At 49.7% G+C, this 71,271-nt stretch overlaps 1 protein-coding gene across 1 annotated transcript; it reads left to right on the forward strand.

Moving 5' to 3' along the window:
- The first annotated feature begins 371 nt into the window (after positions 1 to 371).
- Positions 372 to 29,554, forward strand: LRRC74A (leucine rich repeat containing 74A). The gene is made up of 13 exons (XM_022575845.3): positions 372 to 408; positions 2,156 to 2,284; positions 5,071 to 5,243; positions 7,507 to 7,614; positions 8,626 to 8,722; positions 13,258 to 13,307; positions 13,658 to 13,739; positions 17,505 to 17,590; positions 17,958 to 18,152; positions 21,458 to 21,553; positions 24,048 to 24,194; positions 28,344 to 28,451; positions 29,343 to 29,554. Exons 1-13 carry the CDS (start codon positions 372 to 374, stop codon positions 29,538 to 29,540), a joined length of 1,506 nt encoding a protein of 501 aa, XP_022431553.3. The 3' UTR covers positions 29,541 to 29,554.
- The last annotated feature ends 41,717 nt before the right edge of the window (positions 29,555 to 71,271 follow it).

Genomic DNA, 71,271 nt, shown 5'->3' on the forward strand with positions numbered 1-71,271 from the left:
CCGCATGAGGTCATGGAATGTTGAAGATGAAATTAAAGTGGGTCCTAAGTCATAAAGTTGCAGGTGGGTGGGCATCCTTTCAACAGGGCTCCCAGGAATAGAGCTGTACCTCTCTCCTTGATGATCCTGGGAAGTAGCTACCTCTCCCAGACAGAGTTGGGGTCAAATCCAGACATGTCCCACCAAAACCCACTCTCCCCAGGGCTTGCTGGGATGGAAGGATAACTACAGGCCCCAGTCCCCAGGATCTGTCTAGGTGAGGGCAGGGTACGCAAAGTTTGAGACAGAGGTGAACCGACAGGTAGCTTCTTAGGGAAGCAGCAGAAAGGTGGCAAGAAACTGGCAGCAGCCCCTGAGAGGGCCCCGGCACCATGGACAATGGCGACCCTCTTGAGCCTGAGACAAAAGGTGAAAATGCATCCCATTTCTCACCACTCAGTGAGAATGGCTGCCTCAGTGTAATGCCTAGTGACCACGTAGACCTGGAAGCACCCTTCCCTCCTCTCCTGGGACCCTCTAGAATTGGGGTGATGTGTGACATTGACTTGACTTCGGGGCTTGCCAAACAGGGAGTGAGAGAGTTGGTTGCAACGCTGTGCTGGAACTGGCTCATACCAGCTCTGGCTGACTTTAATTTTCATTCTGTGAGCTGGCCGATGTCATGTTGGTAGTTGGAAATCAGCCACGTTAGGAATATTTACACCACCTGAATTGGCTAACATTACAAAGCAGGATTTTTTTTTTTTCTGGAGAGCCAGTTAAACAGTTACCAATATTCCACTGGTTGGGTGGAATTCTAAAATTGTTTATCTAATGAGGAAATTAAGAAATCATCACTTTATGAGGGCTACGTCTGATGGCTAAGCTGCTGTATGTCTTCTAAATGTCTGACCACTGCTACTTCCACCCCTTGTCACACAGACCTTGTCTTATAGGCTGTAAAATAAATGTTGGAGCTTGGGTCTATGGACAAGGGCTGAGAAGGACACAAACCTGCATGGAATCATTAGGAACTCCACTATCTTAGAAACTGGGTGGTCAAAACTTGCAACCCATGCCATGAATGCTCAGCCCACCCGAAGAGAGAAGGTCGGTTGAGTTTTGACAGGCCATCCAGTGGTGCGGCCTGGCTTCCTGAAACCACTGCATCCTGCTGACGTGGGAGGACTAGCCCTGGACTTTGTGTGGCTTTCAGGAGCCCAGGGCTGGTTCCAGATCAGTGGCCCAATGGCAGAAAAATCACATCTAGCAAGTGCAGGGGACTAGTGTGAGGGAAGCCCAGGACACTTGTATTTAATCATAGCAATTAGTTTCAATCCCAAGGAGATTTGCAAGCCCTTCCTTCTGCGTGGTCATAAATTTGGACTGGAAGGAAGAGAAGCTAGGTCAGGTCCTTAGGAATCAAGTTATCCCTCTCACTCTCTGGAACTGCTTCTGTTCCGCTTTATTTTACACTTGACCCAAGTCACCTGCCCTTCCCCTTGCCCTCCCAGCATCATCTGTGCCTGCCAATGAGGAATTCTAGGCATTAGCACACGTCCTTCCCCTGAAAGAGTAAAGCAGACCCTGAACCCCACCCGACCTAATAAGAAGGAAAAGAAGGAGCAAGCAGGGCTTCCCTGGTGGCGCAGTGGTTGAGAGTCTGCCTGCCAATGCAGGGGACATGGGTTCGTGCCCCGGTCCGGGAAGATCCCACATGCCGCGGAGTGGCTGGGCCCGTGAGCCATGGCCGCTGAGCCTGCGCATCTGGAGCCTGTGCTCCGCAGCGGGAGAGGCCACAACAGTGAGAGGCCCACGTACCGCAAAAAAAAAAAGAAGGAGCAAGCAGCCAACGTCCAAGGCTGGCCCAACACAGGGGGTGGGACAGGAACGAGGCCTCCAGAGAACACAACGGCGTTTAGCACAGATGATTCAGCCAGGAGGCAGCTCTGTGTCAGGGAAAGAGGGCTCGTAGAGGGGAGCCCCCCTGGCAGGGCTGAAGGAAGGCTGTAGTCCCTTGGCACCTTGAGTCACGCGAGGCTAAGGGGCAAAGGCTACAGCCAGGACTCGGGTTGCAGATGAGAGAAACAGAGGCGCAGGGCGGCCAGTGGTGGGCTCCACCTGAAAGGCCAGCGGGTTTCGTTTCCAGAATCAAGGAGATGAGTTTTTCTTCCAGAAGAGAGTGACACCGTGTCGGCACGGCAGAGCAGTGACGAAACACTCTACTGTGAGGCTGAAGCCCCCATGGCTGTCGAAAAAGAGAAACCAGCCCGGGAGAGCTCAGAAACAGACCTTGAGATTGAAGGTGAGCGAGCGTGGGCCTTTGGCGGGTGAGGGGTGGCTTGCCTCCTTCCTCAGAAGCTGGAGAAATCGGTTTCCCAGTTGGCCAAGGCTCTGCCCGGTGGGATGTGCTGCAGAGGGAACGGGGCAGAAACACCTGTGCTCAGTTTTATGCCACGACCTCCCCGAGGCTGGCCCGGGGGCAGCAGTCTCTGCTACCCCATGCTCGTGGCTGGACTCGTGAGCAGAGGGGTCCCATCAGCTTGCTGAAAGCTGGAGCAATAAGTGAACAGGGGCTCCTGGTTTTCTGAACGTTTCCACATGGCATCTTATGTCACCTTTGCAATAGTCCCGGGAGGTAGGCATTACTACCTGCCCTTTACAGAGGGGGGAAACTGAGGTTTAGAAGGATTGTGTGAGTTGCCCAAGGCCACCGAGAGTTTGCCGATGTTTGCCGACCCCATGTTCTCCCCACCTTGTCGATCTACCTTCCCTATTCCATATTCCAGGGGCCCCTGGAGGATTTATGGCCCATCTTGCATCCTGGCGACGTTCCTCTACTCACATTAGAGCTCTTGTTTCCCCAGCTTGAGAGCCCCGTGTTTTCCTTCCCTGTGTTTGTTCCCTCCAACAAATCCAAGCGTGTCTGGGTATGGGGAGGGGTGCAAGCTGAGTTGGAGCAAAGACTCTGTTATTGCAAACAACATCTCCACCCTCTTCTCCTTTCCAGTTTCCCCAAGGAAGGAAGTGCCAAAAATGACACTTGGGAAGCAGGGCCAGAACAGTGCTGGTTCCACCTGATGGGCTGGCCTCAAACTTCCCGGGCTGAGGCCAGCCGGCCCAGTGGCCCTTTCCCTCCTGTGTCCCGGCGCTAGGTGGTAGGCTGTGATCAGTGGCAGCAGAGATGCAGGGGAAGCTGCTCTGCCAAGTTTCGCTGTGTCGCTCGTCTCCATGGTCACCGCCCCCCCAGGGTCCACATACAACTTCATCCTCAACACAGACCTCCTCCCTGCCACCACCTGGGGAGCCTGTTGTTGCCCTCCTAACTTCTTTTCCGCTTCGAGGCTGCTGGTGATATTGCTTGCGACGCTGAATTTTACCTGGTTGGCAGGGTGGCAGATGGAAACACTGGATGTTTTGTCCCAGACTCCAGCTTCTAGCTCATTGCCCCTCCCCACCGCCCCTCCCCGCAAGTGATAACATTGTTGCAAGCTGCCTCTAAAACATTACCTAGGGAATACAGCTAGAAGGCGTCCGCAGAATCAACCGGAGCAGAGTGAGTGCCAAGGACAAAGCTGGGGGTTACCTACTCTGCTTTAGCAAACAGGAGCCTCTAACGACTGAATCTGGCACCAGCTATTCTGTGCCGGAAGGACACCCAGGGCTCAGCTCCTCCAGCTTCTGGTGCCTCTACAGCTGGTGCTGAGATGCTGGGAATGGGGCAGGAAGGGCTTCCTGGGATGAGCTGAGACGTGAGCCAGGCAGGAATAGCAAGCTGGTGGTGAGGCTACAGAAGAGGGGAAGTTGCTTGGTCACCACGTGCTGCTCTTCCTATACAACAGGCGATTTTGCACCCCAGGGGACACTTGGCAAACTGGGGGTGGGGTGAGGGGTGGGGGGATGCTACTAGAATCTCATGGGCAGAGGTCAAGAATCCTGCCAAATATCTTACACTGCACGGAACAGCCCCTCACAGCAGAGAATTATCCAACTCAAAATGTCCTTAGTGCCGAGGCTGAAAAATCCTGGTCTGCAACCACCGGGAAAAGAAGGCCAATTTATAGCTGTGCCTGCAAAATCAACTTCCTTGAAAAGACCTTGTCCCTTCACCAACAAAGCTTTCATTGTCCGTCTTAGAAATGTCTGGGGTGGGTTGGCCAAAGACCCTGAGATCTGAAGGAATAAAACAGATGCCGGCTTAGACCCCTGCTGGCCGTGGAAAGCCCTGTGTCAACAGAGCTTGCTTAATGAGGACAGGGCTGTGGGGCATCCAGAACCCAGGGAGGCCCTCTGCCCACCGACCACGAGTCAGGATGGTCTAAAGCCCAAGGAACAAAAGCCCCCAAGAAGTTAGAATGGAGAAGAGCAGCCCCCGTTCTGTCCGCTGGTTTAAGCGCTTATCAGTTTTGTGTGATTTGGGGCTAGCTCTGTTCATTGGTAAGGCAGGAATGACAGTCCTTTTTGTGAGGAAAAATGACATGCAAGTCTTTGAAAGAAGCAAACCCACTCAAATGCAAGTTTGTTTCCGATGGATTTGGGGGTCTCTCCATCTTGCACTGATCTGCCACCTTCAGAAGCCCACTGTGTCCTACTTGGGCTTTTTCTAGTTGGTACTTCTCTACATCTTTAGTAAAACTGTTTGTGGCTCACATTTTTACAGTGGTAGTGAAACTAAAACTGCAATGGAGACTCCCTCAGCCATCACCAATCACCAGCTTTTTGTCTGGTTGGCCTTTCAAAGCTGTCCTGAGGTGGGCAAGGATGCACTCACACACCCTTGTGCTCAGTCACTAGATGCAGTCAACCTGGGGAGGTGGGGACGGAGCATATTGTTTCTCCTAGGTAGCGTGGAGCCTAAAACCAGGGGCCTTCTCTCTTACCCAAAGGGAGATGTCCACGTGGGGCTTTCTGGATTTAGGGTCTCCCACCCCTGACTGACTTTCCAGTTGGAGCTGGAACATACACCTATAGGGAACGAGCCTCAGACAAGAGGGGACACCAGTCAGAATCGAATGTGGTCTGGGTTAACAGGGAGATAAGGCAAAGGCAGAAGAGAAACTCTGCTTCATCCACTTGCATCTTTTTCTGCAGATACAGAGAAATTTTTCACCACCAGACAAAGGGAGCTGTACCTGGAGGCCTGCAGACTTGTGGGCGTAGTGCCCGTCTCCTACTTCATCCGGAACATGGAGGAGTCCTATGTGAACCTCAACCACCATGGGCTGGGCCCCAGGGGTACCAAGGCTATTGCTATAGCCCTGGTGGTGAGCATACCAGTGCGGGCACGTGAAGGCTGGCGGAAGTGGGGACTTGACAGGGTGGTAGGCCCAAGAGTCAGAGAGCCCCACCTTGGGACCCTGCATTGCAACCTCTATGCCCACCTTGCCCTAGACTCTGCATGACTACCAGTTGCTTTCCCCAACAGGCATGGATGCCCATTAGCTCCTGGGAAGGAGGCTGCTAGAGACCTGGGCCTTGGAAGTCTATGCTGTTTCCTATTCAGAAAGCAAAAGCACCAGCCTGTGGGCCCTGGAGAAGCAACCGGTCTGGGCTTGGGCTAATGTGAGAACACAGTGCAAAATGTCAACCAGATCTCAATTCCAAAGCTCACCTTTGCCATAAATGAGTTCACTACTGAGCCATTCCATTTGATGTCTGCCTTTTGCAGTATGTTACGTAAATCTTCAAGACCACACTGTAGAGTGGATCATGTTTTCCCACAGGAAGAATGTTCTCTCCCGGCTTGGCTTGAATGATAAGACTTGTCCTTGAACTCATCATAGCTTTCTATAATTATAATTGATTATATACAAAACTGACTCCATCCCAGGAAAACAGAAAATGTTAACAGGTGTATGTCAGCACAACACTGTTCACTTAGGACAGTAAAGAAAAATTTCGATTTAAAAAAAAAACACCCATTTTTGGAACCACAACTGCATTTGCACTTAGCGCATGCCCATTAAGAAGTCACATGACGTGAGATTGTGCTGCTCTCTGGGGAGGGGGAGGGAAGGGAGGGAAGGGCAGAGAAAGAACAAAGCCATCTTGAAATTTATGGAGCGTTGAAAGACTGATTAATGAAGTGTTAGGAATTCACCATTACCTCATGAGCTTCATGGAAATAATAATAAAATCCACTCAGGACTTGGGCCACTTGTCTCTCAGTAACAGCAGTTTCTGTTTAGGGGGAGTTTTTCTTCTCTGATTCTTTGTATCATCCCTTTGACAGTCATTGTGACATTCCGATGGACTGAACTTTTATTTATCTTTGGTACTGTTTAACTTCTCACATGTTGTGTTTCCCTGGCTTAGAGGAAGAGCATTCCGATAAGAGGGATCATTTTCATACTTCTTTGGGTCTGTCCCTCCTCCACCTATCTCCATGCCGTTGGACTTGGTGGGCTATGAGCCCCTCGAGAGGAGGAATGGTCTCTGTTCATCCCTGTTTCCTCGGCAGTTAGCACAGAGGGTGACAGATACTCACCCGTGTGAAATGAATGTGAATGGATTTGGTGATCAGGCCACCTGCTACACCACATACTGTGCTGGTCCCCGGGATGACTCTGAAAGTGGTCCTTCAGCCCCCATTTCTGCTAAATGACACCTAGACTGGGGGGCCCCCGGAGCCATCTCGCTTGCCTTTGAGCACGACTGAATTTTCCCACCCCCGCAAGAGAGCGGAGGCCAGAAGACACTTCATGAAGGCCCTGGGGGGCCATTCTGCCTTGCAGTAATTCACAGTATCACACTTTCCCTTTGCCTGAAACGAGAGCTACTTCTCCCACTGCTTTGTGTGCTCTGAAAACCGCTCAAATTCAAAGACATGTCTGTTCTCTGTGCCTTTCTGCACGGGGAATGGTAGGGAAGGGAAGGACAAAAGTTCTGGTTAGAGCTAACCCCAGTCCCTCATGCTGCAATGCCAGTCATTTTCACCTGTCTTGCTCCCTGTGGGAATGCAGACTAACTTGGATGTAGATATTTATTTAAGATTTAAGTTCCAGCTCCTTCTAAACAGCCTTGAGGCAACATCCTGACTATCAGAGAGTACCAGACAACCCTTAAGCCTAAACTAGAAGCAAGGCCTCTGAAGGAATCAGGCACAGTAAAGGCATTATGCTTAAATACCCTTCTTAAATAATAGCACATTCTCCTTAAACTTGGAGTAGGTCACAGGCCTCTCTCCTTAAAGCTAAATAGTTAAAATCTGTTCAGCTCACCCTTGTGCCTCATCTTTTTCAGGACTTTATTTTAATGTCCCTTTTCTAAATCCCCCTTGGTACCCCTTTTGGGGAGGGAGGTGCCCAGAATAAGCATGTCATCCTAGCAAAACTCACTGGGATGGCTTGTCCCCTGCGCTATTCTCCTGTTCCTAGCCACTCCTCCAGAATCGCTAGCCTGCATCTCTGTACCCTCTGACGTGGCTGGGATATTCGAGAGGGGTGATGGGCTCTGGGCAAGGGCAGGGAACGGACTAGGTCACCAACCACCTCTGTCTCTCTCCCCCTCCCCTTGTGGTGGCTGAAGTCCAACACGACTGTTCTCACGCTGGAGCTGGCAGACAATTGTATCACGGAGGAGGGCATCTTGAGCCTGGTGGAGATGCTACAGGAAAACTACTACCTGCAGGAGATGGTACTGTGCCCTGTTCTACCAGTTCCTACAACCATGCTTAGAGTCTCAGAACCCACTCCAGAGAAGCCAGCGTCCCCTGCCCGAGCCCAGGCCAGCCTCCAGGCTTTCTGCAATCAGTCTGGGGCCTCCCCTCCCCTGGAAGCAACTTCTCAGAGGAGGTTCCGCACATGAGAGCCTGGCCAGGGGCACTGTGTTCCCTGTGGCCGTAGGAAACCCTGAGAAACCATTTCCATCTGGATCTCATAAGCCCCTAAATGAACAAACTTACTTTAGAGTTGCCTTAATGTAAACTTTCTTAAAGAAAATAAAGCCATGAAATAATTTCATAAAATGCAGTGTTGCCTGGAGACAGATGTCGATGATGGTTGCACGACAACGTGAACGTACTTCAGCCCACTGAATTGTACACTTAAAAACGGTTAGGATGGTAAATGTTGTGTTACGTCTATTTTACCACAGTTCTAAAAATTAAAAAAAGAAGGGGAAAGACAATTAAGATGATAATGGCTGGCTTATATAAAGTCCCTCCCACTCACCTGAAAGGACCATGTCCGTTTATACCCCTACTACTCCTGAGCACGTGATTCATGCTCGTGAACCAATGAAGGGAATTACAATGATTGCTTACTCTAAATTCATTTTTCAATTGTTTCATGCCAAACCCTCCAAATAAAGTTGTCTTAGGTTTCAAAAAAAATAATAATACAATGTGCTTATCTGAAATACCGGGGCTAAACTGGGGAGGTGGGGAGTCACTGAGGTCAACTTCAGAGAACTGAGATCAGCCTGAGAGCTTCGCGGTGAAGCATCAGAAAAGCCAGGGTTCCTCTCCTCCTCCTCTCCCCCTTTGCACCACCCTAACCCTTCCCATCCTTTCACCCCAGCCCTGCTCTCCCCACCCCACCCCTACTCCCTCAGGGTAGGCCTCAAGTAAGCCCCCACCCCTATCATTTGTTAATGAGGGCCCTTTGGTGGGATTGTCACATACTTAAGTGTTCTCTTGCCTTTTAGAATATTTCCGACAATGATCTTGGTTTGGAGGGGGCCAGAATCCTCTCTGAGTTCCTCCAGAATAACACCTCTTCGCTCTTTACTCTTCAGCTTTCAGGTGAGCCTATGAAGGAGGGTGGGGAGGACATTGGGAATGTAATGGAGAGAAGGGTCAGAGCAGAGAGATCCAGGGTCTAACTGAGCCAGACCAGGTCCTGCTGATGTCAGAGACCAGAACACAGTGTCTACACCCTGCTAGATTCTTCCAACCATTCTCGTCCCCTCTCCACAACCACACTGGCTTCACGGCTCTCCTGGACAAGCGACTTCTGATTCACTTTGCAATATTCCCACCTCTGCTGGAAAGTCTCTACCCCAGATACCTGCACAGCTCCCACTCCCCCTTCATTCCTGCCTCCGCTCACAGGTCATCTCCTTAAGGGGACTTCTCTGACGTATCAAAGCAGCACCTCCCCGTCACCATCACTCTCTAACCTGTTTCTCTTCCTGGTTTTCTTAACAGCACTTATTACTACCTGACCCCCTGTAGTATAACTAATTTTTAATTAGTTTATTATCAGTCTCGCTCACAGAAAAAAAAGTCACTTGAGAACTCTATTACCCACAGACCTGCCCTCACTCAGGTTTATGGTTTGCATTTATACTATCTTCAGGGTGCTGGAATCCCTATGGCAGGAAATGAACATGCAAAGTGGTCCTATGTTGGTAATACCTTGGGGCATCCAACAGAAACAAACATAAACCTCTGACAGGCTCCAGGCTGTTGGGGATTCCCACAGATAAAGCTCCGCTAAAGATGGGCTCACAGTCCAAAATTGCAAAACAAGGAAACACCATGAGAGCTGTCAGGCTCAACAAGTAATAGCATGGGACCCTCGAGAACTTCAGGAAATAACGTTATCCTATAGAGACTGTAAATTGAGTGACCATAAAATGTATCCATCAAACTGCACAAGAGCACTATCAATTAACTGAAACTTCTAATAAATAGATATCTTGCACCCAACTCTAAATCAAGTTTGATACGATTAAGAACATAAAACATACAAGAACAAATCACTATTTTTAATAGATCCCCCCCAAAATAAAACTTCTACAAATGAAAAATATATAATTATTGAAATTAAAGGCTCAGTGGATAAATTCAACAGCAAATTAGATACAGTGAATAAAATTAGTGACCTGGAAAATAGATCAAAGGATACTTTATCTATCTTTGCAGTATAGAAAGATAAAGATATAGAGACTATAAAAGATAAAAATAAAAAGGAATGAATAGACTCAATATAGCTAATAGGCGGTCCAGAAGAAGCGAACAACAATATATGAGCAAATAATAGCAGACATGTTTCCTGAACTGATGAATTCTCAGATACAGGAATCCTAGTGAGTCCTAAGTACAGTAAAGTAAAAAGAAATCCACACCTGAGTATATCATAGTAAAAGCACCTAAGATAAAAAGATCTTAAAAGTATCCAGAGAGAAAATACAGAAACAGAGGTTATGTATTTTTTAATATAAATTTTACTACATATTATTCTCCAATTTTCCTTTTTTCCCCTCTAAATATATCTTGGATTTCTTTCTATGGCAGAAACGATAGATTTATCTCATTGTTTTGAACTCCTGGGTAGTTTTTCATGGTATGATTATAGCATAACTTATGTAATATCCCCCTTTTTGAAGGGGAGTGCATTTAGGTCATTTCTAGTTTTTCAATCTTCCAGATAATTTTTAAAGTATTTTCTTATCCATGCATCTTTTGAGCACATGTTCTAGTATTTCTACAGACACCCCGGAGCAGAATTATTCAATATAAGGTATACCCGTTTTAGTGAAGTTAAAAATTAATTTCCAAATTTCCCTTAAGAAGACTATACCAGGTTATAATTCCACCAGTGGAATGTCTGTTTCCCCTATATCTCCACCAGAAGGGTTATTACCAAGCTGTTTGTGAACCAGACAGTTAAGTGTGTTGAAGTCACAGTACTTGGGTTCAGATCCCAGCTTTGACACTAGGCAACTTATTTAACCCTTCTGTGACTCACTTTTCTCATTTATAAACTAGGGACAATTATATTACCTGTCTCAGGCAGTGATTGTGAGGATTACGTTAATTAAAATCTGAGTCACCTAGAACAGTATATAGGACGCAAGTATTCAATAACTGTTCACCACTATTATTATCTTTATTACAGTCCCACATTACTATTGAAATAGAACATCTTTTCAGATGCTTATTTTCATTTTAATTTCTTCTTCTAAGAAATGGCCAATTGTTATATGGGGTTATTTGTATTCTTAAGTGTTAGGCACTCTTTATATACTACAGATACTCATACTTGAATGTTACATATGGCTTTCTTCATGGTGTTTTCTTACATGAAAGTTTGTATACTTACTGTTGTCAAGTTCATCAGTCTTTTCTTTTATGGATTTAATTTTTGTAGTCTTGCTTAAAAAATGGTTTCCTACTTCAGATTTAAAAATATTTACTTTCTTCAAATATTTTTGTAATTTTGTTTTTTTCCATGTAGACCTCCAATATACCTAGAACTTCTTTTTGTTCATGGCATTAGGTAGGAGTCAAACATTCTATTTCCAAAACTCACAGCCAGGTGCCCTAGCATCATTAGTTGAATAATCTACCATTAACTAATTTGAATGTCACCATCTATTAAATTCCCATATAAATATAAGTTCCTTTCTAGAGTCTCTATCCCACCTCATTAATCTGTTTCTATGCCAACACTGTACTGTTTTAGTATGCTTAGAATGTTAAAATTATAATATGCTATATAATATAATAATTAGTTGTAATTAAAATGATATATCAAGTATGTAATATTCAATATATTAGTTTTATAATTATATGATATGCTATAATATATTTTATGTTTGAGTGGACAAAGTCTGACCTTTTTCAAAGTAATCTTGGCTATTCTTGTGTGGTTTCTCCTCCAGTTGAATTTTAGAATCATTTTGTCAAGTTCCATTAAAAAGAAAACTTACTGGGATTTTGGTTGGGGTTATATTTAATATTCTAGGTAAATTCAGGAAAGAATTGACATATTTAAAGTATTGAATACCTTCATTTAAGAACATGGTTTCTTCAGGTCTTTTTTATGTTCTTCAATAAATTTTATAGTTTTACTTCATTATAAGTCATGCATATTTCATATTAGCTTTATGTCTAGGTCTTTTACCATTTTATTCTTATGAGAATAGAATGTTTTTCTATCACGTTTTCTAATTATCAATACTTATTATTGGTATGTTTGAGAGCTATTAATTTTTGTACACTGAGCCTATTACCAGTCACTTGATTGAATTATCTTACTAGTTCTAACATTTTGTTAATTTTCTTGGATTATTTAGGTAAGTGATCATGTCTGCAAACAATGGAAGCTTTCGTCTCTTCTTTCCAATATTTATAGCTCCTAGAGAGGTTTCTGGTTATATTGGCTAAGACCTCTAATATAATATTAATACAGAAAGCTCTTTGCAAAACTACAAATTTCCCAGCCCTATCCCAGGCTGCTGAATCAGAATCTTTAGGGAGAGGGATCTAAGAATCTGTGTTTTATCAAGCTTCCCAAATGATTTCTTACAGCCAATGCACTGTTGGTAACCAATGGTATAAACACAACAATTTGAATAATAGATTGCCTAATTTTATACATTGACTAGATTATTATCTCATTTTATTGCACTGGTACCAGAAACAGCCAAAGAAGTACTTGTGTTTCAGTGAGTTCATTCATTTGTTCATTCATTCAGTAAGGATTTACTGAGCACCTGTTATGTGCCAAGCACTTTTTAGGTGCTAGAGGCATAGAGCTTATTAAGATTTCAAAGGAGAAATTTGGGTGTAAGGGTTTGTGCCATTTATTCTCTGGAAATCACCAATGTTTTAGATTGCTTAGCAATCTAGGGCTAGGGTAAGATAAGGGAGGCACTCACCTCAGCCACAAAACTTAAGGGGCAACAAAAAAACTCAGTAACCAAGTAAATAATATCATAATGCAACATTTTTGAAAGTGAAGATTAATGCAAAAACAAATCCATGATAAAAAAATATCAGCACTTTAAATAAAAAACAGGATCCAACAGGGACAGATTGGGGTGAGGTGAGTGAGGCCTGGCCGTGCAAGTACAGGGTCAGATCCTGCTTTTATTTAAAATTTGGTTCATCATAGATGTTTTTGCATTGATTTGGATTTTAAAATATTAAGATATTACCCATCGTGATTACTGAGATTTTCAAGTGCCTCATTCATCCCTCTAGTCCCAACCCTGCTGCTCAGACTTGGATTAGCATTTTTATAATATTACACATTTTAGGCGTTAGGCTAGGGGTTGATGCTGTCAATGGATGCACAGGGTATGGTGTACCAACCCCTGGAACTCCCTGGACAGTCATGGCAGAGAGAGAAGGGAAGGACTGTTAAAGAGATGGTAACTGGTTGCCTTTTTTCCCCTGTGTTCGCCTATGCCCAAACATTTGCTTTAAGTACTTGCCACCTTTTCTACGTCTGATTGTTCCAAAGGCAAGAGACTAGCAGGGCTAGGATATGGAGAGTAAGGGAGCCTTAGTCTGGAGAACATTGCTAATGCCCCCCTTCACTACAGGAAATAACTTCAAGGAAGAAGCCGCAGAGCTGTTTTGCCAAGCCCTATCGGTAAGAAGCAAGGGGTGGGTGCAGCCAGCCACGTGAGAGATGCCCCGGGAGATGGGTGGCTCTGAGCACAGGGAGGTGAGGCTACTTGCCTGATTTAGGGAGATGGTGAGTATTTAGACTCCGTCAATCCTATCAAAAACCTCAGCAAGTGGTAGGACTGTTTGGATGGTGCTAAATTCTCGCAGCAGTCATCAACAGTTCAGCAGGAAATGAACAAGAAATTGTCCTCAGTCTAAGAACACTAGTCTACTTAATTTTTGGCATATGGGGGCCCACACTGTTCTAAGAGAGGTATTTGCAGTCACAAAGAAGACAAAAATTACCTCTCTCTGCACTGTTTCTTTCTCTAGACCAATTACAGAATTAAGTCGCTGGATCTCAGTCACAACCAATTCTCTGATAAGGCAGGAGAGTACCTGGGGCAGATGCTGGGTGAGTCTTCCGCGGAGGGAGGAACCAGCAAAGGAGAGGGACATGGGATATCCGTGGAGGGAGGAACCAGCAAAGGAGAGGGACATGGGGTATCCGCGGAGGGAGGAACCAGCAAAGGAGAGGGACATGGGGTATGATAGCTTGTCAGAGCTGCATCTCCGGTTTCTTATTGTTATTGAACGTTCTGATTATAAAAAGTGATGTAAACCACACCCGAAGTACACTTTGAATGGAGCAGACACCTGAATGTGGGAAGTAAACTTTAAAATGATTAGAAGAACGTAGACAGAGGTAACTTGCTGACTTCAGGGAGACTACGGATTATTAAACAGAAATGGGCAGAAACTGTAACAGAAACGATTCATATATTTGACAACGGTAAGTTTAAAACTTGCTTGTGATAAAAGACATTGTGGGGCAATGATAGAAAACAAGCAATAGTTAAGGAGTAGAAATGTGCAGCATTTGTATCATATAGAAGATTACTCTTCAGAATATTGATAAAAGATCCTATAGCTCCATTAGGCAGTGATAAATACTCCCAATGAAACAATGGTCAAAGCATATGGACAGTGACCAAAGAAAGCCAAGTGCCCATGTTTAGAAACATGAAAAATAAAACAACAAAAAGATCTCCCTTGTCATCTAGCAGAGCTGTAAAAATTTCCCGTCAGAGAACATCAAGGGCTAATACAAGCAAGAAATAGGAACACTCACAAGTCTACTAGGTAAAGGCACTTTGGAGAACAATTTGACAGTGTTTACTAACGTCAAAAATGTATATATTTTCTATCACACAGTTCCCCTCTATACGTGTCTCAGAGACGCTCTCACACATACACAGCGAGAGATGTCTGCGGAGGTTTCACTGCAAAAGTGTTATAAAAGAAAGAAACCTAAATGCTCATTCCTGCGGGGAATGAGTAGAAAAGGAAAGGACTCCTAGCAGTGGGGATGGGACGCTAATCTAGATGGAGTGGTGAGGGAAGCCCCACAGGGAGGGTGGCTCTTTGTTGAAGCCTGAATATCAAAGAAGAAAGAGCCGTGCTAGGGTCTGGACACACAGGGCTCCAGGCAGAAAGAATGGAGCGCGTCCTGTCTGAGGAACTGGGGGGCCAGTGTGGCTGGAGCAGAGGGGACAGGGGAGGAGGATGGAAGGAGAAGAGGTTGTTGCCTGCAGCCCCTAACGTCGGGCCGCGGGAGCCATGGAACGCAAGGAGCCTGGGATCCACGCGGCGCACGACGAGGAGTCGTGGAGGATGTGAACGTGGGGCGAAACGGTACGGCGTGCAGGGGCAGATGTGCTGTGTGAAGCCCGCAGCTGACGAGGACAGGAATGGAAGAGGGAGGCTGGTCAGGAGGCTGGTGTGGGGGTCCAGGCTAAACAGGACAACAGCGTGAGCTCAGGGAGGAGGTAGTGCCTGAGCAGTGGATGGATTCAGAATATACTTTGCAAGTAAAGCCGAAAGGACTTGCTGATGTGAAGGAGGAGGGAAGGGAGAGGTAGCCTCACGACTCTTTTGTTTCAGTCACTGGTTAGAGGCAGGTGTCATTTACTTAGAGGGAAAACTCAGGGAGTAACAGTATGGGGGCGGGGGGCAGGAGTTAGGAGTCGAGTTTTCCTTTTTGGCCGTGGAGGGCTTTTTTTATTATTATTTTTTTGCGGTACGTGGACCTCTCACTGTTGTGGCCTCTCCCGTTGCGGAGCACAGGTTCCGGACGCGCAGGCTCAGCGGCCATGACTCACGGGCCCAGCCGCTCCGCTGCATGTGGGATATTCCCGGACCGGGGCGCGAACCCATGTCTCCTGCATCGGCAGGCGGACTCTCAACCACTGCGCCACCAGGGAAGCCCTATATGCAGTTTTTAAAAGAATCTTTATTATTATTAAAGCTACCGAATATAAGATGATTACTATGTGACAGGCATCATACTAGGCTTTTTACATCAATCCTCACAAAAAAAACCTTGTACAGGTTAACATCTCTATTTTATAAATAAGAAAACAGAAGTACGGGAGGGATAAGTAACTGTTTAAGGTCACAAAGCTAGCAAGTGTTGAGGACAGAATTAAAATTTTAATTTTGTGGCCATTTAAGAGAGGCAGGCTTGCAAGGTTTAACTTAAGGGACTTCCCTGATGGTCCTGTGGTTAAGACTTTGCCTTCCAATGCAAGGGGGGCAGGTTCGATCCCTGGTCGGGGAGCTAGGATCCCTCATGCCTCGTGGCCAAAAAAGCAAAACACAAAACAGAAGCAATATTGTAACAAATTCAATAAAGACTTTAAAAATGGTCCACATCAAAAAAAATCTTTTAAAAAAAAAAGGTTTAACTTCAGTGAGAGACTTGGCACAGAAGAGGAGAGAAAAATGAGAATAGGATGAGGGAGACAGGCAGGGAGAGAGAATGAAGGCAGGACAAAAGTTTGTTCTCAATATAATAGAAGGTATTGTGCACTTTCCTGAAAGTCTGTCCTGGTGGTTGACACGAGAAAGACATGATCAGTACAGAGTGTTCTGTCCATAAAAAATAAAACAGGGGCTTCCCTGGTGGTGCAGTGGTTAAGAATCCGCCTGCCAATGCAGGGGACACAGGTTCGAGCCCTGGTCCAGGAAGATCCCACATGCCGCGGAGTAACTAAGCCCATGCGCCACAGCTACTGAGCCTGCGCTCTAGAGCCCGCGAGCCACAACTACTGAAGCCCGTGTGCCTAGAGCCCGTGTTCTGCAACAAGAGAAGCCACCGCAATGAGAAGCCCATGCACGGCAATGAAGAGTAGCCCCCGCTCGCTGCAACTAGAGAAAAGCCCGCTTTCAACAACGAAAACCCAATGCAGCAAAAGATTTTTTTAAAAAATAATAAAATAAATAAATAAAACAGAATAACACATTTTTCCTGGGCCTGAAGGCGATTCCTCCCACTCAGTAATCCTTCAAGAGCACTTTAGTCTCTCCTTCCAATGGTGTCCTCGGCACATCCACCCTCCCCAGATAAAAATAACAATGATGAAGTGTTTAAATAGGATGCTTTCCCAGCCCTATGTAGCACGTGAGCAAAAGCATCTTTAAGTTAAAAAAATGTGCAATTTCTGTGCAAACCCAACTTCTAGACAAGCCTGATGCCTCCACACTTCCACCTGGTTGTATCCCTAAAGCTCTCTTGGATGGAAATTCTGAGGCCTCCACTGCTCCCATAGGTCTCCATGAAAAAGACATCGCGTGGTACCACACGCCATGCCCATCATAGTGTCCCTATGTAAATACAAGGTTTGCCGTGCTCTCTCCATCTGTTTCAATGGTTGTTTAACTTTCCACCAGATGGATATTTATGTTATGCTTTACCCTTCCCCTGTGAGTCACAAACCTTACTTTTATAAGTGATGCCAGGGAAAACATCTACAAGCATGTCGCTCTTCTTAAATCCTGTACTATCTCCTTAGGAAGAGTCTCAGGGGTGATATTGCTGTGAGATAGAGTAAACAGATTTTAACACGAAAATGTCTGTGACCAGATAGTATTTGCCAAATAGAGTATACCATTTGCTTGCCACCTGCAATGTATGAGTATTTTACCACGTTGCTGCCAGCCTTGGGAATCATCTTAGAATTTTGTGTTTAAATGAATAACTGACGAATTACTACCTCTGTGTTTTGCTTTGCATGAGGATTGAGCGATCTTTATCCCCAATGTGATGGACCTCTGCCAACCCTGAGACTGGGTTCTCTGGGGCGTGGTGGACGCTGAGATGACTCCTTCCCTCCCACAGCCCTCAACATGGGGCTCCAGTCGCTGGACCTGAGCTGGAACCACCTCTACATCCAGGGAGTGGTGGCCTTGTGCAGCGGTCTCCGGGTAAGCCCTCCGGGAGTGGTGTGTTGAGCCCCGGTGAGGACGGCCAAGCCCTTGAGTCAGCCACCTTGAACCCTTCCCCATGGGTAAATTCACCCTGCTGAAACCTAGCTGGCATCTTTGGGGGTACTTCAAGGCGACAGTTTAACTAGGGGGTAGGGAATGACCTCAGCCCAAAGGGAATGAGCCTCAAGAGTACTGGAGACTCTGAGCCCAGCTGGGAGGGATCTGGAAAGATCTGGCTGATCTCCCTCCTGGGAACCACTGAGCACCCTGTCTGGATGACAGCAGGGGACAAAAATTGGGGCCCGTTGGCTGGATGAGTTGCATGCAGTCTTCATGCCGCTGCTGTTCTCCCTTCTCCCTGCAGGCTAACGTGTCCCTGAAGAAACTGGATCTCTCCATGAACAGCTTTGGGAACGAGGGGGCTGCAGCCTTAGGGGAGGTCCTCAGACTCAACAACTCCCTGGCCTACCTAGACCTCAGCAGCAACAACATCAACAATGAAGGGCTGTCCAAAATCAGCAAAGGATTGGAGTTGAATGAAAGCCTCAAAGTTCTGAAGGTAGTCTTCACCCGAGCTGGGAACGGGCCATCTTGTGCCTGCATTTGTGTGTGTGCATGTGTGTGTGTGTCCGTGCATTCGTGTGTGTCCGTGCTTCCATGTGTGTGCATCCATGTGCGTATACCTGTGCATCTGTGTGTCTCTGCACCCATGTATGTGTGCATCAGTGTATGTATGTGTCCGTGCATTCACGTGTGTCCATGCTTCCATGTGTGTGCATCTGTGTATGTGTCCGTGTGTCCATGTGTGTTCATGCACGTGTGTGTCTATGTGTATTGGCATGGGGGCAGCAGGACGATGGGGCTGGATGTTGCTGGAGAGAAAATCTACCTTGTGCTTCATATGTGCGTACGTTCTTGGCTGTCTCTCTGCTGTAAACCCAGTGTCACCCTCTGCTCTCCCCTGGCACAGGGTAGGGTCTTCTTTGCTCCCATCTGGGTCTCCTCCAGTTTCTTTGTTTTTCTTTGCTGAGAGGCCTGCGGGATCTTAGTTCCCAGACCAGGGATTGAACCCCGGCCCTGGCAGTGAAAGCGCCGAGTCCTAACCACTGGACCACCAGGGAATTCGCTCCTCCAGGTTTTGTCCACACTGCGGCCAGAGTGCGGATTCTGAGCGTAAATCTGACTCCCATCCCCACCCACACCTACTCTCCTCCCACTTAGGCCCTCCCCACCATGGCCTCCGTTGCTCAAATCCCGTTCTCTCACCCTGTGTGCTTCTCCAGCCTCAGTTTACCCCCCACTCTCCCCCGCACTCCAGCCATGGCCTCAGGGTCTTTTTTCATCTCCGTTCCCGCAGGGCCTGCAGTGCTCCCTCCACTGGCCTCAATTGCTGGTCTGCCTCAGAGCACAGCTGGAGCAGCAATTCCCCAGGGGCCCTGCAGGAACACTCAGATCCTGTTTGCCCCTTCACGCAGAACTCAATGGAGTTTTTCCTTATACTCTCATTTGAGTGACTATTTGACTGTCACCACTAGTTCGAAAGTTTCCTGAGGACAAAGACGTGTTTGGCTTTGCCCATTACTATATCCCCCGTACCTAGCAGAGTCCTGGGCATAAAGTAGATGCCCATTGAATATTTATTAAGTGAAAGAATGAATACATATTTCATTTTAAATCAATTTGCTCACAGATGCTAATTTATAACATAGAAGTTTATGGGAAGTTGGGAACTGATGTAAGATGAGGACTTCTATTAATAGGTCCCCTTTCTGGGACTCCTACCACAAGCCAGGTTCCATATCAAGTGATTTGCCTCCTTCTTCATGGCCCAGCCCTACCAAGTGGGCTCCAGTAGCCCCACTTGTCAGATGAGAAGACTGAGGCTGTGTGACTTGACTTGTCAGGCCGTGCAGCTAGCAAGAGGCAGAGGGATGTCAGCTCTACCTGGCTTTCCACTGCAGCTCCAACTCCCGCAAGATGTGGAGATGACTCGGGGGGACCAAGGACATGGGGGTGCTGGTAGAAGAAGAATGGGAGTTAGGAATCAGTGAAGGTGAACCACCATTTGAGAGGACAGCCACCTTAGAGCTGCTGAGGTGACAACAGGGAGTCAGGTTCCAACCTGTGGACGGAGCGTGGTGACTGCAGACCAGACCAGGTGGCCGTCTAGTGACTGGGGAGCTCAGAGGCCGGCCTGGCTGGAGGGGCACCAAGTGTGACTCAGAGAAGAGAGACTGACCCAGCCTGCAAAGGACTGAGCCTCGGTCGGTGGTCAACGAAGCCAAGGAAAGTTCAGAGAATCTGAATTTTAAGACTAAAATGCTGCCTCAGCAAAATGGCAAAGGATTTTCTCTGGTTAGTGGGATATAAGCAATTTTAACATTTTTTTCTACTGCTTTTAAAATTTTTTTCTACGATGACCAAATATTTTATTTTAATTTTTAAAATTGTTTTAAAAGTGAAAGAAAAAAGCTTAAAATATAACTTTTAGTTTGGTCGTATGTGGAGGCCACATCAGTTTTGCCACAGGGATTATCTGTTGCTCTCCACAGCCAGCCCCAGCCCTCCTTTTCTTAATCTTGGAAAAATAAGGAATTCCCCCCGCACGTGAGTCAAACCAAAGATTCTAGATGCTAAGCCCTATGAGGGCAGGGCTCCAGGCTGTCTTTTCTCACTGGAGTACTGAAAGAGCCTGGGAACCCCCTGACATAGAGTTTTGGTCAGCCGCATCAGGAAACCATCAGCTGAAAGCCTTCAATAATAATAAGTAACATTCATTGGCTGCTTACTATGTACCATGCACTCTTTTGAATGCTTTACCTGAAGTTATGTATTGACTCCTCTGTGCAGCCCTAGGCGATAGGTACACAGTAGTCAGGGAACTAACACAAGACCAGAAAACTAGTAAGCAGAGCCAATGGGCTCCGTGCGCCCTGCTGTTAACCTCCACACCACGCTGCAGTGGCTCACAGTACTGTTGAGATAAAGCCCTGAGTACTTAGCTAAGCCCCCAAGGTCCTGTGCAATCTGACCCATCACAGCTCTGTAGCCTCACGCTCTCTGCACCTGCTCATGAAACGTTTACTTTTCCCCACACACCTCTGCACCTTTGCACTTGCCTTCCCTTGTCTTCTTTTTTTTTTTTTTTCTGCGGTACGCAGGTCTCTCACTGTTGTGGCCTCTCCCGTTGTGGAGCACAGGCTCCGGACGCGCAGACTCAGCGTCCATGGCTCACGGGCCCAGCCGCTCCGTGGCATGTGGGATCTTCCAGGACCGGGGCACGAACCCGTGTCCGCTGCATCGGCAGGCGGACTCTCAACCACTGTGCCACCAGGGAAGCCCCCCTTGTCTTCTTATTCCCTCCTCTGGTCCTGTCTGCCTTCTTCATCCCTAGCTAATCCCCATTAGTCCTGCAAGGCTTAGCTCAAGTGTCCCCTCCACCATACTGGACGCCCCTTTCCTTGTTTTCTACGGTACCAGTGGGTACCTCTGTCATTGCCATCATCGCACTTCAGATGTCATTTGCTTGTTTGCCTGTGTCCCCCTCTAGAGTGTAAGCTACCTGAGGGCAGAGATCTTGTCATGTTTGCCTGTGCATCCCTCAGCGCTTAACCCAGTGACTGGCACATGGATGTTTGTTGGATGGATGGATGGATGGATGGATGGATGATGGATGGATGGATGGATGAGCAGTGAGATGGACAAGTGAATGGATGACAAATAGACAGGGAGATGGGTGCTTACAGAGAAGTCTGGGAGGAAGACAGGGATTGAGATTTGATGGGAGGAAATGGAAACCATGCTCTGAGCCAGGCTCTCCTGTCCTCATCTCTGCCTCCTTCTGCCTCACCCTTCCTCCCACAGCTTTACCTGAACCCTCTAAGTATGGATGGGGCTGTGTTACTTATCCTGTCCATCAAGAGGAACCCCAAATCCAAGATGGAGGACATTGACATTTCCGTAAGTGATCAAATTGTTTGCTTGTACTTGGGAGCAAGCCAGTTACCATGGCCACTGTGCCAGCTCTAGCCCTCAGGGCCCTCACAGAACTGCTCCATGAAAAGGCTACTCCTTTTAGAGTACAACTCTGCCCCTTCCAGAGGTCCTTTCCGTAGGAGTAGCCATTCGGTCAAAAACATCATGGTGTGGAATTATTTACCAGATCCTGGGAACCCAGGACCTGCACCCCCAACAGTGGGCCTGAGGGCAGAGAGGAGGAACACCAGAAGCAAAGGCAGGGGGACCCCCAGAACAGACTTGTCTACCATCAGCTTTGTCGATGGATGGCTTTGGGCCTTAGAATGCTTCCAGAATCACAGGATGTTTAGACTCTGAGTATTAAAACATGTGCAGATCTGTGTTTTCATTTCATGACTCAGCCTACTCAGAGTAGTATTTGAGTGTAAAAAAACCTTGATGGAGGAGGGAAGCCTGAGGAGGTGACTCCGCTCTGCCAGCTACTCTTGCCGGAATCATCCTAGAGGTGGGAGCTGGTGCCAACAATATCCTATACTTGTCTACTATTCTATACTCTTTTCTTTAGCCCCAAATTCATTTTATAGACACCAGTTCATTTAGTCCTACCCTGGGAGGTAGGTAGAGTGTATCCATGACCTAGGGCTGCCATGGCAAAGTACACAAACCAAGTGGCTGAAATTTATTGTCTCACAGTTCTGGAGGCTAGGAGTCCACGATCAAGGTGTTGGTAGGGTTGGTTCCTCCAGAGGGCTGTGAGGAAGAATCTATTCCTGCTTCTCTCCTAGCTTCTGGTAGTTTGCTGGCAATCTTTGCTGTCCCTTGGCTTTGTAAAAATATCACCCTAATCTCTATCTTCAGCCTCAGTGGCTTCTCCCCGTGGGCGTGTCTGTCTCCATATCCCAGTGTTCCCTTTTTTATAAGGACACCAGTCATATCAGATTAGGGCCCACCCTAATGACCTCATTTTAACTTGATCACCTGCCAAGACCCTATTTCCCAATAAGGTCACATTCACAGGTACTGGAGGTTAGGATTTCAACACTTTTTTTTGTGGGGGATACAATTCAACCCATAGCAAGTACATTTCCTCATTTTCCCATTTTACATGTAAGGAAACTGAAACAGAGAGGTTAGGTCACTTGCCCAGGACCACACAGCAAGTGAGAAACACAGCAAGGAGTAAACGCAGGGCTTCTGCCTCCTATTCTAGAGTTCTGTAAAGGTACAGTGTTAAAGTCCTTTTACATTTGTTTAATGCCACACAAATGTGATGTTTTGTTAAGATTTTAATACCTTACAATTCTATCAGTGATGATATTTTGAATTTGAAACCCAAGCTTTTTGGAACTGAATAATAAGTAAAATTTGCCACCAATTATAAAACAATACCTGCTTTTCTTTTCACTTTGTTCCCTCGCCCCTTCCTCCCCACCCCAGGCTCCTTCCTGCGCTCATGGGTCTTCCTTTTCAGAGGCCCTCTCCACCTTCATCCTATAGCTGTGACCTGCACCCCGTAAAGCTGCCTCTGAATCTCAACCACAGGTCCCAGTTTGTTAGCATTTGGCTCCTCCCCCCCCGCCCCCCCCCACAGTGCAGGTTGGAAGGTATGAACCCCAGCACTGCCTGTCTGAGGAAACGTTAGAAATGGTGCTGCTTAGGCCCCAAGATGGCATATAAACCCATGAGCTGGGATCTCACTGCCACTCCACCAGCCTTCCAGAACAAATAGGTCTCAATCGGACTTTTCCTTCCCTTTTATCAACGATGCCGCCGTAACTCTAAGTGGTGTTGGAATCCCTTCATTGTAGATGTTTCTAGAACTTTCTCTAGAATGTCTCTAAAGGGGAGGGAGTAAGTCTTCAGCCCTTAAGCATGGATCTAATTCTTTGAAATGACAAAAGATACTGAGAACCACATCTGAGGAATGAAGCAGGTCGATCACACTGAGGGAGGCCAGGTTTGATCAAACACCGTTTCACAGACCACATGTTCTCCTGCAGCCTCCAACCCGGCTCAGAGGCCACTTCCACAGGGGGGCGTTCCCAGTGCGTTCTGAGCCGTGACGGGATGGTTGGAATGAGGGATGCTCTCTGCCACGGCACCTGCTCTGAAGACCAACACTGGTGTAGAAATGGGCTTTTCAGGGCCTTTGTTTGGGGACCAGTCTCGTAACCCCACAGCTGTGTCTCATCTGTCACACACAGACACTAATGCTCACCTTCTGAGAGCAGAGTGAGTTGACAGTATGTGACAGGCCATCAGCACCCAACTAGGACATAGGATCAAAATCACGTGGGAAACTTACAGGTCAAACCACAAGCTCTAAAAAAGGTGAACCGTCCCAGTCTAGGAGCAGCACCGCAGAATCAACTAGAAAAGACAACACACTGACTTTGCTTGGGAGAGTCCGCTGTTCTGGGAGATGGCACGATGGCAGTACCCTCCCCCGGACGGGTCCCCTCTCTCCCTGCTTCAGAATGTGCTGGTGTCAGAGCAGTTTGTGAAAATACTGGATGGGGTGTGTGCCGTCCACCCCCAGCTGGACGTGATGTACAAAGCAGTGCAAGGCCTCTCTAACAAGAAAAACCTCTTCACGTGGACGAGCCCTGTGAAACTGATCCAGGTGAGCCCTGCTTTCCTCTCAGAGCCCCCAGGGACCCCTGGAAAGAGCTGACCTTTGGCTCAGCTTCCTAGAGTTTCTCCTTCCCCAGAGCGTCTGCACAGTCCTCGCTGACAAGGAACATCTCAGCTGTGGAATATTCCTTTTGGCTCCCAGAGGAAGGACTGAGAACTGGCTGAAGTGGGAGGGCCTTGGAATAGGATGGTTTCTACCAGCCAGGCTCCTCCATTGCAACCAAGGACGAGTGACTGAAGTGCTCTGTACTTCAGTCTCTTCACCTGTAAAATGGGCATGATAATAGTACCCACCCCAGCAGGGCTGCTGTGAAGATTAAATTCTATACTACACATGACTTAGAACAATGCTTGGCAGGCAAGAAGCACACAATTCATGCAGGCTCTTTCCAATAGCTGGTAAGGATGCCACAACGTCCTGACCCTGTGGTCAGGATGGCTATCTGGTGGCTTCAGCTAACAAGGAGCCCTCAAGTGTTTTATACCTCATGGTCACCTTGCCCCTGGCTCAAGTCTTAGATTGTGTCTGACAGTCACAGAAGGCGGATGAAACAGTGGAAATAAAAACTCAGAGAATGTTAGAGCTGGAAGGGATGTTATAGCTCCTCTGGTCGGACAGCCTCACAGAGCAGTGACTGCCCAGGCCTGGCGTTTCTACCACCAGCTCTCACCTCCTGCTGGGTGCAGGACCATTACCACCTGAGGCAGCAGGAGCTGGGAAGGTGCACTGTAAACACGGTTCTTCATGGTGTTTGCCACTGGGGCTGCTTCCTGCCCCTGGTTGGTCTGCTCTATGCCTTAGTTTCCAGAACCAAAGAGGAGAGCTCTGGCATGAAAACTATCATTGTATGAAAAGTTCTAGAAGGCAAAGTGGTATCAAGTATCTTTATATCTTTTCAAGTAATATGATGGAACTGAGGGGAAGCCTGTTTTGCAAGAAGAGTGGGAATGGGGTTATCCGATGCAAAGTGGGAGCTTGCTCCTTGTTTTAAAACAGTGTAGAAAAGGGACCCCAGAGGAGAGCCTCAACAATACATACAATGTAAACCACAGTCCTTCCCCTCGGGGGCCCGACGATCGGGTTGGGAAGATGGGACAGATACAGTCATTTCTAATAGAAAGTGTCATATGATAAATAATAAACAAGTGACAAAGGTAGCAAATACAATCCAAACTAGAGGTCACTGCAGACAAACAGAAAAGGATGCTTCCTGGCAGAGGTGGGGCTGGGCAAGGGCCTTGACAAGGGGAAAAGATGCAGGTGAGCAACAGAGAGATGGAGGGAAGAGAATGCCAACCAGCGAAGGAGCAGAGCGGGAGTCGCTCGCAGTGTGTCTGAGGCGTGGGAACCGGACCGTGTGGCTCTGGTCTCACAGGGAAGCCTGGGAGTCAAGGCTGCAAAGAGAGGCTAGAGCTGGATGCAGCAGTCCTCAGATTTTAGGCTCAGAGTGAGGTTTGAGTCCACAGGGAGCAGGGAACCAGTGCGAGTTGTTGAGCAGAGGCTGTGATGTAAATCCAGCAGGACTGAGGGGTAATTTTTCTGGCAACGGGGAGGGAGATGAACTGAGGGGGTAAATATGAGACTGGGGAAACCAATGAGGACACTATTGTAGTATTCCAGATCTAGAACGGTAACTTGGCTGAAAATGACAGTGATAGTGGAGGTACAGATGTAGGAGATATCTTTATGGAGCATCTCCAGGACTTGGTGAGTGTGTGTGTGTGTGTGTGTGTGTTGGGAGAAGGGAGCTGTGTGGGGAGAGGAGAGAGCCAAAGATAACCCCCAATTTTTAAGCCCAGTGGACTAAAAGAACGGTGGAGACATTGCCAGCAGTAGGGAAGTCCTGTGGGGATAAGGGACTGCCCCCTGGCCCCGCCTCCCGCTCTGGCCTCATCCCTCCCATCCTCCCACCCTCCTCTACATTTCAGCCCCACTGGATTTCTCCCCATTCCTTTTTTTTCTTTTTTAATTTAATTAATTAATTAATTTGTTTTTGGCTGCATTGGGTCTTTGTTGCTGCACACGGGCTTTCTCTAGTTGCGGCGAGCGGGGGCTACTCTCCCTTGGGGTGTGCGGGCTTCTCATTGTGGTGGCTTCTCTTGTTGTGGAGCACGGGCTCTGGCGCGCAGGCTTTAGTAGCTGTGGCACGTGGGCTCAGTAGTTTTGGCTCGTGGGCTCTAGAGTGCAGGCTCAGTAGTTGTGGCGCACGGGCTTAGTTGCTCTGCGGCATGTGGGATCTTCCCGGACCAGGGCTCGAACAAGTGTCTCCTGCATCGGCAGGCGGATTCTTAACCGCTGCGCCACCAGGGAAGTCCCTCCCCATTCCTTTTTGCATCAGTTCTCTCTTAACATTAACTCTGAGTCCCTCTGCCTAAACACCCTTCCTCTGTGTCTCACTCGCTCCTCCTCACTCTCTAGGTCTGCACCGGAGTGTCACGTCCTCGGGCAACCCTTCTCAGGTTTCCTGGTCAAGAGTATATGCCCTTGCCACACGCTCCTGCAGCCCTCTCCTTCACCCTTTCACCGCAAGACTCTGAACTCCTCCAGGGCAGGAGCTATGCTGGGTCTTATCAAAAGCACCTACCAAAGTAACAGGCCCTTATGCCCATCAAGGCTCTTAGTTGCTGACCGCAGAATCCACTCCGCTAGGTTAAGCAAAGAGGGATCTATTACCAGCGATAGACCCCAGAGACATTAGGAGGGCTGAAGAAAGACTCTACGTTTAGATTCCAGAAATGGCTCCCCAGACACCCCAACTGGCTAGCCAGGACGACTGCTGCTTCTGCCTAGGTCAGGAAGCCGCCGAATCAGGAATCGCCCTCTGAATTCGGAAGCCACCCCCATGGCTGCCGGCAGCCTGCTCTCTCCAGATCACAAGGGTCACACATATGCATCACCCAAGGGCTTGGCGAAACCCATCCCATTCTGACCCGTAGCTTCAAGGGGGCTTGGGGAATTCTGGTTTTAATTTTCCAGCCTCTGTGTTATAGAGAGGCGGGCTGTGAAGGAAGCGGAGTGGGTGTTGAGAGCCCGCCCATGGTATCTGCCGCGGCACTCAGTAACCGATTGCAGAATTCAGCTGACTGAGGTTTGCTTTAGACGTGTAGGATTGAGGTGTCGGTGGGGCGCAGCATGGACTTGCGAGCAGCTGCTGGGGATGCAGAGCTGGAAGCGTAGGTGGGATTCACCCCGGGGTGGGCTGGTGTAGGCAGCGCACCCCAGAGAGGGAAGTGTGGGGAGAGGAGAGCAGGGACCAGGGACTGATCCCCAAGGAATTCCTCTGTGAGCAGGGTGTCTGCAGAAATATCTATCAAGAAAGCTGGGCCTTGCCTATGGCCTTTCGAGAGTTAGAAGGGAAAAGAAACAAAAAGATACTAAAAAAGGACCCAAAAGAATATTTTAATAGTATTGGAAAATTCACAATATATTAATACAGTGCACTTTATAAAACAGTATGTTTAATAGATAGATAGATAGACAGGTAGATATATAGATAGATAGACAGGTAGATGAAAAAATATACATCAAGGTGCTACCTCTGGATGGTGGGACTGGATTTATGGGTTATTTTTAATTTTCTTCTTTCTATTAATCTATACTTTCCTTAAAATGTGAGTAGGGAATATCTTTGAATTGAAAACAGTGAAATATTATTTTTAAATACTCTAACACAGTAAGTCTCCATATAAGTATTCGTATAAAACAATGAGAATTCTGTGAACACCGGGAGCCTGTCCTGCCTGTCCCACTACCTGGCTGCGGTTCGGTCTTTTGGTCTCTGAGTTAACAACAGCCCACCCACGTACATAGAGCACCATCTTTGCTAGTTTTAGCAGGACAACTTCAAAACTAAATAATACATGTAAACATGATCACCGCCCTACTCCCTCCAAACTGTTCCCACAGTTCGCTCAGCAGTGTCGACTCCAGTCCTTCCACCTGTGGAACGTGGAATGGGAGGAGAGCCTGCTCAGTGTGGGTGGGGCAGACACAGAAGCATTGTGGCGTGTGGCTCTGCCTGACCTCAGACCTCGGTCTGGGCGGGCAGGGGTGGGAAGCTGGGGTAGGCGGGGGTCGGGTGTTGGGGGGAGTTGGTATAGATATTATAAGGCTCCTGGTGTCTCCTGCTTCTCTCAGAGCTATGCAGACCAACACAAAATCTCAGTCCTGGACTTCTTCAGGAGCTTGAACCCTAGTGGAGAGACGACGATGCCTGTGGGCGAGTTCCGGAAAGCTATGATACAGGTGTGTGGATTCCTAGTGGACGCAGGCACTATGTGTGCACGCGCAGGGGTGTGTGTGTGAGAGACAGACAGGACACAGCATGAGCACCTCAAAGAGCTCCTTGGGATTGGCTGTGAGAAGCCAACTTATCCACTGCTTTATCTAGACCCAGAGGGACACCTAAGGCCTCCTTCCACTGCCTGCTGAAGTCATTCTCTGTACTACACGTCCGGGTGCCACTGGTGACCCAAGATGCTGCCTGAAGACACACATTCTTCATCTCCTAGGTCTTTCTCCCATTGCATGTGGCCACTGGGCAGATTTTAAAAGGGAGTGGGAGAAGAGACCACATCCCCAAACCCCAGTATTTCACCTTTGGCCCTATCATCTTGCCTGAAATCCCACACCTTCACACGTGGGGTATGATGGAGGTGCTGAGGGCCCCCTGAAATGCAAGCATGAAGAGGTCTGTCACCAGGGCAGCCCTAGGAAGGACAGGCCCTGCAAGAATAGGACTTCATGGGAGTCCAGGTGGGGGGATAAGACCCTCAGTGCCAGGCCCGTGGTAAAGAGGGCTGGCCAGACTCGGTAGCAGGGAGGTAAGGACGAACTTCCCATGCTGCAAAGTCGCCGCCTACTCCAGCTGGGTCCCCATCTCCTTCACCCCTATTGCTCCCCAGAGAAAAGAGGGACTCTGGAGTCTGGGCAGTGGCCCACAGACATGGGCGGGGACGCTTATTCCTGCCCTGCATGGTGTGGGTTCAGTTTCTTCTGAACTGAGGAAAATGTTCCCAGCCGTGGTCCCAAGGGCAGTGAGGCATTGTGGGTGTGTGTGTGGGGGGGGGGAGACGGGAGAGGTCTGGGGGGAGCAGAGAGCTGCATTGATCTTGCATGTTCTATCTGCTTCCTCAGCAGAACAAGGTCCCCATAAACCGGTACCAAGTCAGGGAGCTGATAAAGAAGCTGGGTGAGAAGACAGATATGGTGGACTTCAGGTCAGCCCAGCCCCACCGTCCGGCCCGGCCCTATCTGGGCTACGCTTCTGCCCTGGGCAGGCCCCCGGTTCCCTCTAAGGCACCCTGGCTCCTGGGGCCGCCCTGTAGCAGATAGGAGGTGACGCAAACAGCAAATGGTTAGGCCCTGGTGTGGCGAGAGGGGCAGTTGGGGGCGTGTACAGGTATCACAGTGGCCCAAAGAGGAGGTATCACTGGGGGGAAGGGGGTGTCACACAGACAGACAAGAGGACAGAGGACGGCAAGTACCAAGCCCGAAGTGTGGGCCAGCACGGTGCACTGAGGAACTGCAGGTCTTTCAACACTGCTGGAGTTTACGCAACCAGGCAGGTTATGACTTAGGCTGAACTCCTTGAAGAGCTCGGAAAGGACCATGATAATGGTCATAACAGCAATCAACATCCATGAGCCCTTACCACGTGCCAGGTGCTCCGCCAGTCACCAGACGGGTGCCTGAATTCTCACAGCGCCCAACGGGCACTGGTATCACGCCCATGCTGTGAATAATGATCGGAGCTTTAGAGGAGGAAAGCACAGAGCCCAGTGCTTGTGGCCAGAAAGGGGCAGCTGTGGCCTTAGCACCCCGGTCTGCGTGGTCCCAGGACCCACTCCTCCTCGCCGAGGCTGCAGAACCCTGCTGGTCTGCAGGCTGGTCCATAAGGCCCTGCGGCTTGTCGTCTCATGGAATCCCTAAGGAGTCTGTCAGAGGAGGCCCCCATCTGGTCCTGCCCCACAGCCTTCTCCCAATACCTCTGTCCTTGCCCCCATCAGCATCTCTCATGTGTGGAGAAACCACCGCACAGACTGACCCAGCTGCAACCCTGCCCTAGCTAGTAAGGGTGCGGCCGTACGCAGAGCTCTCAGTCTCCAAGTCTTTAGAATGGGGTGATAACCACAGCACCTGAGAGGCTCTCTTAAGAATCAAGTGGAGACAATGCACATAAGGGGCTGGCACACGATGCTGTCATTCAGGAGTGACACCATCATCCGGCAAGCACCCCCGACACCCGCAGGGTGGCTCAGGCTTGCACACCGCCCCAGGCCCCCCTACTCTGTGCCTGCGTCCTGGACCTCCCCGCCTGCCCTCCCTGAAGTACGGCTTCCTGTTCCTTGGGAGGCTGGTGGGAAAGAGCACAGGGCAGAGGTCAGGAGTCCAGGTCCAGCAACCCTCCAGCTTTGCAGATGAGGTCACGTGGCCATGGAGAGGCAGAACTGGGGTCTCAGGACCCAAGTGGGGAGCTCTTGTGGGCACCTCAAGTTCCCCTCAGGTCACACACTGCAGCTCTGTTGGTTCCAATTGAAGAGCAGGGTCGTCGTTTTTACTGTTGCATGATTTTTTCATCGTCATTTTTTGATACAAATAATATCTACTTGTAAAAATTCTAAATCCACAGAAGTATACCAGGGAGAAAGTGAAGGGCCTCTTTTACCTGCCCCCACAGCCCCTGCTGCCTCCCAGAGGGCGCTCGTGAACAATCCCAGGTGCACTTTTCCATAGCTTTTCCCACGTACTTGCAATCAAGTGTGTCTGCTACCAAAGCCCTGCCCACAGCGTAAACCCATCCCCATCCCTGTGCTGACGTCGAACCTCACCATGTTCAACACTCTGCCGAGATGAGAGATGGGTTTACAAATGGTCTCGCTTGGACTCGAGCCTGTCCCAACACTCTTGTCGATCAGCCACGGGGCTATGTTGGTGGTCAGCATTATTCCCTTACCTTTCAAACCAGTTTCTTGAAAATGACGAAGGCATAGCAACACGTCTGGTCTGGAAAGAAGCCTCAGTGACAGAGAACTCCTGGTATGTTGGCTTGTGGCTGGAACGAGGTGGAGAGCTGGCTGAAACCTCGGCGGAAAGACACCAAGGCTGTGAGCGAGGCAATAAAGTCTAGCTTGGGTCTCCGGGCTGCTGGTGGCATGCCCTTCCCCCAGGGAGTACTCTTCTGTTTTAGGGGGCACGTCCTTGGTGGCCTCGTTAAGAGCCAAAAGAACAAATTGGGAGAGCGTGGGGTTGCTAGGTGGTGGAAGAGAGCGGTGGGGAGAAGGTCAGTGCACAAAAGCTGTCATCACAGTGCTTGTAAACTGTGTCAAGGGGAGACTGCTGAGATTCAGGAGGCAGTGGCAGAGGGAACAGATGCTCAGGAAGTGAGGACAGGGGCCTTTAGAAGCAAATGCCAGGGGGTCACGTGGAGAGAGCTCAGGGAACTGGCATCTAGCCGTGGCCCGGCAGGAGCTGGCCACCTGAACTTGGAGCCTCATGGTTCCACCTGAAAAGTGGGACAGCTGAAAAAAGGGATCCCCATCTGTTCTAGGGATCTGCCATTCTGCATTTCTTTGTAAAATTCCTTGGAAAACTGGGGAGGCATGAGGAGCTTAGCAAAAGATGAGAAGGTTTAGCCAAGAACAGCATATACTGAGCAGGTGGGGGGAATGGGTACCTTCAAGGATTTTGATTAACCTTGCCAGTCACCCTTGGGATGGACAAGGGCAGGAAGTGTCTTGTGCACCTCCTTTGCACCTGCACAGTGCCTGCTCATAGTAAGTGCCCAATAAAAAATACCTGTGAAATGAAAAACCTCATTCACTTGGCAATTGTTTTGGGCAAGTGGTGGAAAGCTGGGAGAGTTTGGGGGGTGCCCAGGAACCCACACTTTGGAACACCAGTGAAGTGCTGGAATGGCATCTGGGAATCAAGGCACCAGCCCTCAAGTTTCACTTTGTTTCTTCATCGAGGGTGGAGATGATGCAAAAACTTCTCACTCCTGGCAGAATCATTATTTGAAATAATCTGTGTCCCCCTCCCCATATTTCCCCTCCCTTCCCTCATTCAAAGTCTTAACTTGAAGTTGAATTTTCATTGGACGGTTGTATGGACTCAGTCAAAGTTAGGATGATGAAAAGAAAGTAAAGAAATGCAATAAAGAGTTTGTGAGCTGAAACTCACGTCCACCCTACTCATCAGGGTATGTAGATGTCTTTGCTCTGACTCCCAAAATAAATCAAATCACCTTGAAGTCAGGGAGCCTGTCTTTTAAGTTTATTATAATCTATAAAATTCTCCATCAAGTCCATGCCCGTAACTGAGCATTCAATAATTACTGGTGTCTGGGTGGAACCCTGAAGATTATTAGGCTGTGAAGTATCAAAATTTGTTATGGACTATAGATTAGGGATCAATAAAAACAGCAAGTTTTCTCAAGATTCTTTCCTTCATCTTTAATAGAAAAAGCAGCACATTTTCTCATCAAATGTTATTTTTTGTTTGGGTAGCTTTGGCGGAATGATGGAGATATGGGGAAGCCACCATCCCCGACCCTCCAGGCCACCCCTTGACACTTGCCACCCCCCATCACGTAGGCCCAGCCAGAACCCTGCCTGTCTGCGGATTGCCCTGGAACCTGCCCTACTGTGGAGTAGTTTCTACTTGTGGCCACTAGGTGTCACGTCAGCTCCAAAATCCACCTGAAGGTTGTGCGCCCATCAGACTGCTTTGCAGTCCTTCCTATGCCCTTTCCCTGATCTCCTAAACTTCTGCCCCCACGGAGCCTGACATGAAATCACAGCCCCAAAGGTCTAGCAGCCTGACACCTGGGCAGACCTGTCCAAGGCTTGGTGTCCCCATTATGAATCAAAGTTACTCACAGCTACCTCGCACTCTTGTTGTGAGGAAGAAAATCCAGCGCTTAGCACAAGCTCTATAAACATTCAGCCCCCTCCCTCGGGTGAGGGTACTGCACAAGGAACACGCCCACTGACAATGGGCTGAGTCGTGCTTTATCAGCTTGCCATGTCAGGAGGCTGCAGGCAGGACCCCAGCAGGAACTGAAGACCAAAGCGGAGGGAGAGGGGCCTTGCAGGAGTAGGAGAGGCTGTCAGGTCAAAGATGGCCCAGAGGCGCTGGCCCATGACCCCAGCACCAAAGGGGGTCAGCTGCAGTGCCAGGGAACGGTACCCTGGGCATGCCCTCCTTGCATGCCCAGCTCAGTTTGGCTTTGCGCACTAACTCCCTGTTTTGTTTTAATTTTTACTGGAGTTTAGTTGATTTACAGTGTTGTGTTAGTTTCAGGTGTACAGCAAAGTGCATCCGTTACATATATACACATACATATCCACATATACATATATCCACTCTTTCTTAGGTTCTTTTCCCATACAGGTCATTACAGAGTACTGAGCAGAGTTCCCTGTGCTATACAGTGGGTCCTCATGAATTACCTATTTTATATATAGTAGTGTGTGTATGTCGATCCCAATCTCCCAATTTATCCCTCTCCCCTCCCTTTCTCCCCTGGTTTTCTACATCTGTGAGTCTATTTCTGTTTTGTAAATAAGTTCATTTGTACCATTTTTTTAAAGATTCCACACACAGGTGATATCATATGTTATTTGGTTTTCTTTGTCTGACTTACTTCACTTAGTATGACAATCTCTAGATCCATCCAAGTTGCTGCAAGTGGCAATATTTCATTCTTTTTCATGGCTGAGTAATATTCCATTGTGTATATATGTACCACATCTTCTTTATCCACTCCTCTGTCAATGGACATTTAGGTTGCTTCCATGTCTTGGCTACTGTAAACAGTGCTGCAATGAACATTGGGGTGCGTGTGTCTCTTCGAATTATGGTTTTCTCCTGATATATGTGCACTAGCTCTATGCATCCTCACAGGGACCCTATGCAGTGAGGTCTGTAATCATCCCCATTTTACAGCTGGGGAGACACAGGCATGGAGAAGTTAAGCATCTCGCCCAAAGTCTTCTGCTAGTAAGCGGCAAGGCTGAGATGCAGACCCAGGCAATATGACCCTGGCTCCCTGAGGTCTTAACCACTGTGCTCCCCTGCCCCTCTGTCGCTTCTGTGCAGCTTTGTATCTACAGGGAGAAGTTTAAATGCACTTTCTCTGTTTACATCGTTTCTGTAAGAAACAGAAAAATAACTCAATTGATAAGCAAGCATGAGCTCCAGGCCAGGCTGGACTGGCCAGTGGAGAGGGAAGCTAAGGCAGAGTTGGTGATGCTCTATGTGACTGAATTCTCAAGGTCAGGTTGGTGTGCCCTCCCTGCCCACTATGTTGCTCAGAAATTGAGCCAGGGGAGGTAAGATGGGAGATGAGAAGGAAGAGTGTGGAATATCTCTGTGTGCCAGAACCACAAAGTGGTTAAGCATGCAAATTTTGTCATTCGACAGTTCTCGGTTTGAATTCTGTCTGGCTTCACCAATGATCAGCTCTGTGACCTTGAGCTAGTCACTCAAGCTTCCTGAATCTCAATTTCCTTATCTGTATATATTCCTATATCTGTATATATATTGATGATAATGGTACCCCTGCCCCCGCAGAGTTGCATGTGAAACACTGAGCCCCAGGCCTGGCACACAGTAAGTGCTTAATGTAAGCATGACCTCATGACCGTGGAGTTCCTCTCCTATGAGGGAGAAGTGCGGGGAGATTGAGGTCCAGGAGGGCGTTAGGGGCCAAACTGAGCAGCCATCTTTGAAACACCCAACTACTGGGTCTTTGAAACACCGTGGGAGGCATTCCAACCTTGGGCTTTGGCTTAAAACTTGCATGAAATCGAAATAATTTGCCCAGAATCTTAAAAATCGGAGGGAGGTGGGAGGGCCAGGGGCCAGCAGCACTGTGTGGGCAATGCCGGGGTGCAGTGGACATCTGGCCTTTTGCTTGGCTCCTGAGGTCTGAATCCCCTTCCTGGGCTGGGAGTGCGCCAGTTTACAGGTCCTGAGAGGGGCAGCTGGGACTTGCAGCTGGGACGTAGGCTCATGCCTACACCAGACACGCAGTCTCTGGGCTCGGTTCAGGGGCCAGCCTCCGAAGAAGCAAGGACCACGGAGAGCTTCCTCCAGCAGCTGTGGCTTTGCAGCTGGATGGAGTCCCTGAGCAGTGGCAGCGGTGACGCTGGTGGGCGTGGTTCTGGGTGCCAGGCCTGCAGGTCAGCAGTGCACACTGCAGCCTCTGGTATGTGGCTGCAGTGGCAGCGGCAGTGTCTGTCCTCAGGGGACCAGGCTGCCTTGCCAAACAGGGGCTTGGGATTGGTTTCGCTTGGTTTGGCTCTAAACAAAAGAAAACAATGATTGGCAAGGCAAGCCTGTGTCCTAAACACTGGCTGCCAACCAGTGGCCTTGAACTAGAGGAAAGGAACAGCTCTCCTCCAGGAAGCAGACATCCTGGAGGGGAAGGGAAACAGAGGGTGGTGTGGGGTGGAGGGGGCTTCTCTGGGGCTCAGCGGGTCCTTTTAAGAAGGGACAGTGGTGTGACCCCTGGGGTGGGGGGCTGCTGTGTTGTTTTGCCACCTCTTAGTGGGTCTGTGGATGAGCTGGGGTGGGGCTGACTTGTTTCTGTGTGCCCAGGCTGAATGAGACTAGCCCTTGCGCATGTGTCCACATGCTACCGTATAATCAAGAGCATAACAGGTCTTTTTCCCAGTTCCTGGCATATGCCTCAAAACCCTTGGGATTTCCTGAGTGACAGGAGTTTCTTCGTGATGCTAACGAGGTGACCCAGGGTGGGCCCCTACCTAGACAGCTTCCTGGAAACACCAACCATGTAAGCAGATGTTGGGACTTTCAGCCAATAGAAGGACAGGGAGCTGGAGATTGAGCTCACTCACTAGCCAGTGTTCAATCAGTCATGCCTGCAGAATGAAAAGTAATGAAACCCCAGTGAAAACGCTGGACGCCAGGGTCCAGGGGAGCTTCCTGGGAGGTGATTGGCCTCAACTCCACAGGGAGAGGGCGCAGAAGCTCTGCCTCCCTCCCAGATCTTGCCCTGCATGTCTCTTCATGTGGCTGCTCCTGAGTCATAACCTTTATAATAAAGCTGCCAGCATCAGTATAGCACCTTCAGTGAGTTCTGTGAGTCACTGCAGTGAATTACCAAACCTGAGGAGTTTGATGGGAACCCCCTACGTTGTAGCTGGCTAGTCAGAAGTGCAGGTGTCCTGGGGGAACCCCACTTGTAGCTGGCAGCAAAGTGGGAGCAGTCTGTGGGGGACCGAGCCCTTAACCTATGGGGTCTGATGCTGCCTCCGGGAGGTTAGGGTCAGAATAGCACTGCAGCTGATCCCAGGCGGTGTTACCCCAGGTGCAGTGGAAATGGAACACGTGTACACAAAAGCATGCTCGCATTTGAATTACAGGACACGGTGTGTGTACTTGAATGTGTCCATGCCCAACAGGAGGGGCTTGCCTGCGTACTAACCCCCAGACCCGCCTGCTTTCTTGCCAGAATCCTAACAGTGGGGTTTCAATGCAGCCACTCCTGGCGTGTACCGCTCTCCCGGCTGTACCTCAATTTTTCCAGCAGAGGGCGCTCCAATCCCACAAGTCCTCTGACTCCGCACAGCGGCTTCAGCTCTAAGAAAACAGGACTCTAAACTGGCTCAGGGAAATCGAATTCTTTTTAGGTACCTGAAAAAGGCAGCAATGCAGCTGGCTTCAGAGACACCAGCGGAGCCCGGGCCAGAACGCTCAATCCGCCCCCTCAGGGGAAGATGCAGGTTCTTGGAGCCTGAGATTATACAATCTGGGGACCTTCTTTAAATAAATAAATATATATATATATATATATATATATACAAATTTACAAATATAATGTTAGGTATAGAAAGTAGATGTATATTTAGAATGACGAAAAAAATCACAATAAATGACACATTTTAAAAAGCTGACAACGGCATAAACATCAAATCCACCCCGTGGCCTTGCAAGGGGGCCCCGCTGAGTAGCTTCTGCAGGTCGTCCCGCAGAGAACAGACACCTTGCTGATGCAGTCCAGTTTGCTTCCTGAGCCCATCTTGCCATGAAAACGGGCTGCAGGACTCAACCCCGAGGATTTGCCCTTGTCTGGTCCTCTGCACCTCCCTCCTCACCACTGTCCTTGGAGCAATCATTTGTAGTCACACCATGAACACGTGTGAGGCGCTGTCGCTTTTCTCTCTGTCACACCCAAGAGGCTGCCACCTCCACACCCTGCCTTTTGGGAGGCAGCAGGCAGCTCTCCCGGCTTCTCCTTCCATGAGTCCTGGTTCCACCGTGGGTCCTCCATCCACTCAGTGTTACTTCAAGACTATAAAACTCACAGCCCCCCCGCCCCCGACAAATACTTTTCCCAAGAGCACTGTGATGCAGGGGAAAAACCCTTCTTGAATTAGTGGGGAAAAACTTACAATGTAAGGGGGAGGGAAAACATGTACATTTATTTACACTAAAGTGTAAGTGACTTCAATTAAATTCAATAAACATTTATTAAGGGCTTACTAGGTGTCTGATGCTGTTGTGGGTATGTTTGGGATACATCAATGAATAAAAATGATAAAACCCATCCTTTACACAGCGTTTACATTCTAGCAGGAAGAGACTGACCACAAGTAGTAAATATAATAAATAAGTGAATCATATACAGTGTTAGAAGATAATAAGTACTATGGGTGAAAAAATAGAGTGGCGTATGGTGGTTCAGGAGGGTCCTTGCTAGGGGTGGGGGAAGTTATGATTTTAAACGGGTGAGGGGCGGTATCTGAGCAACAGCTTGAAGGCAGTGAGGGAGAGCCATGTGGATCTGGGGGAAGAGCTCTTCAGGCTGAGCACAGGCCCCAGGACAGGAGCCAGCCTGGGGCCTCTAAGGGTCAGTAAGGCAGCCCAAGGCTGGAGCAGACAGGGAGGTGAGGTTGGAGCAGGGCCCGATCAAGTGGGGCCTTGAGGCCTGTGGGCAACGTGGGTGTGAGTGAGATGGGCCCTTGCAGGGTTTGGGGCAGAGGAGGGCCAGACTCCAACGTCTTTGAAAAGGGTGTTCTGGCTGCTGTGTTAAGAATAGGCTTTAGGGATTTAAAGGCGGGATCAGGAAAATCCACTGAGAGACTATTGCAGTGATGGAGGCAAGATCTGAAGGAGGAAGTGGTGGGGTGATGGGTGTGGGCGGACCCTGGATGTGTCTAAAGGTGGCACCAACCTTGCTCCCCATCGGGTGGGGCACTGGCTGTGCGAGAAAGAGAGGCATCACGTGGCCCCCAGGCTCAGGCCCCCCGCATCTGGAGGAATGAAGTCTCATCACTGAGCTGGCTGAGGGGAACTCTGCTGCAGTAGATTTGGGTGTCGGGGGTGGAGAGAGAGAAAACTGGGAATTAGTTTAGGGATGTCTATTAGACATTGCAGAGGGGAGTGGAGCAGGTGTTGGAGTCCAAGCCTGGGCTTGGAGGAGGGGCCCTGCAAGTCCTGGATGTTATATAGATAATATTGAACGTCACAAGACCAAATGAGGTCCCTGAGGGTCTGAGTGCAGAGGGAAGTGAAGGGACAAAGGCCTGAGTCCTGGGGGTCTCCAGAATCCTTAGCGAGGTCTGTTAGAAGAAGAACCAGCAGAGGGGACCAAGGGGGAGAGACTGGGGAGGAAGAGGGGGCCCCAGAATGGGGGTTTCTGGAAGGCAGTTGAGGAAAATGGCCAAGCCAAAAAGACTCACCCCCAAGCCTTTCCCAAGAACAGTGTGTGGAGGTGGGCGGGACGAGGGGAGCACAGGTGGGCTGAGGGCAAAGGTGACAGAAGAAAGGGATGGGGGCGTGGCCACTAAATATCCAACCTCTCAGCAGGTCTCCGCCCTCTGAGGTGCGGCCCAAAGCCTCCTGGGAGGTGCCGGCCACCCTCCCCGGGTTCCCTGCGCTCACCATCACTCTGCACGTCCACTGGTGACACATGGCCCTCCCCAACTGGACTGTCAGCCCCTGGAGTCTGGGCTGAGCTGTCCACGCATGGCTCTCCATGCTTAGCACCGTGACTGGGGCAGAGCGGGGGGGACCTCAGAGATATTGAGTGGATCCAGTCAAAGGATGGGAGAAGAGTGAACAGATCCTTGGTCTCAGCGGCCCAGCCGTGGGGTTTCCCGAGAACGGTTCCAGCAGACACACCGCCCGGCAGCCTGGCAGCGCCCGCTGCAAACACGTCTAGGGTGAACACCCATAGATGCTCCAGACGGCGGGAGTACTGGCCCCGAGGCTGCGGCTCCAGCCAAACTCCGGAATCAGAAAGAACCCTATGGTGTTCCAAGGGCACTGGGAAAGCTGAGGACTGGATTGCTCACTGGGAGATCAACACAGGTGTTTCTTCCAGAAGAGGCCTCCCTGGTGACACACTCCCTGCCACCCAGCCTCACAGGGCTGGGGAGGCAATAAATCTGTCAGGAACCAGCCGGCCCACTGGGGTGTCCCATGAAGGAGAGCCTCCCCAGAGCCTCAGTAGTAAGGACCCCTGATGGGGCGTGGACAGGGTGACTCCTTTCACGGAGCCAAACTCAGTCCTGCCTACTTCCCAGCCTGGGCAGATGCAGGGCCCCATCCGGCCCTACTCTGGCCCAGCAGAAGTATGTCAAGGGAGAGCGGGTTAGACGGAGGCAGTGCAGCCAGGTGGTAGGGGTGTGGGCAGGACGTCAGGCCAACCTGTGTTGCAATCCTGACTAACCCCCTCCTCCCCTCCTTCCCCTGTTCTTTATGGGGGTCTTACTGTGTGCCAGGCCCTGTGTGTGTCATGGGCCACATGTGAATTCAAAGGGCAGCGCTACTCAGTGACGTGGAGCTTAAGCCCGATCGGGGAGGCGCACGTTGAACAGACAGCCACACAAACGTTGCCACCACGATGACTTCCACAAAGGAAGGCAGCGCGGGGGAAAACGTGGCAGCCCTGTGGCCTGGAACCCGCTTCTCAGCTAATCTGACTCTCACTTATAATAATAGGACCTACCTCCTATGGCTTTTGTGAGAATGCATGGGACCCTGCACACCGACGGCTTGGGCCCCTCGCCAAGCCCTAAGTGCACCCTAACGAGGGTGGTGGGCTTTCTCGTCCCTGAGACTGGTGGGAGCCTGGGGACGAAGCTGCAGGCAGGAGTGTCTCGCCCAGGCTGTGGGCTGAGGGGCTGCCAGGGCAGAGCCGTGGTCCCTCTGGACCTGGCCTTTCCCCGCCACTGGAGGTGGGGTTTCCTGCCTCTTCTCCCTGACCTCAGCCTACTTGCTGCTAGCAGAGCCCAGCGCAGTTCCCAAGCAGGACACTCCTGGACCCAGGTCCCACTGTCTCCCAAGGCAGTCACCCTGCCAGGTAATGGCTGAACGGATGGAGTGGAGACAAAGGACAAGCAACGGGGCTTGGCTGTGCGGATGCCTGGTCTGGAGCCAGCAAAGCAGCCCTGAACGTCCCCGCTCCCGCCCACCCCTCGGGGGGGATGGCACTGCTGGGAACAGAAGGCCGGGGGGTGGTGGGGATCTTCTCAAGCCCCACCCAGAGCCCTGGGGTTGGCACACCATGGGCGGCTGAGGGGAGCCCCAGACTCAGCCGCCACCACCGTCCCTCCCCAGTCGTCTGGGTTGGGTGATAGGACACAGGGTGGTGAGTCCCCAGGCCTTCCTGCTGCCTCAGTTTCCCTGGGAGGAAGGTCAGGGTGGGGCATCAGACACTGCCACTGAGGACGGTGTCAGACGTGAAGAAGCAGAACTGGGGGATGTCTGCTCAGACCTGCCTTCCGGCCAAGTTCTCAAAGACGTGGTCCAGGAGAGAGATGGGGTGGGGCTGAGGAGGGCCAAGGATTTTCTGGGAGCAGGGCTGGTGTTATGGCTGCAGCCTGCACCGTCACACAGGGCCGGACTTAGAATGGCCTGGGGCTTGGTTTCATGCTCTGCTGTCACTCTCTTAAAATTCTTAACAAAAACCCCACAGACAATGTGGCCCGTCCTGTCTGAGGGAGAGGACATTGACCACAAAGGGCCTTCCTGTCTGGGGGGCAGAACTGGGGAGAGCTGTAGCAGCCAACCCATCACCTCCCCGCAACAGCTCCAGTGGAGATGAGACTAGAGGCCTCCTCTTGACTTTGGCCAGATGGAAGCTGTGATTCTGGAAGAAAGGAGAGATGAAGAACAGCCCTGACCTCAAAAGCTTGCAGGTGAGGGCAGGGGTCAGGGAAGGACACGTCTCTCCCCCTTAGGCCCTCGTTGTCTCCCCAGGAGAGGGGAGGGGGAGCACTGACCCCCCCCCCTTCGGGTTGGAGTTCTCACGCCGCGGTTCAGAGGCAGGCGGGCAGAGACTCCGGCGGGAGGCGGTAAGGCCTCAGAGCCAGGAAGAAGGCTCTTCAGGGGCCTCGGCCAGCTGGGCCGGCCCAGGACCGCTCTGGCCTCTGGGCTCCAGCCAGTAGGTAATTCAGAAATTCCTCCAGAATGCTGCCCCACCTGCCTGCCTCGCTGTCCCAGCCTGAGCCAGCCTGCGGGGGCCGCCGACGCCTGGTTTCCACCTCCTAGAGGCTGGCCAGCCGCTCCCGCGCCCACACACACACACACACACACACACACACACACACACACACACAGCGCCCTCGCTCCCGGGGCCGATGGTGCTGGGAAATGAACTAGCAGAAGAGGAGCTGGTCGTGGGTCCCCAGCCAGGGCCAGGCTCCACGGAAGAGGGTGGAGAGGAGGCCCAGCCCTGTGTGTGTCATGGGGGAAGCGGCGAGGCTTGAGCCTTGGGGATCTGCTGAGGCCCAGCCTGGAGCCTGGCCCAGTTCTCAGAAGCCAGCCCAGCGGAGTCTGCCCTCCCTGGCAGAGTTGGCCAGGCGTGAGCCAGGAGCCCCGGGCAGGGCCTGCCCCAGCACCCCCATCTTCTGTCCCCGAGGCTGAGAACTGGGCCACCAGAGACTCCTTCCCCGGCATCTCCCAGGATCCCAGGCCGCTAATCCTCTCTCCATTAAGATGCAAATTTTCTCAGAGGCCGGGAGAGGCTGGGGCTCATGGCAGCGTTTCATTTTTCACATCTGTGGGAAGCTGTGGCCAGCTGACCTCAAGTAAAACCCAGAGAAAAGGGCGAGGGAGGGAATTCGGTCAAACTGCTGGCAGCAAGACTTGCTTCTGCAGGGGAGGAAGGAAGGGGGCAAAAAGGGTAGATGAACTCTGCTCACAGGACAGTTTCAAAACCATGTCCTGGGCGGGCTTTGCTACCAGGGCCTCCAGCTTTGCGAGGCCCATCCCGGATAGGGCGCCAACGGCACGAAGCGGGTCAGGAGTCAGAGCCCAGCTTTGCCACTGACTGGCCGCAGGACCCTGGTCAGAGTGTGACATGTAAACGGGGAGCTGATCGCCCCCTCCCAGGGTCGCTGTGAACGTGGTCGTCACCAGGGACTTGGAGGGGGTTGGCGCCATGCCTGGCTGCGAGGATGCACTCCCGATGCCGACCCTGCCCTTTTCCACGGCGGTAACTCTGCCCACACCTGGCCCGAGCTGCATTCCCCCACGTTCCCACGGCCCAGCAGCAATCCCAGGCCTGGTTCTCAGACTCGGGGTGTTAGCAAGCTGGATGTGGACGTGTCCTGGGAAGAGCTCCCCGGGCCCCCAGCACGGTGGAGGCAGCCTTCTTCCCTCGCCTTTCTCGGTACCACGTCTCCACCACATTCCCAGAGGCCAGGTGAACCTTCGCTGAAGGACCCTGATTCCAGGTGCCTAACGTTGTCAAAAGAATCCAGGAATACCCTGACTCACCTCCAGGTTTACCAAGTCTCCAAACCTGCAGAGCACCAATCTTCATTCCTCATCTCCTTGAAGAATAAGAGGGTCTCCCAGAAGGGCCTCTACATCCACAGGACCTTTAAAGTCGGAAAGCCAAGCACAGTCCTCTCTGCCTTCCCTGGAGGGCGACTCTGCCAGCCACTCCTACCTGACCAGACGACACTTTGCCCTCCACTGCCCCCCCCATTGCCTGCTTCTCAGAAACCCTGACTCAGTTTTCCCTGAGCACAGCTTCCCCGCAACTGTACTCCCCTCCTATCTTGACCTCTGTTCCTGCCTGAGGCCTGACTCTTGGCCCCATGGCCTTCAGCCATGAGCTCTACACCTTTCACCGCTGATCACTCCCACCTGTCACCTGGTGTCCCTGACACCAGCCAGTGCTAGTCTCCTTGTGGGTTAAGCTTAGAAACAGCTGATAAAAATGGGTGTTGCCGGGACTGCCCTAATGGTCCGGTGGTAAAGAATCCACCTCCCAATGCAGGGGACCCGGGTTCGATCCCTGGTTGGGGAACTAAGATCCCACATGCCGCAGGGCAACTAAGCCTGTGCGCCACAACCACTGAGTTCGCACCTCAACTAGAGAGCCCGCGTGCCGCAACTACAGAGCCCACGCGCTCTGGAACCCACGTACCACAACTAGAGAGAAGCCCACACGCTTCAACGAAGACCCCGCGTACCGTAACTAAGACCTGACGCAGATGAAAAAATAAATAAAGAATATTTAAGATTTAATTTAATATTTAATATTTAAGCTAAATTCACATTTGGCTGCTGGAGGGTACAGACTGACCCCGTGCTGGTTCCTCACTTCCCTGGCTCTGCAGGGTCTCCCAGAGGCTGGGGGGAGGGGGGACCAGCTCAGCCTCCGAGCTCCTGGGTCCCTCCCGGCTCTGTGATTAGCTGAGTGCAGGCACCTCGGAGTGAGGTGAGTCTACGGCCCTAACGATGAGAGCACAGGGGGACTGACTGGGCGGGGAACTCTGACCCTGAATGAGAGCTGAGGAAAGAGAGGGCAGGGTGTTTGGTGTCAGACCAACGTGGGTAAATCTTAACTCAGCTGGTCCGTGACCTTGACCTCACTGGCATTCGTTTCTTCCTCTGTAAACTGGGAACAATCACACCTCACAGGCTGTGGTAAGGAGTGCCGTGGGTAGTCCTTGAGCGACAGTGGGTTCAAGCATGGTCATCTGTCAATTACGCTTCATCACTTTTATGTGCACGTGCTATCTATTCTTCATGCGGAATTGAGCTGATGTGTGCGTGTCTAACAAGGTTCGGAAACATAGCAGGTGTTCAATATGTGTTAGGTTTCCCTGCACGGGGTACCATGAGGACATACATCCCCCATGGGCTTGTCTCTCTCTCCATCCCCCGGAAGGAGACAGAAAGAACACCCTGCACTTGGCAGGGAAGAACTATGAAGGTGAATCTTAGGTTGTCACCCCGTAAGGTCCCTTTGCTTCAGGAGATCCGTGAAGATCCCAGGGTGGTCATCCCGGGATGGGCAGGAAGGCTGAGCCTACCGGGATCCTTAGTGCAGAAATTCCAGGGGAAGGTTAGACTCAGTTTTCCAGGAACATAATTCCACATTCCTTATACTCTGACACACAAACATGTAAGTTTTCTTTTTCCTATTACTAAGCTTAATTTTTATCATGTCACATTCACCCCTCTATCATCTCAGATAACATAGAATTTAATTCAATAACTTCCAGATAAACTTTCAGTCACTGCAGTGATTTCTAAATTGTTTCATGCTTAAACTCCATTAAATCAGGAAATCCCTCCGCATCCTCATCCCCTCCAGGGCTGGTTCTAACGCTGGGGGTCCAGGCAGTTTCCCAGGATGGGTGTGTTGGGGTCCATGGCTCAATTTTGATCTACCCCGCGCGGTCCACACTCTGTCCTTTGGCCTGCCTCCCATGTCAGGCCCCGCCAGCCCTTAGCCTCACCTCTGCATCATCCTTGCTCCTGCAGAAAGACCTAGGGGTGCATCCCATGGAGGGGTCTGGGGACTCCCAGTGGGGCTGCACAGGACCCCATGGAACGATCACTAGATTTCTGGCACTGTCTGCCTTCCCAGAGCTACAGCCAGAAAGCAGGGTGCTGATCCCTCCACTCTTAGTTGTTCAAACATAACTGGGGCTCCTAGTGTCTGGCCCCCAATGATTCAGCCCAGCCAATGGGGAGGTGAGAAGATCCACACCAAGTTCTCCACCTCGTGCCCAACCTTCTTCCTCCCTGACCCAGTGACCTTCTCTGTCCTGGGGGTGATGGGAAAAGGGGGCACAGGAAGGCGGTAATTAGTCTCGCCTGATCGTATGTCCCATCTTTAACCTTTAAAACAATGTAAAAGCTTCAAGCCTGCGTCGATATTCATCATCTTGCAGCTTGAACGCTGAGGAGTGTCCTAGGGCTCATTGGTCAGCTAGTGCTTGACGGTTGTCTCACGGCCCCAGGGAGAGGGTGGAGTGTAAAACCCTCCCCCAGGAGCCAGTGCTGAGGTCATAACCTTCAGTGTCCTCTACTGCGAGCTGGGGCCCAGAGCTGAGGACGGGAGAGCCTGAGAGACGCCTCCTTCCTCTTCCAAGGAAACAGAGCGGATGGTGGTTGCTCTCAGCCCCAACTTCTCCCCATAGACCAGAAAGAGCTGCCCAGCTGCGCAGCAGCCTGGCTTTCTTCACTGTCCCTGGCCCAGCCCCTTTCAGAGAAGCTCACCTGCAGCCTCTGCACTGGCTCTTCCTCATCCCTGCTCACTCCAGGCCTCCACGCCCTGGTCCAGAGGGGAGCTTAGAGTCGGGTAGAACTGGCTTTACCTGCCTCTACCGCGGACCACCTGTGTGACTTCAGCAGGCCACTTAAAACTTTGGGCCTCAGCTTGCTTGTCTGTACAATGGGAATAAGACACTTCCTTCCGAGGGTTATGAGAATTAGATAAGAGGATAGGTGTCGAGTGCTGAGCTCAGTACCTGGTTCAGAGTCACGAGAGGGTAGTTGTTTTTATTCTTACTGTCATTGTCCCCATCATAGCAGGGAAACAAGTTAATAAATTGTTCCCTAACAGAGCCAGTTAAGGGAGGCCTGCTGGGCAGCTGTCCAGGTACTAACCCAGGAGGAGGCTCAAATGCTGGGTGTTATAACATCACTGGTCCTATAACTGGACTGGATAGCTGTGCTCTCCAGCACTTCCCAGTAAGAGGACCCACTTTGACAAGCTGCTTGGGGGCTGGAGAGAGACCCTCGCCAAGGAATACGCTCAATACAAGAGCTGTTTACTAAAGCACCTTCCAAAGAGGACGGGCTGGTGACTGGCAGAATGTTTGTTGGTGGAGAGGGGTCAGCAACTCGGGGCAGGGCTAAGTTTCCCTGGAGAGTAAAGGAGAAACAGGCTGCCGCCAGCTTCCCCTCCTCTACCCTGCACCCGCCACTCAGGGCTCTGCCTCTCCTTCAGACTAATGTCAAAAAATATTTAAATAACACAGTGTGAAGGCACTCTGAATTACTAACAGGCCAGGATGCCACACAGCCCTGCCTGGGCCTCCTGTCTCCCCAGGGGCTGCTCCGAGCAGAAGTGTAGTCAGATAACATGTTGGGGGAGAAGCCCGGAAGTGGGAGGGGCAGGATGGGGGCTGGGAAGCCACGTCTTCAAGGTCCCACACTGGCCATCTTCTCTGAAGTTTTTCCCCTCTTGCCCTGTGAGACCCTCTCTGGAGCAGGGCTGCTCAAAGTGTCATCGGGGGCCCTTCTGCAAACCGCTTGCTCAGATCCAGGGACAAGTACAGAAAGTGTCTGCAAGCATTTAGATACTTTCCTAGCAATTCGACTGTCAATTTATGTCGGTTGAATCCAATAAAAAAAAAATTGTATTTCTTGTTCGTTTCATTTTTTTTTAGCAATTCTTTCGTGTTATATTTTACAAAAGAAGACAGCCGTCATTTTTTTAAAATTTTATTGAAGTATAGTTGATTTACAATGTTGCATTAATTTCTGCTGTACAGCAAAATGACACAGTTATACACGTATATATTCTTTTTCATATTTTTTCCATTATGGTTTATCACAGGATACTGAACATAGATCCCTGAGCTATACAGTAGGACCTTGTTGTTTATCCATCCTATATATACTAGTTTGCATCTGCTAATCCCACACTCCCAGTCCTTCCCTCCCCCACCCCCTCCCCCTTGGCAACCACTAGTCTGTTCTCTATATCGGTAAGTCTGTTTTTGTTTCGTAGATATGTTCATTTGTGTCATATTTTAGATTCCACATATAAGTGATGTCACATGATATTTGTCCTTCTCTTTCTTACTTCACTTAGCATGATAATCTCCAGGTCCATCCATGTTTCTGCAAATGGCGTTATTTCATTCTTTTTTATGGCTAAGTAGTATTCCATTGTGTATATATACCACATCTTTATGCATTCATCTGTCGATGGACATTTAGGTTGCTTCCATGTCTTGGCTATTGTGAATAGTGCTGCTATGGACATAGGGGTGCCTGTGTCTTTTTGATTTATGGTTTTGTCTGGGTATACGCCCAGGAGTACAATTGCTGGATCATATGGGAAATCTAGTTTTTTGAGGAACCTCCATACTGTTTTCCACAGTGGCTGCACCAATTTACATTCCCACCAGCAGTGTACAAGGGTTCCCTTCTCTCCACACCCTCTCCAGCATTTATTATATGTAGACTTTTAAATGATGGCCATTCTGATAGGGGCCGGTTGTTGATTAGAAATTACAAAGAAAACAATTTGCTCTTGACCACAAAGAGCTGGAGAAGCTCCGCTCCAGATGTCTCTTCATCTTGGTCTTAGCAACCGTCACATCAACATATCACATTAAAATGTGCCGCTTAGAAAGACCGTGCACAGGAGGCGCCAAACGCCCCCTTCCCTGGTCAGCTCCCCGACCTTAGCTGTCCAGCTTGGAACCTCCCTCCTCCATCAAGCCCTCCCTGCCATCCAGTTCACAGCTCTCTCTCCTCTCCTGGAATCCATAGGACTTTCTGTCTCCACCACTCATTTGGCACTTTAGCTAATAAAAATAACAATAATTGAGTGCAAGGCTTTGTGCTGTCACATTAAACGTGCACCTCCATTGTGTTGTCTCTTGGGGCTACTTTTCAGCCTCTGCTGCAGACACTTGACCGCTGTGTGTGGAATCCTCCACTCCTAGCTTTGAGGATCCCGGGCAGCAAGCCCACCCTCCTGGGACCCCCACCCCACCCCCGCTGGGCACAGGGCACCGAAGGCAGCAGACAAATACACAAATAGACAAACACACAAATAGACCCAGTGGCAGAACTGCTGGCGGGGGGCTGGCAGCGAGTGGGGGAAGGGAGGAACAAAGGAACGCCTTTCTCTTTCTTCAACATTTATTTCCAAGCACCAGGGTTTTTTTCTTTTTGTTTTAAAACATACTGATTTTTTTTTTGCGGTACGCGGGCCTCTCACTGTTGTGGCCTCTTCCGTTGCGGAGCACAGGCTCAGCGGCCATGGCTCACGGGCCCAGCCGCTCCGCGGCATGTGGGATCTTCCCGGACCAGGGCACGAACCCGTGTCCCCTGCATCGGCAGGCGGACTCTCAACCACTGCGCCACCAGGGAAGCCCTGATTCTTTTTTAAGTCATACGTTCACAAGGTAAAAAAAATGTGAAACCTACAGACAATAGACATCAGATAGGCTGTGTGCCGCCCACCAGACCCCAAGGACCCCCCCGCCCCCGCCCGCCGCTTTGGAGACAACCACTCCTCCCCTCCCTTCGAAGATGTCTGTGCATCTGCGGGTATTTTGTGTCCGTCTCTGCCATCGTTTTCACGTCTGTGAGAACACACCACAAACCCCTTTGGCACTTAGCCTCTTCTGTTTCAACAGCAGATCTGCAGGCAGCTACCCACCCTCATGGACTTCTCTCAGAATCTTCTTTCGCATAGATCCAGAGCTGGAAGGTTCCTCAGAAACCTGCTCTTCCAGGGATGCCCAAATGGACACTCAGGTGTGGGCGCCTGCCTGCTGGGTCAGAGTTACCTGACACATGACCACACCTTGGCAGGGGTCAGTGGGAGGGCACCTGGGAATCCGTATTTCTTTAAATAAATTGAATAAATTCAGCTTGGTAATCTCAGGTGAGCCTTGTGCAGGTTGTTTACTCCTCTCTAGTTACAAGTGAGGAAACTGAGGCTTAGGGAGGGAAAACAATTGCCAAGGTCACACAAGAAGTGAGTGTTAGGGAAACTCCTAGCCTGGGGTTGGCAGGGTGGTGCATTTCCCACTGCTCCAGACCTTAGTTAGTTTCCAAGGACTACCCTAACTAATTACCACAAACTGGGTGGCTTAGGACAACAGAAATTTATTCTCCCCAAGTGCAGGAAGCCAGAAGTCTGTAATCAAGGTGCCCACAGGGCCCCACTCCTTCCGAAGCCTCCAGGGGAGAATCTTCCCTTGCCTCTTCCAGCTGCTGGAGGCTCCTGGTGTTCCTTGCCTTGTAGACACATCCCTCCTATCTCTGCCTCTGTCAACACATGGCCTTCTGCCCTGTGTGTCTCTGTGTCCTCTCCTCTTCTTATAAGGACACTAGTCATTGGATTTAGGGCCCACCCTAAATCTAGGATAATTATACCTTGAGATCCTCAACTTACTGCATCTGCAAAGACCTTATTTCCAAATAAGGTCACATTCTCAGGTTCCAGATGGACATGAGTGGGGCAGGTGGTTATTCAACCCACTACAAACCTTCCCTAATAAACAGCTCCGTAGGCAGACTGGAGGCCTGCTTTGGCCTCCCAAGCCCCAGCCTCAGAGGTTTCAGGCAGCCTTAAACCTTGGGGCCAGTGGACCCAGAGGGGCAGCTTCAGGCCAGGAGCTGCACATCCAAGTTGCTGGGCATAGTGCCCCAGCTTCCCTGTGCCAGGTACCCACCTCCAGCTGCTGTTAGTGTGAGCTGCTCTCAGCTGACTCCTTCTTCTGAGAATTGCCCCAGCCTACTGGAGATGCCTGGCTGGAAATGCTGGTTGTTTCCAGACAGAAGCAACAATCAAATGATACTGGGGTACAATAAGCCAATCTCCGTGTTTCAGGAAGGGGCAAACTTTGCACTGCCATTCATATTCCAGAGCTCCTCATGGGACCAGCTGAAGCGAGACCTCTGCTGAATCCACCTGTTTGCCAAGCATCCTCCCTTCCCCCTCCTGCTTCTCTCATTCCCTTACAATTTCACCTGACAGCCCTCCTTCGAAACCTCACTTGCACAGGAATCCCTGCCTCAGGCTCTGCTTCTAGGCAATCTGACCTAAAACAGTGAGGGAGCAAGGCCGTGTGTAACAGGTGGGGGAACAGACACAAGGGCTCTCCTGCCTGAGCCAGCAAACCACCCAGCCCTCCTGCTCACTCAGCCCTCCCTGGCATTCATTGGGTGAGCATACCATGGGCACCAGGCACCCTCAGGGAGGAGGGGGTGGAGTGGGCATGCGGAGGAGGAAGAGATAAAATAAATAGGTATCTCCATGGAGCTTGTATTATGGAAATAAGATGCACAGTCATGAGCTGACTTGAGAGCAATTGCAGAGGGATGTGTCAGCATGCCAAAACCAGCCAGAGGCTCTTGGTTATCTGGGGAACAAGTCATAAACGGTTTCTGAGCAGGAATTCATTTCTAGGTACCCTCCACCCCCGACTTGGCCATATTCTCTTGGCTAAAATACCGAGAGGTGAAGGTCAACAGGGCCAACTAGAGTCCACCTGCCACAGGCCCCAAGGGCAGGCAGGACTCAGGATCCACAAGTACCTAAGCCATTCTTGCTAGTTAATTGGTTGGTTGGTTAGTTAGCTAGATAAAGAAAGAGAAAAACTGGGGGCAACCCAGGCAGAGAGAACAACATGGACTAGGGCTAAAGAGAGCGTGGCCTGGTTGAGTACTATATGAGGAGGAGTGCTATATGCAGGAGGGTGAGGAAGGTTGTTGGCAATGAAGCCTGGGAGCTGGGCAGGGAGACCACAGTGATGTGGAGGGCCTTGAGCGCTAAGCACAGGGGTTAGGGCTTCACCTTGAAAGTTGTGGGTAGCCACAGAAGAATTTTAAAAGGAAAATTATTTGATCAGATTTTCATTTTTGAAAGATTACTTTGACAGTGGTTTAGAGGGTAATTTGGGAAGCGGTGTATTAGTTATTTACTGCCACATAATATGTTACTGTAAAACTTAGCAGCTTAAAACAAAGAACATTTATTATCTGACATGGTTTCTGAGGGTCAGGAATCTGGGAGCAGGCTCAGTGGTGGTTCTTGGATCAGGGTCTCTCCTGAGGTTATAGTCAAGCTGTCTGAAGGCTTGACTGGGGCTGGAAGATTTGCTTCAAGATGGCTCACTCGCATGCTTTTGGCAGAAGGCCTCAGTTCCTCCCCACGTGGGCCTCTCCTTGGGGCTACTCACAACGTGGCAGCCAACATCAGAGCCAGACACCCAAGAGAGGATGAAAAGGAAGCCACAGGGACTTAATCACATGAGTCACTTCCACCATATTCTATTTGTTAGAAGTGAGTCAGTAGGGCCAGCCTACACTCAAGGGGTGGGGTTGGAGGTGGGGCAATTAGCCTCCACCTTTTGGAAGGAGGAATGTCAAAGATTTGTGCACATGTTTTAAAACTGCCATACGTGGTTGGTTAGCCTATAGGGAGAGAGACAAGTTAGAAGACTACAGGAGTATTCCAGGAGAGAAACGTCAAGGTCTGAACCGAGGCAGGAGCAGCGGGCATGGAGAGGAGGGGGCAACTTACAGGGATAGCCTATGTAGTGCGGGGAACCGTGATGGGTCAGGAGCCAGCCTGTGGAGCACACCCACTTGAACACCAGAGCCCTGGCACACAAGGACAGCTTAAATAGCCTCCACCTGCAAATAGGAAGAGTGGTGGGAACTAACAACCTCCAAGAGTGTTTGGATGGTAGTAGTTTTCTGTAGCAGCTTGAGGGACGGAATCAGCACTAACCAGGCTGATAGCTTCCTGGAGCCCAGTGGTGAGAGTCTTTTGAATCTATCCCTCCAGAATAAGATTAGGACGAGAGCACCCCCACCCCTTATAGAAGATAGAAACCATAGGTGGACAATGATAATGACAGAGCAACATGCTCTGAGTCAGTATGTCAAGTACTACAACTTTACCAACCATCCTGGATGTGACAAGCATGTGTTCATTCGACAAAGTTTGCTGAATGTCACCATGTCCCAGGCATTCTGCTAGGCCCTGCAGAGAAAAAGGAGGAACTTAAATGGCATCAGACTTCTCAACAGTGACACAGTGTCTTCTGGAAGCTAGAAGACAAAGAAGCAATGCTTTCAAAGTTCTGAAAGAAAATTATGTCCAACCTGAATTCTATATCCAGCCAAACTATCAATCAGTATGCAGAGAGAATGCAAATGTTTCAGACAAGCAAGGCCTCAAAAATCTTTATTTCTAATGCACACTTTCTCAGGAAGATTTGGAAGGTTTGTGCCACCAAAAAGAGAGAGAGAAAGAAAGAAAGAATTCCCAGGATAGTGGAGGGACGGAAGACTCCAAGATGACACTGGAGACACAAGTTCAGTTTGAAGCAGAAGCAGGACAGGGCTCCAGGAGAGAGGCAAGAAAGGAAAGGAAAGAAGAAAGAGAGAAAGAGGGAAAGAGGGAAAGAGAGAAAGAGAGAGAGCAAGAAAGAAAGAAAGAAAGAAAGAAAGAAAGAAAGAAAGAAGGAAAGAAAGAAAGACTACCACTGGCATTTTTCACAGAACTAGAACAAAAAATTTCACAATTTGTATGGAAACACAAAAGACCCCAAATAGCCAAAGCAATCTTGAGAAGGAAAAACAGAGCTGGAGGAATCAGGCTCCCTGACTTCAGACTATACTACAAAGCTACAGTAATCAATACAGTATGGTACTGGCACAAAAACAGAAATATAGATCAATGGAACAGGATAGAAAGCCCAGAGATAAACCCACGCACATATGGTCACCTTATCTTTGATAAAGGAGGCAAGAATATACAGTGGAGAAAAGACAGCCTCTTCAATATGTGGTGCTGGGAAAACTGGACAGCTCCATGTAAAAGAATGAAATTAGAACACTCCCTAACACCATATACAAAAATAAACTCAAAATGGATTAAAGACCTGAATGTAAGGCCAGACACCATCAAACTCTTTAGAGGAAAACATAGGCAGAACATTCTATGACATAAATCACAGCAAGATCCTTTTTGACCCACCTCCTAGAGAAATGGAAATAAAAACAAAAATAAACAAACGGGACCTAATGAAAGTTAAAAGCTTTTGCACAGCAAAGGAAGCCATAAACAAGACCAAAAGACAGCCTTCAGAATGGGAGAAAATATTTGCAAATGAAACAACTGACAAAGGATTAATCTCTAAAACATACAAGCAACTCATGCAGCTCAATATCAAAAAAACAAACAACCCAATCCAAAAATGGGCAGAAGACCTAAATAGACATTTCTCCAAAGAAGATATACAGACTGCCAACAAACACATGAAAGAATGCTCAACATCATTAATCATTAGAGAAATGCAAATCAAAACCACAAAGAGGTATCATCTCACACTGGTCAGAATGGCCAATATCAAAAAATCTACAAACAATAAATGCTGGAGAGGGTGTGGAGAAAAGGGAACCCTCTTGCACTGTTGGTGGGAATGTGGATTGATACAGCCACTATGGAGAACAGTATGGAGGTTCCTTAGAAAATTAAAAATAGAACTACCATATGACCCAGCAATACCACTACTGGGCATATACCCTGAGAAAACCATAATTCAAAAAGAGACATGTACCAAAATATTCATTGCAGCTCTATTTACAATAGCCAGGACATAGAAGTGACCGAAGTGTCCATCAACAAATGAGTGGATAAAGAAGATGTGGCACATATATACAATGGAACATTACTCAGCCATAAAAAGGAATGAAACTGAATTATTTGTACTGAGGTGGATGGACCTAGAGACTGTCATACAGACTGAAGTAAGTCAGAAAGAGAAAAACAAATACCGTGTGCTAACACATATATATGGAATCTAAAAAAAAAAAAGAAAGAAAGAAAAAGAAAATGGTCAGAAGAACCTAGGGGCAAGACAGGAATAAAGATGCAGACCTACTAGAGAATGGACTTGAGGATACGGGGAGGGGGAAGGGTAAGTTGGGACAAAGTGAGAGAGTGGCATGGACATATATACACTACCAAACGTAAAATAGATAGCTAGTGGGAAGCAGCCACATAGCACAGGGAGACCAGCTCGGTGCTTTGTGACCACCTAGAGGGGTGGGATAGGGAGGGTGGGAGGGAGGGAGATGCAAGAGGGAAGAGATATGGGAACATATGTATATGTATAGCTGATTCACTTTGTTATAAAGCAGAAACTAACACACCATTGTAAAGCAATTATACTCTAATAAAGATGTTTAAAAAAAAAGAGAGAGAGAGAGAAAGAAAGAAAGAAAGGAAGGAAGGAAGGAAAGAGAGAGAGGGAGAAAGAAAGAGGGAGGGAGGAAAGGAAGAGGGAGGGAGAGAGGGAAAATTAGTAACTCCAAGTAGTATAAGAGAGGAAATGTAACCATAGTACACTATAGGGCTCATCTATGAACAAGTTTTACATACACATAATAATCTAAACACTAAATAATGGTTTAACCAAAAATGGACAGGTGTATAGGAAATGTGTTTGGATGAGGAATAGGGGATGTGGTTAGAGAGCTAAATCCTAAGATTCCACTAATAGGAAACCACTTGATAATATCTAAAATTATATACATATGATAAAATTTCTAATACTTAGAAATCTGGAGGTAATTAGCTTAAAAAGTTAAATGCAGTTGCCTCTGGGGAGAAGAAATTGGGGTAGGGAAGTTACATTATAAGCCTTCTAGTACATTTGATTTTTTAAAACACATACACTGGGCTTCCCTGGTGGCGCAGTGGTTGAGAGTCCACCTGCCGATGCAGGGGATGCGGGTTCTTGCCCTGGTCCAGGAGGATCCCACAGGCCGCGGAGCGGCTGGGCCCGTGAGCCATGGCCGCTGAGCCTGCGTGTCCGGAGCCTGTGCTCCGCAACGGGAGAGGCCACAACAGTGAGAGGCCCGCGTACCGCAAAAAAAAAAACAACAAAACACATACACCTATTACTTTGATTAAAACAATAAAAGTAAGTAAATAAAAACAGAATGGCTAGTTGGTGAGGGAAGTCGAGCTAGCATATATAGACAACTCTGTCCTTCTCCATGAAGGGAATAGAGAGGTAGTGGTCTCCAGAACCTGGTGAGTGGGCTTGAAGTGGATGGCAGTGTCAGAAGCCTTCTTGGCTGAGTCACAGCAAATCCAGATGGCAGAAGTTCTAGCCCCTTTATTTTGGATCAGTGCCCTCTAGGTAGCAGCAGGTGAAGAATAAGAGCAAAGGAAGCCAGGTAAGGATCTTGCAAAGCGGTAGCCAATCCCAGTTGAATTGAATACTGAAGTCATAAGCTTTTACTTGGTAAGCCAAACTGAGTTTATGCTTCCTAAAGAGTCCTAAAAATGTCCCCCTTTTCTCCCTTAGACATAGAACAGTCTTGGAAAGACTTAGATGGTTTTGACCATTGTAAATGGGCACTCTCTTCAGCCAGAGAGTGAAACGGGGAGCAGCACCCCTAAAGTAGAGAGTGTCTGTTGTTTTAGCCAGTCCAGCATCTAACTCTTCTTCCTGGTGGAGCTGCACCCCCTCTCTCCGTTCATGAAAGACTGCGTGGTCAGCCAGGCTCCATGGGGGAGCACATGACTCAGGGCTAACCAATGAGGGCACTGAGTGTCCTTGACAACCATGATTGGTCAGAAGTGGGCATGTGACCTAAGATGGGCCAATGACAGGCCTCCTCAGCATTTTTGCTGACTGGGGAAATAGTACGATCTCACTGCATGGGTTGCTATGATATAAGTCTGATGTTGCTGATAACTGTCTGGCCACCACCAGGCAGAAACTGCTTGAGAATGAAGCCTGCTCAGGGATAAGCAGCAGGGAGAGAAGGAAGGAACAGGCTCCTGATAGCATCATCTGTGCACCTGATCCAGTCGCACCTGAAAACAGCAACCCCGAAGACTTTTAGTTAATTGAGTCAAGAAATTCTCTTTTGGGGACTTTATGCCACTTACAACTGAGAAACTTTTGAGTGATACACCTCTCCGGAGACAACATGATATGAAGTGGGAGACCTGGAGGGAAAGGTAAAACACAAAGTCAGCATAACCAGATTATCTAATCCAGCCATCTAATCACAGCCAACCTCTGTAATTCTCCTTCCAAGGTTAACCCAGCGCTGGGACTTGTTCTATCCAGGGAGGCTTATTCCCTTACCTGTGCATGTGGAAAAAGGCCCACTGCACAATCCTGCAATCCTCATACTTAGGAGGGTCATGTGATGGTATAGCTGAGCCTCTCACATGCTCAGATATGTAGACCTCATCTAGTTCAGCCCTTATCTGATCCAAACATTGTTCCTTCAGTCGGCCCAGCTTAGGGCCATCCAGTTTCTTCGGAGACTCCCACGGGTGAGGACTGCCCCGACTCCCTGTCAACTTTTCCACTGAGGCCAAGAACAAACAGCATAGCTCGAAGATTCTTTCTCCATCCTACTGAGCCAGTTTCTGTTTCTCTGAACCTTCCACAGTCCCTAGCAACACAGGAAAAGTCCAAACCCACTTCCAAAGACAGTCCTTCAGGCATGTAAGGAGAGCTGCAGTGTCCGTTTTATAACAGGGATTGAGTTCAACTGCATGAAACAGAAACCAGACTACAGCGGCTTAACTGAAGGCAGAGATAGATGTTTCTTCACATTACAATAGGGCTGGGCAGCCCAGAGCTGGTGTAGCAACCCTGTAAGCTTCCCAGTGTCTCCATTCTACCCCTCTACTCCACCACCCTTAATAAGTTGCTTTCATCCTCGCAGTTGCCTCAGAGTTGCAAGATGCCTGCTCCATCTCCAGACCCCAATCCACATTCCAAGCAGGAAGGAAAAAAAAGGAAAGCAACAAGAAAACAAAACTTTCCCAGAAATACCCAGCAGACTGCTGCTTTCGTCACATCAGGCAAAATTGCGTTGCATGGACTACGCTACGTTGTGAAGAAGTGTAGGATATCTTTTGCTTATCTGTTGAAATCTGGACTTGCTGCTGCCTCCGGTAAAATGATGGTGCTATTGGTAAGAAAAAGGAGAAAAAAGCGAGAATGGGCATTGGGTAGGCAACTAGCTGTTGCTTCAAAAGCTTTCTCCAGACAAAATTCTTTTATAGAGAAGCAACATTGGAGCGAGGCTGACCCCTTGACTTGAGGGAGGGGGGGTCAGATAGACCCCCCAGCTCCAAGTCCAACCCCACCCCTTCCTTTCCTGTGTGACCCTAGGGCATATCCTTAAGTAATCTAAGTTCCTGTTTGCTCGTTTCTTAAAGAGGATAAATGTGTTTTCTCAAGGGCTTCTGGAGTGATTAGAGCATCTCCACGCAAAATATCTTAACGACGAGAGCCTCAACAAATGGTAAAATCCTCCTACTTCCTATAATTGCTCATCACGTGCCATGTTTCTAATCCTTTCCTCCTGGACATGCTCCCAGGATCTGCTCTAATGTCTTTTTCAAAATGCAGCCCCAGTATGGAACACAAAACCCCACTGTGTCTCCACGTTGTGGAGGACGATGGGGACGTCTACCCTCCTTGCTCTGGGCATCGTACTTCTTTCTCACACCACCCAGCGTCTCTGGGGTTCTCACGAGCACATGATAACAGCAGGCCTGGGGAGCTCTACATTCACTTCACCTCCCCTTGGGCTCTTGGCCCATCAAGAACAGACTGGAAGGAGCTAAGCAGGGACCTGCATTCAGCATTATTAAAGCACAGCTGGATGCAGAATCGGCAGGACCTCCAACTCCCCTCCTCAAATCTAGACCCTACACAATCCTGATGAAACGTCCAGTCACAGCCAGAGAAACTGGAACCCAGGGCGCAGGGGCCTGGCTGGGCCCGGCCACGGAAGAAGGCCTGCTCGGTCTGCTTAATCCCGCGCAGCCCGGACTGGAGCTGCTCCCGCACCGCAGCTGACCTCTGCCCGTCCCAGCAGTGTCATGCCCTCCCCAGACTACCCAATCACATTGGAGGAGAGCGAGAAGGGTGGGGAAGGAAGCTGTGGTAGGCCAAATAATGGCCTCCCCAAAGGTGTCCATACCCTAATCCTTGGAACCTGTGAATAGGTTACCTTATGTAGCAAAAGGGATTCTGCTGGTGTGATTAAGGATCTTGAGATGAGACGATTTTCCTGGATGATTCAGGCGGGCCCTATGTAATCACAAGGGTCCTTCTAAGAGGAAGTCAAGAAGGTCAAAGGCTGAAGACAGAGATGGGATGATGGAAGCAGAGGTTGGAGGGATGGGTGAGACCGGGACCCTTTGCTGCAGTGCTGGCACCTGGTCATACCTCTCCTCTCCTCGAGCTACAAAATACAAAGAAAATGTATGGGACTAAAAATAACCGTGTGCCTGCACACAGATGGGGCAAATTCTGGACCCAAAAGATACAAAGAGACCAAAAAACCCAACTGCCACTTTTGAAGAGCCTGGAGCAAAAACTGGGTGTCAGGAGCAAAAGCAGGGTACTGGGTATGCCCCCTGCACTCAACACCAACAGAGGGGTGGGCAAAACCCCTAAGCCACCCCTCCGGCCTGACCCCTAGACACACCCCTACCCCCACCCCATATAAGGAACAAGCTTGCCCCCCTCAGCGAGCGAGCAAGGGGACCTGTTGTTTGTTCTCTTCCCCCCTGCTTCAGGAGGGGTGCCAATAAAGCCTTGCCTGAATTTCTTGTCTGGCCTCTGATCAATTTCTATTGATTGGGGAAGGCCAAGACCCCTGGTCGGTAACATGGGGACTGAAAGAGAGAGGACTGTACGAAAAGGAGCATTTGGAATCACCCAGGACTCCAAGGCTTTCCACAAGCTCAGTCGTGGGTTTCTTCACTGTGTCTGCCAACCAGATGCTTCCTTTATCCTTCAAGGCTCAGATCAAAGGTCGTTCCCTTGTGGAGCTTTTCCTGGCTAACCTGACCTGGAGGGGTTGGAGTGATGTGATCTGAAGATGGAGGAAGGGGCCACAGCCAAGGAATGCAGGTGGTCTCTAGCATGCACAGGGCACTCTGTCTACACCGCTGCTCTGGACATCGCAACTTGGTATGTAGTTTTCTGTCTGTGTGTCTGTCTGACTTTCTCATCAGAGGGGGAGCTCCTTGGGGTCTGAAGCTATAGTAATTTCTCCTAAAATCATATTGGATGGGGTAGAATTAAGCCAGGCCCTCCCCAACCCAGACTTGCAGTACTGAGTGTCTCTGCTTTCATTTCGACCCAATCCAGCCATTCACAGCTCATCACCGCAAACAGGAGCACTCCCTCTGCATCTTTGACAAGCTCTCTCTCAGTGTCCTGTCTTGGCATCAATATAAACGTTACCATGGATACCTAGTGTTTTATTTGCATACCTCCAATCCAAGTCCTTCCCCAGGAGTTTTGAATCAGAACCAAGAGGTTCCAGCCCAGACCGGTTGCTCCTTTGAATAGAGGACTTGTTAACCCAGCTGCCATTGTTTTCATTGGAAATTTTCTCCTCCCAAGTTCTGTACAGATGGGGAGGGAGAAGCAGGAAGCAGAGGGCAGAGAGGGGAGGAAAGACTTTCTGTGCTTCCACACTGCCCCGTCCCTGGTTTCAGTGCATCCCTGAGGCCTAACAGCAGGCCTACCCTGGAATTCTTGAGATACCTTTGGGGTCTTTCCAATAGACTTCCTGTTTTGCTTAGCTCAGCTAGAGTTCATTTCCATCCCTCACAACGAAAGCAGTCCTAAAAAATTTGGAATGGAGTGAGCAGAGTGATGGCGCATCATATATATGGTATATTCCCAAACCAAATATGGTAAAGCCTCACTTACCCAGAGGTCATGAGTGTGTCCCCTTGCCCGCGCAGAACGCTATGGAAAACCCAGAAGGAAGAAAGAGTGCCTCTTGTTCTATCTGCCTGACTGCAGGGCGAGGCCAGGAGGAGACAAATCATGGAGCAGAGTGAAGATCAGGAGATGAACATGGATTGGAACTTTGGGAGCAGAAGCCAAAGATGCCAGGATCCACTGGTCAAACAGAGTAGGCAGAAACCAAAGGGGAGCGGGCCAGGGTCCAAGCAGGTGGGAGGAAGCCACCCTTTGGGCACCAGACAGCCCTGATGAATGTTGTCTGTGAATGGACACCCCTCTTGAAGGCCAGGACCATTGTCACTGGCACCTCCCATCTTTGCTAGAGCCACTGAGTCCTGAGGCCAGTTCCTGAGGCCCGGTCAGGCTTAAGTGAGGCTCGCAAAGCTATGCACTGGTTCCATGAGTAGTCCACGGGGCTGGACTCCACACTTCTTCACTCTTCTTTGGGAAGCAGTCTTAGCAAGCTTGATTAACCAGTTTCCCAGCCCACGATGGATCGGAAATCCCACATTAGAAATGGGGAGAGATGCTATTAGAGGAATCCCAGTGATAGTGGCGGGAACTGATAAGCCACCACAGGGCTTCTCCACCTCAGCACAAACGACATTTGGGGTCAGTTAATTCTTTGTTGCAGGGAGCTGTCCTGTGCATTGCACAATGTTTACCAGCATCCTTCTGCCCACTGGATGCCAGTAGCACTCCCTCTATTCGTTGTCAAACAAAAATGTCCCCAACATTGCCACAAGTCCCTGGAGGACAAAACCATGCCAGGTGGAGAACGACTGTGCTATAAGAAGAGAGTGACAAACAGTTTTTAAAATATTCACAAGAACAACAACGAAACTGCAACAGCCCAGGCCAGTTAGTTAAAGGGGCAGAGCTCAGCATCAGTCCCTGGCCCTCAAGGGTGAGTCGTTTATGGCAGAGTCACACCATGCTTTCCACTGACCCAGAGCTTCCCTGGCTGGCTCTCCTGCCCCTCTATCACGCTGACGGAAATCCCCCCAAAGTGGCAGAGCTGTGCTGGCCATCACATTTAAGAAGGCCCCTTCTCAGAAAGAAAGTGGGGAGAAGTGTGCCCCCAGAGGGCGGCAGCACTTCCCTGGGGAGGACGGAACCATGGGATTTTTTTTTCCCCTTTCTTTAGCATCCTTTGACAGTGACTGGCACATAGCAGACCCTCACTAAGTGGAGTTAGATGCAATTTTAAAGGTTTCTACACTGACTCCATATTGTTTCGGGACTCATTGGAGGCCGAGATCCTCTCAATACTTGGAGGGCCATCTGCAATTCTGCCTCCCTGCCCTGGGGCCTCTCTCCCATGACCCTTCCCACCTCTCCCAGAACCTTGACCTCCCCCCCACCCCCACCCCCGCCCCACCTCCACCCTGCCCCATGCTTATCATGTAAGTCAAGAGGAGGTAAGAGGCTCTTAGCCCAGTCAGAGCCCTGCTGTGGTGCAGAGTCAGATACATGGGGTGTTCGAGGTGGCCAGCGCCCACAGAGTCTTGACTTGTAAAGAGGTACTGCGGTCGACATCTGGGGTCTCTCAAATCCTAGTCTCCTCTTTTTCTTCAGAACGTCAAAAACCTGAGCTGAGTCGGATTAACTGCTCTCTGGCCTCTGAACAGGATGGTTGTGTGTGCACACATGTGTGTGAAAATGTGTGGGTGACTGTGGGCGTGCTTGGGAGAGGGAGGGAGGATGTGGGCCAATGTTCACGTGTGCGCATGCGCTTGCAGGGCCCGAACACAAGGTTTCAGCTTCAGGTTATTCAGGGCCTGGATTCGGTTGCTGGAAGCAGGTATTGGGATGGCCAAAAGGTTCGATCAGTTTTTGTTTTTGTAGGTTTTATTTTTTGTTTGTTTTTTTTGCCGTACGCGGGCCTCTCACCGCTGCGGCCTCTCCCGTTGTGGAGCACAGGCTCCGGACGCGCAGGCTCGGCGGCCGTGGCTCACGGGCCCAGCCGCTCCGCGGCATGTGGGATCCTCCCGGACCGGGGCACGAACCCGCGCCCCCTGAATCAGCAGGCGGACTCCCAACCACCGCGCCACCAGGGAAGCCCGGTTCGTCCAGTTTTTTCGGTAAGATGACTCTAATGGCACTTAGTTGTCTTTAACTTCATTCAAAACAGTTTCGTTAGTTTGTATGTGAGAGCTGTCATATCAGTCTGCATTTAAAAAAAGACTCATCAAAATCGGTGAATTTTTGTGTAGCCATTTTAATATGGAAGTAAAAAAAGCAACATTTTCGGCATATTATGCTTCATTGTTTCAAGAAAGGTAAAAACACAACCAAAATGCCAAAAAAGATTTGTGCAGTGTATGGAGAGGTGCTGTGACTGATCGAACGTGTCAAAAGGGGCTTGCGAAGTTTCGTGCTGGACATTTCTCACTGGACGATGCTCCACAGTCGGGCAGACCAGTTGAAGTTGATAGCGATCAAATCGAGACATTAATTGAGAACAATCAACGTTATACCACGTGGGAGATAGCCAACATACTCAACATATCCAAATCAAGCATTGAAAATCATTTGCACCAGCTTGGATACGTCAATCGCTTTGATGTTTGGGTTCCACATAAGCGAAAAAAGCCTTCTTGACCGTATTTCTGCATGCGATTCTCTAATTAAACATAATGAAAACGTTCCGTTTTTAAAACAAATTGTTACGAGAGATGAAAAGTGGATACTGTACAATAATATGGAATGGAAGAGATGGTGGGGCAAGAGAAATGAAGCACCACCAACCACACCAAAGGCCGGTCTTCATCCAAAGAAGGTGATGTTGTGTATATGGTGGGATTGGAAGGGAGTCCTCCATTATGAACTCCTTCCAGAAAACCAAACGATTAATTCCAACAAGTACTGCTCCCAGTTAGACAAACTGAAAGCAGCACTCGACGAAAATCGTCCAGAATTAACAGAAAACGCATAATCTTCCATCAGGATACTGCAAGACCGCAAGCTTCTTTGATGACCAGCAAAAGCTGTTACAGCTTGGCTGGGAAGTTTTTATTCATCCGCTGTATTCACCAGACATTGCACCTTCAGATTTCCATTTATTTCGGTTTTTACAAAATTCTCTTAATGGAAAAAATTTCAATTCCCTGGAAGACTGTAAAAGGCACCTGGAACAGCTCTTTGCTCAAAAAGATAAGTTTTGGGAAGATGGAATCATGAAGTTGCCTGAAAAATGGCAGAAGGTAGTGGAACAAAAGGCTGAATACGTTGTTCGATAAAGTTCTTGGTGAAAATGAAAAATGTGTCTTTTATTTTTACTTAAAAATCGAAGGTACTTTTTAGCCAACCCAATACCTCAGCTAGAGGCCTCTTTCATCCCAGCGGCGTGGGCCTGGGCATTTCCTTTTGCACTAGAAACGGGTGCTGCCATTAGTCATGCCAGTGGCTGGACAGTGGGGAGGCCGGGCTGGAGAGCCAAGGCTCCCTCCGAGCTGGGACAGGGTCACACGGTCAGACTTTCGTCAGGGACAGTCCAAGAAAGAATGGCCCATGGCAGGCATACAAGGCTCCTGGACCATAGCCACTGGAGAGGAGGGTCACATTGCTGGACGTCAAGGTTGACGCACACAGCCTGGCATGGGCCCCAGGACCTGAGTAGACCTTTACAATCACCTTGGAGGAGGTCGAGGGGCAGGGAAATTTGCATCATGGGAGTTCCCAAAGGCTCTGTCCTAAGAGATCTGATCTGAAATCCAGGGCTAGCCATGGAGGAAGTTGGGCTGGTCATGAGTCCAGTCCCCACTGGGTGCTAGTTTCCAGTGCAGGGTCCATGACAAACGCTTGTTCCTGCAGCCAGGAACCAGAGACACTGAGAATGCCAGCTGCAGGAAGACCCTGGGACAATCCTTCAGGGTGGCCGAGACGAACTGGGAGTTCCAGGATAAGCAGCAGAAGGTCCAGCAGAGCAAAGGATGAGGGTTCACACTGAGAACACACTTTGGGGGACGTGTCCCAGGCATCTTGCCAAGTGCTGCATCATATACCAGCTCGGGGATCTTCAAAGCAAAGCCCAAGGGCACTGGGGCACTAGACGATTCAATGGACAGATGAGCAAACCGAGGCTCAGAAAGAGGAGATGATTTTCCTGATATCACACAGCCATTAAGAGCAGAGCCAGCATTCAAGCAAGGTCAAGAATGAGGTACAGAATGTCCAGCCATCAACAGACTTGTTAAATAAATAGTGGTTTATTTATGGGATACTAAGCAGCCATTGACATTTCTTGGTAGAAGAATATTTAATGACCTGGAAAGATGTTCAAGATATACAGTTGAGTGGAAAAAAAAAAAACAGGTTACAAAACAGCATGTGCAAATGGGTTGTTAAAAAATAAAATACAGAGGTGTGATTTCCAAGAAAAAAAAATCAAAATATTAGCAGAGACTATCTCTGGATAACAGGAGTAGGTGTGATTTCTATTCTATGTTTTCATCCATTTTTTCTTACAAGGATCATTTTGTAACAAGGACAAACCTGACAGAAGGAGACCAGGTTGGCTTTTGCCGGGGGGGGGGGGGGGGGGGGGGGGGGCGGTGGGGAAGGGAGGGGCTGGATTCCAGGGCTGAATGGACCAGAGGGTGTGGTAGGAAGCAACACCCTCCTCAGAACACTTGGACTTCTTCTGGATCAGGCAGCAGGCAGAGTTGGGTGCCTGCCTCCGCTAGGGGAAGCCCGGCCTGGCTCTGCGTGCACCCGTGATTGAGTTCCACCCCTTTGGGCCTGTACTCGCAGGGCAGGTGGGCGTGGGGAGAGGGCAGCGTTGGACTGGGTTTACCCTGGGTGTGCGTCGTGGGGAGAGCCAGGGAGAGTTGCTTAAAAGCGTGCCTTTTTGCCAAGTCTTCAGTTTAGGGGCGACAGGGGGCTCGCTCAAAAGTCACGAGTGGCCGTGTGAGCTCAGTCCTCTGGAACCGTGGCTTTCAAACTTCTGAGACCCAACAACAAGCCTGAAAACATTTACAAATATTTTATAATATTTTAATAACATGAAAGTAAATTTGTTGATAATATAACCTACCTACAGGCATAATAGATATTGTCAGTCAATCTGATGCCCTAACTGTATTAGAAAGGAAAGAAATCGTTTCTAATAAAACAACAAGTATTTCAATACGTAAATGCTCAGGCAAGACTATACAGTACAAGACAGCATCCCCTCACCTCCACCACCGCCACCAAAGGCACACACAGATTTCCAAAACTCTCCTTAGGGGAGATTCAAGCCAGAGGACCACTGATTAGAGTAATCATCCCTGGTGTATAGTGAATGCTTTCTCAGAGCCAGGCTCGCTCGCTCGTGCTCTCTCTCTCTCTCTCTCTCTCTCTCTCTATATATATATATATATATATATGTATATATAGTCATCTAATCTTCACAACACTATGAGGTAGATGCTCTTATAAGCCCCATTTTACAGATGAGAAACAGAGGCCCAGAGAGGTTGAGTTACTTGCCCAAGGTTGCACAGCAAGTGAGCCGGGGAGCTGGGATTTGAACCCAGGCAAACTGGCTTTCCTGGGGGAGGAGGCTCAGCCTGAGGGAACTGGGTCAAATCTGAGGAGCATGGCCCCAGGCCCTCTGAGCTGCAGTGTTTCTCAACCTCAGCACAATTCATATTATGGGCTAGATAACTCTTTGTTGCAGGGGCTGTCCTGGGCAGAGTGAGACGTTTAGCAGCATCCCTGGCTTCCACCCATCAGATGCCATTACACCCCCTGCATCGGCAACGACCAAAATGTCGCCAGACATAGTTAGAGAGCTACTGGGTTACAGAATCAAGGCAGAATCTAGAGAAGGCACAACCTGAGCCAGGTCTGCAGATACGGGAGAATTTCTGGAACTAGAGAAAAGTGGGGCAATGCCCTAGGGGAGGGATGGGAATGACATGGGTATGGCAGGAGTGGGTGGTTGTATGGAGGACATGGGAAAGGGGGTCTGGGTGGCCATGTGCACAGAGATAAAGAGAAAAATTGAGGAGCTTCCCTGGTGGTGCAGTGGTTGGGAGTCCACCTGCCGATGCAGGGGACGCGGGTTCGTGCCCTGGTCCAGGAATATCCCACATGCCGCGGAGCGGCTGGGCCCGTAAGCCAGGGCCGCTGAGCCTGCGTCCGGAGCCTGTGCTCCGCGGCGGAAGGGGCCACAGCGGTGAGAGGCCCGCGTACCGCAAAAAAAAAAAAATTTTTTTAAAAGAGAAAAATTGAGATCATGTGGCCAGAAGGAGGGGCAGCTGCCTTCCTTCCTGGTTCCTCTCCTGACCTCACATCCTGCCCTGAGAGAGGACCCCTGATGAAGACAGCACCGGCAAATGATTTTGGTTGAGAATCCCACATTGATCAGAATTTACTTGGCTTTTCCAAGCCCACTGCACCCCCCTCTAAAGGTTTGCATGACTTTCCGACCCTCAGATGAATCACTCCCACACGTGGAGATCCATCTCCCTGTTTTGTAACCTCCCCTCATTCTTAGCCAGTATCCCAGCCACACCTTCTTGGGCCCTGAGAGCCCTTTGCAGTCTCCTCGGCAGGCAGGCGGAGAAGGGGTGGGGGACTCCTGGCCTGTAACCCTGAGAAGGGCGAGGAGCAGGGGAGACAAATGCCCTGGGCTGATCAGTGAGGAGCCCCCTGCAAAACCTCCTTCACCTCTTGGCTCTCAGCTGAGTCCCTCTGCGGGGTGAAGCGATTCTCAGACAACCCTTTGGCCACTACACTTGGCTCTGGACTGGAATAATTAGATCTGGAGCCAGGAATGATGTCATGCCTCTGCGGGAGACTAGAGGATGACTTTGAGCAAGGCACTTACTGTGGCCTCAGCTCTCTTCTTTGTCTAGTGAACTAGGGTGGACTTGGTAATTTTTAACACTCTTGCACTGACATTCTGATTTGAAGATGAAAGCCTAGGCAAGTCCCCCTTGGAAGGGTGTGGCAGCCATGGCTTTGCATACCCAACTCACTTCCCCTCCTTCTTCCTCTAGTCTCCCTGAGAGCCTCTCTCCTTCCCCAGGTGGTACTGATGCGGCTGTCAATATGATGCCCTGCCTTATTCCAAGAGTGTAAGTGTGGGCGAGTGTCCCAGGCAGAGGACACTCCCTATGTTGATTGGTTCATTAATGGACACGCTCCTGTGTGAGCCAGTTAAGACTCTTCCCTGCGATACGGAAGACAGAAATGACGTTTAAAGGGACTTATCAGGCTAGAAATGTGTGAGTCTAAGGCTACCAGCTGTCATCTTCCTGACACAAGAAGAAAGCCGATCTATAGAATGAAGCCAGGATACAGAGCACAACAAAGCTGAGAGCCCAAGAGACAGATAAAGCCTTGATGAGATTGTTTGAATCCCTGGATCAAACTGTATCTGACACTGATGCCCAGTTGTGAGTTAATTCTCTTTTTGCTTAAGCTGGTTTAATGTGGGTTTCTGTAACTTACAACTGAACCGGTCCTAACTAATACAGCCCTTCAGCAGGAGGGCTATGCGAGGGGGTATTGAGTATATGGAGGGGTAGAATCTACCAGCTTATACCTCCAGCCCAAGGCAACAAACCTCAGAACCGCCCCACATATCTCTCCTGCCATGTGCTTTGACAGTCCCTTAGCCTCAGCCTGACGGAGGGGCACTCTTCTAACCTAACTTATGACCCAGTGCCATCGTGCATGTTTTTCAAGCCCAAAACTTGGTAGCAGCTTTGAAAAAGGATGTCCTTGCCCCAAGTCACATAGCACCCAGGAAGACAGGCAAGTGGGATCTGTAATGCACAGCTTTGCTATGGACTGAACTGTTTCCTCTCAAAATTCGTATGCTGAAGCCCTAACCCCCGATATGACTATATTTGGAGACAAGGCTTTTAGGAAGCAATTAAGATTAAATGAGATGATATGGGTGGGGTTCTGACCAATAGACTTGGTGTCCTTTTAAGAAGAGGAAAAGATAAATCTCTCTGCAAGCACGGGCTCCAAGGAAAGGCCACATGAGCACAAAGCTAGCAGGCAGCCGTCTGCTCACAAGGAAGAGGGCCCTCACCAGAACCTGACCATGCTGGAGCCCTAATCTCAGACTTGCAGCCTCCAGAACAGTGAGAAAATAAATGTCTGCTGTTTAAGCCACTCAGTCTACGGTATTTTGTTATGACAGCCAGAGCTGACTGAGGCACACTCCTCTCCGCCCCCACCAGAAGGCCCCATGTGGTGGTGAAGACGTAATTCTTAGCCAAGAGTCCTCAGCAGTTACCGCATGCCAGGCTGTTCTAAGCGCTTTCCATACTTTAACTCACTGAGGCCTCATAACAATACTGTGAAACAGGCAACATTACAGGTTTCCCCTGATATCTGAAAGCAGAGAGATCCTATGAAAGCTTTTGTAAGCTGAAATGGCATAAGCAAAGGATTTACCTTCAGAGATGAAGCACAGATGCTCAGACACAGTTCAAAGCTATGGTAACTTGATGCTGAGATGCTGACTGTCATTCCTGGGAAGGAGCTTGGTGCGCCACCCTCACTGCTTGGGGTGCACGCTGCCTCTATAATGCTTGCTGCAAAACTAACGCTGAACTCTATCTTCACTTTACGCCTTTTTTTCATAAAAGCAAAAATCCTCTTTGGATTTCAGTTAGCAAAAACAGGTACTAACGTAGGTCTTTTGCAAAAGCGAAGTGGCACAGAGCAAACTTTCAAAAAGTGGGAGATACCTGTATAACCATTATACAGATGAGGCAACTGAGGCACAGAGAGGTTTGGGAAACAAGGTCACACGGTAATACTGTAAAACTGGATTCTAACCCGGCAATCTAAATCCAGCACTCCTCAACCCTGAGAAACTAAGGAAGGAGAGAAAGGCAAGACTGCCCACGATCACCTGAGAGAATCAGCAGAAATGGAAGGCCCTGCATTCAGACACCGGACAGTGCTGTGTGGGAGAATAAACTTGGTTCCCAGCTCGGCACAGTCCACAGGACGTGACCTGCCGCTGCGTGCCCTCCAGGGAGGTGCCATAAGGGCCATTCTCCATTCAGTAGCCCTGTGACCTAGCCTAAGTCATGTGAAAAATAGGAGGTAGACAACAGGATGCTCAAAGCCCTTCCCATTCATTCTGTGGTTCTAAAAGTACACAGGCGCAGCCCCTCTGCATGGGGGTTGCTGCCAGAGAAACTGTATGGAATCAGATCACCCAGCATGTCCCCACTGGGGTCTGTTAATTCTGGCTCAGGGCCTGGCACGGATTCCAACTCACCCCTGAGGGTAGCAGAATCTGCTTTGCCCCCAAACATCCCCAAGCACTAGAGCTGAGGGCTTACCCCAGGTCCACTCCCTCTGAGACCTTTCTGGAAGCCTCATCCAACCCTAGTGGACAAGTGCCACGACATAACGACCTGGCCAGGCCCCCAAAAATCCTTCTGTGATGGGGAACTGAATGCTTCCAAGAGTCGTCTCCTTGTCTCCAGTGGTCCCCAGTGCCTGGGACCCTGGACTGTTGTAAAATGGTGGGTTGCAACCCCTTGTAGGAATGGACTCAGACCCCACCCCCGTGTTCAGATGCCCTGTGGGATGCTGGAACCAGGGACTCGGCCCATAAAGGGCCTCTGGGGTCTCCTTGTAATGGCGCCCAAGACCCACCAGGTGTCACTGTGTAGCCGGCGCGATGAAGGGTGATGGCGGGAGGATTTTCTCCACCACCGACCCTAGGGATTGGGGAAGCAAAGGCAGGAGGCCCGGGTGGAGCAGAGTGGTGGCCCTGTCCTCCGGCCTGCAGGCCAGCGGAAGCACCCCCTTCGAAGACACATGTCGTGATCCGTGAGCCTGGGGACAGCGGAGGTCTCCGTCCAGGGCCTGAAATGAGATAAGGCGGAGGTGGGAGAGCAATTTCCGATCTGTCTGCCAGGCCACGTTTCCCCATCCCAGCAAGCCCGCCCTGGGACTGGAGGTGCCCTCCCACCCGCTCCAGGAGCTCCCCTCAGCTTCCTGGGGCCCTGCCTGGGGCTACTTCAGCCCCCACCCACAGGGGCCAGTGAGCCATGTAGACTGCGTGCATCTCTTCAGGGCCGGAGAGCAGAGCCCCTGATCTCACCCCCAAGCAAAGCTGGTTCAAAGTCAGGCAGGGCTGGGGAGACTCAGACTGGTCACTTCCAGCCTAACCAGAGCCCCAGAGGCTTGTCACCCAGAAGCCAGCACGCCCCGACACTGGCTTCCGTCCCATCCTCCTCTGGCCATGGAGGGAGGCGGGAGGAAATATGTTTTTTTGTCCTCACCTATCCCAGCCTCTAAATCCTGAGGTTCCACGAACTGGAGGCCCTGGGTATTGCAGTGGAAGGACTTGGAGCATTTTAATTTCCTCAGGCTCCACCCACCTGAGGACAGCTGTGGGCTCACTCTGCAGCTCCCAGAGGTCCAGTTACACTTCTGGCACTTCTGGTTCTCCAGGTGGGCCTCAAGGGAGGGAATGTCAAAATGAAGAGGGTGGGTGTCCCCCACAGGCCTGGGGCTCAGCCTCTCCAGCTCCAAGCCCTTCTGTCTCTGACAGCCACGCAGAGGCCACCAGCTAGCTCTTCCCTGGAAAGGAAAATCAAAGCGGTTGAGGGGGGCGAAGAAAGCAGTAGCTCTGTGAGTGACTCAAAGCCCCATGGGTGAGATGGAAAAGGAAGGCAGGGGATGGGAAGAGGCCCAAGAAAAGCAGGGGATGCAGGATGCACCCTCTGCAGGTGTTGGGAGGCAGGGGTGGAAGTGAGGAGCCGGCTGAGATGGGGGGTTGAGGGGTTTGGTCTGGGTAATGGCTACTGAAGGTATCACAGGTGTGGTGGGTGCATCGAACTAAAAAATTCTGTTAGCATAAATCACCCACTGTCCTTCCTTTATGCATCAAAGCACAAATACAAACTGATCACCCACTGGAGGCTGCACTGTGCCAGGCAATATAAGGGAGACACCAGAAGCATCCTGCTCCCAAAGGCGTCACGGTCTAGGTCTAGGCAGGAAGACAAGACTTACGAACGAGAACACTTGTGTGTGTGTGCATAGCATGCAACGTTGGCTGAGCAAGCTTGTGATAACTGTCCAGGTGTGTGAGACCCCAGCTATTAAATATTTGCTCACGGCTGCTCCCTGATCATTCCTAGCATAAAAATACAACAAACATACAAGACTCCCAGAAGCCCTGCCTTATTTCCAGTGTCTGCTCAAGATTTTGCACCTATATGTGTCTGTGCATGTGTGTGTATGTATGTGTGCTTGTGTGTGTGAGACCAGGCATA

The sequence above is a fragment of the Delphinapterus leucas genome, chromosome 2 (assembly GCF_059928025.1).
Source record: "Delphinapterus leucas isolate spDelLeu-1000000601 "Yukka" chromosome 2, BTC_Dleu_Yukka2, whole genome shotgun sequence".
Taxonomy (NCBI): Eukaryota; Metazoa; Chordata; class Mammalia; order Artiodactyla; family Monodontidae; genus Delphinapterus; species Delphinapterus leucas.

Bases quoted from the DNA above. Each gene is read 5' to 3' on its own strand.
- LRRC74A (XM_022575845.3), top strand. From the start codon at position 372: ATGGACAATGGCGACCCTCTTGAGCCTGAGACAAAAG. The intron at 13,740-17,504 runs GTGAGTCTTCCG...TCCCTCCCACAG, and splicing joins GTACCTGGGGCAGATGCTGG to CCCTCAACATGGGGCTCCAG. The intron at 24,195-28,343 runs GTGAGCCCTGCT...TGCTTCTCTCAG, and splicing joins GCCCTGTGAAACTGATCCAG to AGCTATGCAGACCAACACAA.